Source organism: Semicossyphus pulcher, unplaced genomic scaffold (assembly GCF_022749685.1).
Source record: "Semicossyphus pulcher isolate SPU_LCO1_2020_fin unplaced genomic scaffold, fSemPul1.0.p SCAF_10, whole genome shotgun sequence".
Lineage (NCBI taxonomy): Eukaryota > Metazoa > Chordata > Actinopteri > Labriformes > Labridae > Semicossyphus > Semicossyphus pulcher.
This window is the reverse complement of record NW_027211604.1, coordinates 1,951,034-2,023,122: the sequence shown is the minus strand read 5'-3', so window position 1 is coordinate 2,023,122 and position 72,089 is coordinate 1,951,034.

The following is a 72,089-nucleotide window of genomic DNA, read 5'->3' as shown; positions in this document are numbered from 1 at the left end:
ATGTTTATTAAACACGAAACTTTAACTTCTGTTTTCTTTAAAGACCAGTGTGTAGGCCCTCAACGCCAACCTGATCCATCTTGTGAGTTGGATCTCTCAGAGTCTCCTTTGAACTATGTGCTAAGATGACTTGAAACACCTTTGCTCACTCAAAGAGAGGGTTAGGTGTTCGGCATAAGTTACCATGGTGATTTACCCCAGTAAGAAGTGAACCACCTTCATAGTACTGAAAAGTCAGAGTTAACCCTGAAGGTACCTCGATAACCGCAAATCCTGCTTCCTAGTGTACCCCTTTGGGCCACTCTATGTAGAGAGTAACAACATTGTAAACACAATCACATCAACCCAACAGGTTGGAGGCAGACGGCCGTCCACCTTGAGTCCAGTTCTGCTCAAGGCTCCTGCCTGTTACAAGGAAGGGTTTCTTTTTCTCCCCATCATTAAGGAATATTTTACTTTTCTGTAAAGCTTTTTGAAGACCTGCTCTATATAGAAAGATCATGACTTTTATTATTTGGTGCCATATCAATAAAAATTGGTTATTGATTGAGAACAGACTGCTGAATGTGATCAAGAGGAACAAAGCCGAGCTGCTCCAAGAGCGGCCTAACGTCACCCAGCAGCACTGTGACAGACTGGTGGAGAGCATGCAGAGATGCATGAACGCTAACATATTCTGTTGTTTAAGCATGAACTTGTTTTCTTTGCATTATTCGAGCTCTGAAAAAAATCCTTTTTGCATCTTCCTGTTTTCTTAACCAGTCGTTGCAAAAAAGACGTCCACGAGGAGATTATAGGAGAAGTGTTGTTTACAATAAAACAAAAGTTAATTTTACACAAACACAAACCTATAAATAGTAGAACCAGAGGAACACATTTTTACAGTGCTTTCTTATTTGGCTTGAGCTTCGGACAGTATAAGGTTATATGGTCACATACTGACAAAGCATAACATGTGTAAACGGTCCCATTAACATTCTCACCCTGCCCATACTAATTAGTCACAATGATATATCAGGTGGTAGAATTGTACGAAGGACTGATTAGTTTGTTTGCCTCAAACACAAAAGAAAACACTAATGAGGAACATAATTAGCTTTGTTGCTTTACCTCACAGGTGAGTAATTAAGACAGACACACAGCTTGTTCCTTTGTTCCTGCCTCCAGCCAGTATCTGCAGATATTAGACGACCAAACAAGTAAAACCTCTGTCGCCTGGAATCATAACACAACAGATTTGTGACCTAATCATTAAATCACCAGGTAGATGTAGAAGGTCTGGAGCATCTCGGGACGATGTCCGGGGTCATAGTTGCCATCATGGGCAGATAAAACAGAACATAATTTGCTTTATTATACTTTGAATACACTTCTTCATTGCTGCATCCGAATAAAAACCTCCGAGCTCCCCTCAGATTGTGGTTTCTTCCCTTTCATCAGATTCTTTCAGTGAACCCTATCAAACACAACCCAGAGCCACAATCATGAAAGTGTTACGCGGCAACAAATAAAAATAAATAAATAAAAAACAAAACCCAGAACTCATCAGAATGCGTCACACCTTCGCTCTATATTATTTCACCTGTAACAAAACACACACCTGGGAACGTGTAATTCTTACTTTCAATATCTTGGAAAGGTAAGACGACAGACGAGACAGATTCACGCTCCCCGAGGAAATCTGTTACAGGTGCATCCAGCCATTGAATTAATAAAAAAAACACAGTAACTTTTTTATCCCGCTGACTCACACACTGCTATTTTAACATTACAGTCAACACACAAATAAAAACCAGTTCATTATAACAGCTACTGCACTCAGAGGAATTGTTCTGGGTTTTTTGGGGGGAATCAATCTGCAGATGAGAGTGTGCACGTCGAGGATCGATGCATGTGTCGCGACACTGCCGTGATGTCACACGTGGGAGGAAACAAATGAACCACAGCCAGGACAGGAAGAAGAGCATACAGGTGAAGTTCATGCCAAAGTGTTATTATTTATATGAACATGGGTTAGATTGCTGAAGAAACATGGACAGCACAATCAGACAGGCTGGAAACAGTGATTTGTGCAGGTGATTCGGTCATAAGCCGTGTCTGTCATGACTCGTGGTAAAATACAAAATCAGTTTATGGGAGCAAGCAGGAGGCACAAGACAACAGGAGTGTTTTAAAGGAAAGGTGGGTTTTTAATATAACTCCACCTAATGAGAACTAAAGTGTAAACATGACAGACAGACCTGACATAGTGCCACTTCTTTCCTCTTCGTCTTCTTGTTTTACGGCGGCTGGCATCCAACACGGTGCCACAAAAGGGGAACATTCAGTATAGAGCTGTGGCCAAACTACATCAAACACAAGGGGTAAACAAAATGGACACTAAGTGAAACTTAATACAAAGCTAAACTAACTAAACCCCCATGATATCAGAGCCTTTGGTATCTTCCAGTGAGCTGGCTCCAGCATAAGAGTGTTCACAGGCCTTGGCCGTGCCTTTTGCTCCAACCAGGAAGTAGCATCCCCCAACAGCCAGGTAACTGAAGCACTGATAAGAGTGTAGGTGGAGGTGTGTTAACCTTGTGTTATGTTTCTTTATTTGAGCAGGGCCAATGCACCAAGAACATTAACCTTATATAAAACAAGGAGAGATGTATTGCACTGGGTTTTCCGCCTGTAGTTCCTGTGAAGGTGTGGCTGTGGCCATCACGCCATAGTTAACCTTCGGTCTGAACACATCTTTCAGGCTGCTTTAATGCCGATCAAAATCATTTCAAAAGCATTATTATTTTTTAAAGAGCTGTTTTAACAAAATATTACATTTTGTCTAAACCTCAAACAGATTGAAACTCTTTTTTTTTGTCTATTTCAAGTTCATAAATACCATATCGAGCTTTATACCAAACTTTACAACAGAAATAACTATCTCCTTAAACCCTTACAGCCAGTAATAACAAGTCTTATAAAGAAAGATAATTATTTGCACTTTTTTTCCTTCAGGTCACTGCAGGTCATCGCTGTAAGAGGACCTCCCCTGCTTCTTTCTCCCTCGGTTAATCAAACTTGTGTAAATCACTTCAGAGACACGGTAGGATGTTTTTCTCTCTCTCTCTTCTTCGCTCCATGATCCCTGCGTCCGCAGCTATCGCTGGTCTTTGATGTGGACCCTTGATGAGGGTGAGTCATTGCGACTTGGCTTGGTTTGCAGACCCCATGGCCTCGTCCAATTTGTTTTCTCAGTGCGTAATTAAAAATCCAGCGTGTAGGAGCTGATCAATGACACCTGGCAGGGAGAGTGAGAGAGGATCAGCCCGTCTATTCATCCATCTGTGGACACCTACTGTCCTTTTATCTGTCCATCCATACACACACACATTCAGTCAGCACTCATCCATCCTGGAACCTTCACCTGCTGCTGACCTTCACCGTGTGTTTGTGTGTGTGTGTGTGTGTGTGTGTGTGTGTGCTGTTTGCACAAGACACACATGCTCCAGAGGTCAAGGTGATTCAGTTGTTAGTGCATGTTTGTGTGTATGTTTGTCTCCAGAGGTTAGCTTTACTGTGGATAGGACCCTGTGAAGTGAAGCGTTCACACACTCACTGTGACAACCTACAGTGTCCTCTTCGTCCTTCCTGGTAACATTTCAGTCATACTGCTGTTTGTATTACACTTCTTTCACACAAACACATTGGGAGACTTTTTTCATTGTTTTCACTTTAAATTTTAATTTTTTTGTAACAGAATGTTGTTTATCACAAAAAAGTGCCAATAGTCTCTAAAACAAATATAGGAAAATCTTGTTAACGTAAAAACCATCATTTTAAAGTCATGTCCATCACTTCAATTCTGCTTTTATTAAGTAAATAAAATTTTTACCATTAGTATAACCGAAAAGCCAACCTGGAATGGGCTTAATTATGCCCTTTTATCCACCTAGATGGGTTAACTGTGTATAAGAGGAATAGAGAAATGACAGCAATCTGTGAAGGAAAACTGCAGCATTTATTCAGTACAGCATATACTGAGATATACTACATTATACTGAATTCATGAAGACAGCAGGTAAACCGGGAACAAGTTGTAAGTTTGCATTGACACATAATCTTGCCCCAATGAAAACCTTGTGACCGTGAACACCAAAGGATCATTTGTAACATTACCTTGTAACTATATCCCTCCATCATCATCGATCTATCATCGCTAACTGTAAGCGGTTGGTTTCTTAAAGCAACAGCATACTGCCTGACACCCAAAAACTATACAGTACACAAGAAGGCTTCCAGGTTAACAAAACTAGCACCATTTTTCTGTATCGCTTGTTCATGCACCAGTGACGGAGGCAGGACTTACAAAGGGTTAACATTTTCTGTTTTTGGAGAAACTTATCAGAGATGATGCTTGTTCACAAACTTTCCTCAAATGAAAAGAATTTAAATTTCAACAAGGATGTTTTTAGACCAGCGCAGCACTGCAGGAAGGATTGTTTGATTGCTCCTCTGGCGCAGAAACATTCAGAGAATCCACTAAGAAGGGTCCTCGAGCAAACGTCATCACTGCCAGCTGCTCAGAGTCTGCGCAGATGGATAGCGACACACACGAGCCACCATATGCGGGGCAGCAGTATCTGTGAGCGTGCGCATTTGTCAGAGATAGCTGGATGTCTCCCTGTTTGTATGTTTAGTGTGTGTGTGTGTGTGTGTGTTTGTGTGCATCTGTGTCATTAGTGCAATTAATGGCATGTGCAAGAGACCTGAAGACTCCAGTATGTCCCCCGAGCACAGTGATTACATTTGTGCCGACGAACCAGATGCTGCACATGCAGCTTGTTTGTTATATGTGCGCTTTGTTAATGTGAGAGCAAATCTGTAATGAGACCTTATCAGTTCACTTCTAATCAAGAATCTATAGATAAAGTACGTGTTCCTGATGATCCGGGCTTTTTTACTTTAGTAAAGACATTTTAAAAAAGTCTTTCTTCAAGCTGTACATTTGTATTGTTACTGTTAAAAAAAATCTTCATAACAAAATCTTCACGACAACCATTGTGTCATGTCAATTAGACACACGAGGAAGATGTGTTCATCTGGAATTTCATGGCCATCTGTGCCCATTATGCGTCTTTATCACTGACATGTCGCCTGGCAGCCGTCGTCCTGGATTTTCAATTAGCAGAGGCCATTTCATGCTAATGCTGCCGTGATACGCAGAGAATGACCAGCCCCTTGTTGAGAAACGACACTGCTGACGATTTAAACAGCGCTGTCTTTGAGATTGAAGTGGAACGCTTTGAGTTATGATGGGGAGGGTAGCTGTCGAGTAGCCTCTTGGTGACCTCTCCCCCCCTCTTTTCTATTCTGTGTCTGCTAAACTAAACACTTTAACATAAGAACTAAATTGTTGAAAGCAGTACTGAAAGCTACGATGAGTAGTTTCTATCTGGTTATGGAGCAGTCTCAAACTAATCCTGATGCCCAAATACGATTGACAAAAGCAAACCGGACCGATCAGTGTAAAGATTCAAGTTATTCTTAAAGCCAGTAACCACTGCCACAGGCTCTGATCTCAGCAATTTATGACAGATATGAAGATATGAATGATAGATATCAGATATGAATGCTTTTATGCCTTTTCGTCAGCAAAGTTTCAGTGTGTATGATCAGTGCAGAATCAGCCAAGAGATGAAAAGAGAAGAATTGACTGAAGAACACATCATGACTGAACATTTTCATCATGCTTTACGAAGTTTGCTAGCCATCATATTACAGTTTTTACATTGCCACAAATAGAAACAGTCTATGTGCTATGCATCCTGAAACAAAATGTCCTTCCCTTATTTCCAAAACAATCGCACATGCTCGCTGGATAAAGATGTCTGAAGCTCCTTTTACACCGCCAGTTCAAGGCGGGATGATTACATCTCTGTTACAGCTCGTCATTTACTGTATGTAAAACGCACTGAGGCGTAATGGTGGGGTGTAGTCGTTCTGCCTCTGAGCTGAGAGATAGTTACCCAGGCGAAACGGCGTCAGTGTAAACAGCGGAGCCAGCAGGGCAACACAGTGCCGTGTGTGTGTGTGAAGCTCGCGCTGTTTGTTCACACCTCGCGCACGTTTTGCTCCAGCAATGCCAGAATACGATGTAAAAACACACACTGGGGCGGCTTTATGCTGGTGTTGCTTGGTCCAATGGCAATGGCAGCATCAACCGCTTAAGACCACAGGGGGCGCCAATAGACACAAATAGATAGATGTCCAAAAGTAAATAAACTGATGGGTTAGCTGTGCTTTTGGGTGAAGTAGCAGTACCGTGCACATTGTTGTGAGTTCGGGGCGATGTATTTATCCATATTTATTCAGGAAATTTTAGCCCTGCAAAACTATGGTAAATATTTGTTAAGGAAATTTTCTCCAGTTCGAAGTAATTAATCCAAAATAATGTTTCTGTTTTAGTTCCATTATGTTTTGATATGAATAATTTAATAAGAAACAGACAAGAACAGTTGTTTGCAAATAAAAAAGTCTTTTCAGAATAAGGCTTCTTGAGGTGATTAGTGTGTCTGCATCTGAAGTACAGAGTGATAATCTCTTGTGTACGGGTCGTGTGATGAATAAATCTCTCTGGATTAGAGAGGGCAGCCTGAATTGAAAAACTGAATTGGTAAAATATCAGAGCGTGTCGTCTGCAAACATCCAGTAACTTCTAAAAAGTGCTTCACGTTGTCAACACTGTGACCTTTAAGCTTCAATATGATGCTTTCACTGTTGCAGTCATTGTAAGCTGCCCTGGATGTAAATGTCAGATGAAATGTAATGTGAAGGTGAAGTGAGGCTAGCTCCACACGCCTTTAGCATTTTAAGCGCTGCACTTTTCTTTGATGTAGCCTCCTAAGTGCCTGCATTAGTTTTCATTTTCCAGCAGAGAGAAACCAGGACACCTGTTCTTCACTGACTCAGTCGAGTTACATCAAAGGCTTCCATATACCACCACCCTGTCCTCAGAAAGCTCTAATGAATCATATCATTGTAAAGGGTAGAATTCTATTGTGAATCCTTTTGCTCTTGGTTTGTACGCTTGCTCGCATTTTGGATCTTTAGAAGGAAGGAAATCTGTATCTGCACTTTCAGGTTACAGGGAGTCCCATCAGTCAATCACACATCACTTTACAGAGATGAATCCACATCAGAGGTAAACAGATGAATCCATAACAATCAGGTCGGGCTGCAAAGGTTCCTCTGAAGACGTTCCTGAGGAAACCCTGAAAATGAAGGTTTCAGGTGGGACCGTGACTCTCTGAGTGAAGAGACTCCCATCATTTCTCCTGATGAATAGTAGCACTAATGAAGCCTCTGAGATGATTGGGCGAAACATCTTTAAGACAAAAACGCATCCATACAGGCCGACGCTGCAGTATCTAAGCTATGATACAGATAGGTGCTGTTGGACACCACTAAAACATTAATGAAGGTTAATAATTGATTTTAAACACAGCTTAACCAGACCTGCCCGTGTGTGTGTGTGTATATAAAAAGGTTAGTTTTATTTTATAGGAATGTTATTTCTTTTTTATTATAACTTTTTTTTTTTTCATCGGGCTGAGTGGACCTTGCATCGGGCCTCCATCCTGAACCACTGCCTCACAAATCTTCCTCTTTGGCATCATGACCTCAGCTCTGCACCTCCACAGACTGTTTATCAATAATTGATTTGACCTTTTGTTTGAGCAATTAACCCCACCACCTCTCGTTCAATGCTCATCGACCTTCTAACAAAACACCGTCCGGTGGGGAAAACATCGGGAATTATGAATATTAATCTTAAGAGTGAGTAGAGCTGCTGGAGGCCGAGTGAATCTACAGTTTCAGTGCGGTATCCATTAGATGTAATTATGCATGCATTGATTAGCTGCATTGACAGAAATTCAGTAACAATTGGAGCTGCTTTATAGAGGTTAATTAATATGACTGGGTTTCAGCACATGCCAATATGTAATGATGCAGGAGAGGCTGGCTGTGTGGAGGTGTAGCACTTGATTATCCTCCCAGAAGAGAGTGATTTTACGGTCAGCATGCTTTCCAATTTCTCAGCAGCGCAGCTCTCCCCCTCTCCCTCCTGCATCCTCACATCTCCATCTCACTTCATTTTCTCATTCCTTTCCCCTCCATGTTTTCTCAACTCTTTCCCAGACTGTCATCACGTGCTTGTCTTCTGAAGTGCTGATCCCTCTTCCTTTTAAAAGAGGAGCCATGTTGCCCCAATTAGATGGACAATTTAATCTGATGTGAGGCGGGGACATCGGAACTTCCTGCTGAGATTGCACCCTTTATCATTTAAGGAGCAGCCACTGAAAAATCATATTTTTCCTCTCCCCAGAGGCAGAGGAGCTAAACAGGACATGCAATATTATGTACCATCTCGCTTTAATTTCAGCAAACAGCATTCAGGCTATGTGAGTGTGATTGCTGCTGTCAGTCACCTCTCAGCTGGTTGGAGGAAGAAAAACTGCAGAATTAATCATCTCAAACATCCTTTGGTTTATTCTGTTGGCTTTTTAGGCTTAGGGTGCCGGTGCATATCCCAGGATGCACTGGGCAAAAGGCTGGGCAACAGTCTGTCACTTGGAACGCATATGAACTTTGATTCTAAGATGATGTATTTCTTGTCATGTCTCCGCGCCGGCGATAGCTGTGGCCAGAGGCAGTATGTTTTCGGGTTGTCCGTCCGTCCATCCCATTGTTGTGAACACGATATCTCGGAAACGCCTTGAGGGAATTTCTTCAAATTTGGCACAATTGTCCACTTGGACTCAAGGATGAATTGATTAGATTTTGGTAGTCAAAGGTCACTGTGATCTCACGTCCATCCCATTTTTGAGAACACGATATCTCAGGAATGCCTTGAAGGGATTTCTTAAAATTTGGCACAAACATCAACTTGGACTCAAGGATGACCTGATTAGATTTTGGTGGTCAAAGGTCAAGGTCACTGTGGCCTCACAAAACACATTTGTGGCCATAACTTCATGTTTATGACAACATTTTGCACACATTTGTAATAGGTTTAAAATGAGGAAGTGAAACGTCAACTTCACTGTGACAGCATAATGCTTCATGTTGCCGCTCCAATCCAGTCCATGATTTAGACCCCAAGGTACGTGTATGAATCCACCCTTTTCACTTCCTCTCAGTGGATGACAACCAGGACAGGGGGCCTGCTGTTCCTCTGGTAATCCACAAAGAGCTCTTTGGTCTTGCTAATACTGACTTTGTTTCATAACTCCAACATCCAGAGTCTACACAGACAGAAATGTAGCTTTAACTTGACTAGTTGGCAGAGCATACAACCACAAGGCGGTAATTCTAGTTTTATGCCGTTTTAAAAATGCTAAACTTTCGCATCATTAGGGGTAACAGTTATACCTTTGTTTTCACCTTCATGACAAGTCCAAGAGCCTTGATGATACAGTATAGGCTACCCACATGCAGAGAACAAACGCTGTGTGAAAAGTACAAGATGGAAAGACGTTATACAGGGTCGATAATAAAAAGGTTACAAGACATGACAGGAAACGTTTAAGAATGTAACCAAAAGATACATAAACACAGAAAAACATGAATGAACATTAAATTAGACAAACAAATGTAATGGTTTTATATTACAACATGTCAAAACATCATTACTGTAAAATTAGATTCACACAGTCACACATAAACAGTCAAATAAACCTTTATTCAATTACATGTAAGAGTATACAACTCTAAAAGGATTATACTGTGCGGCTTTGAACACGTTCTCTTGCAATATTCTGTATTTTCACTTATGGCAGAGCTGTGCTCCTTTTCCTTTAGATGGTTGATATCGCATTATAGAACACATCTCTGGAAATGAACATGCCTGCAGTTTATTAAAGAGGGTTCATGTTTCCCTGCTTTATGAAGGTTCAGATCACTCCCAGTGCCTGTAATATCTTACACTGCACAGTGTAATCTCTGTGAAGATAATAGGATACAAGAATGAGATGGGAACCAGAGCCTCGTCGTGTGTTTGGAGGAGATGGAGGTTTTATCTACAAGTTTTTTTTCAGCAGTGACGAGGACATCAGTTGTGGATCCATTAAAGGGAACATACAGTATTATGCATTTCTATATTTTCTGTCATGAATATAATGTTACAATGTTGGATGTTCTAAGTAGAAGTGGTCAAAGTTTTAAAGATGTATACATGCAGAAGAAACAAAGAACCTACTGTTCTTGAGTTCTGGCCGGTCCCGAATGTAGAATAAGTCGTTCAGTTGAGATGCCAGGGTCATGAAACCAAAATATGTCACCCTACAAAAACAGCACGCAGGCGATGGTGATCCATTTTCAACACATAATCATCATGCTAGGATTCATACACTGTGCCTTTTTGTAGCACTATTTTCTCTCTCGACAAATCCAGTATCACTACGCCTGCAGCAGGCCGGTTTCTTGTTTACACATTTCTTACATTTCGTACACGTATTAACCGGGGCTTTTATTATGACACTTTCATTCGCAGCTCTGGCACAACCTTTGGCACATATCCAGAACGCATTTGATAGACAAGACCTGCTTTGTCAATTTCAACTTGTTCTACATGCAGACAAAACTATGTAACTATGTTAGCACAATTTTACAAGAAACAGAGCTGACTTAAATAACTGCAGTTTTTTGTAATGATGGCCACTTGTCTTTTCATGCACGTTACTCAGAAACTGGAGCTGTAAATAGATTTAGATTACTTAATGTTTATTTGAAACATAAACTATTCTTCCGTTTCACTGCCACTGCCTGATAGAATGTCATCATACATTTCTTCACCATGGACTCTAAGACGACGTAAAAAATGCAACCGTTGCAGATTACAACAACGCTCGCATTTTTTACGTTTTGCTAGAGAGTCTAATCAGGTACAGTATCACAGCTTGGTTTGGTAACCTCTCTATGCAGTTAAAAAGTAAACTTACCCGATTAATTCATACTGCATGGAAAATCATTGGTGTTAAAGAGCAGAGTATTTATGCACAGGCTACTTTGCGAAAAGCCAGTAAGATCATCTGTGACACGTCTCACGTTCTGCACAGCGAGTATGAGCTGCTACCCTCTGGTAGAAGATTTCGAGTTACCCGCTGCACATTAAACACATTCAAAAATTATTTTATCCCTGCGTCGACTAAGCTTTTAAATAGTGGCAGATAAAAGCCAGAAAAGGCCAGAGGGATGGTGACAGAGGGATGCATGTTTGCACTATTCACTGTTGCACTTTATGTTGCATATTATGTATTTATCTTCAGAGTTGCTATTTGGCACTGATATTTCTTATTTACATCAGGGTCATTTTGATGCCTGTTTTATTATATCATTGGTATGCTGTTGTGTTGTTGTTGTTTTCTTTGTTTATGGCTGCATAAACAATAACGTTTATCTTATCTTATCTTCACCTGGTATTGATTATGCTGATGTGTTATACATGAATCTTTCAGCTCATTGTTTTCAAATTCACATTTTTTGTGATTCAAAGACCAAATCCTCCCACACTACAAGCATACTTACCGGTAACATGTCCTGTCCTTATATTCTTGATGTTAGAATATGTATAGTCGATAGATGGATTTGCGAAGTTACCATTTCAATTCAAGAATTAAAAATAAGGTTTAAGGTTTGTGACCATTCAGAAGAAAGTGGGCTTTTATGGAAGGGGGGCCTTCATGAGGGGGCAGCTGACACGGCTCGTTTCAGCATGAGCTGAGGGGCGGCATGAAGGGCCAGTAAAAGATGAATATTGTTTTCGTTTTTTTAACTGTTGATGATGCAAAGCTCCTCCAGTGTCCCAGAATAAAAATGTAGAATTTAAATTAGCCTAATAGGTCCCCTTTAACTTTACTCCCCTCTGCCAGTTTCCTGTCATGTTGATGAGTATTTGGGAGGAATATACCAGCGAGAGAGATCCTCTGTGGAGTCGGGCCTGAACCACGTGCAGGGCCGCTTGCCACGGTGCTAACCAGTAAGCAGATATGACAGCTCCCGGCAAGATGGGGCCTAGGGCACAGATTTTAATCTCCCCTGGCGTGCTCTGTCCTGCCGGCTCACCTCTCAGAGAGAAGCCACAGCCGCTCAACATAACCCCAGAGGAAAGCTTTATATAATTCCTCCACTTTGAGAGATGGCATCTTTTTAACTCTCTGCTAAGTGCGAGAAGAAATGAAGGGATGACGGGAAGATGAGGTGGCAGATGAGGTGGAGAAACATGCCAGTCTTTCACTTCTGTTTTCCCTCCGTCTTGTCCCGTCTGAGTGTAAATCAACCTCCCTGCTACTTCAGTAATGAGAAGGGTGGTGCAGAGAAGTTAGCAGCATTACCCTCCTTCCTCTTCCTCCCTCTGCCCAATCGGAGAAGAGCTCCTCAGGGAGCAGAGAAAAGCAAAAAGCTGTTTACTTGGTTTTCACTCTCATTACCTGCAGAACCGAAGGTCAGGCTGCTAATACGCCGGGGCACATTCATCCTTAGACGATGAGTCTGCCAAAAATAGTGAGTATAAAACAAAATAACATCAGCAGCACTTCAGCCATAATCTTTAATGTCATGATGCCGGCTCAGCAAGTTAAGTTTGAGCCCAAATGCACTGAGGTGGAAAGGGTACGTTATGAATAAAAACAGCTAAAACCTGAGGTGAATATTGGTTAGATACTTATCCACCAATTTTGCAAGTTTTCTTCAAATATCAACTTTTGCATATTTATATATCCAGTGCATAACTTCCTTACATTTCCGAACTTCCTCAAAGTCTAAAGAGAAAAGTTCTGAACTCTCAGGGATAACTTTGTATTTGCTGGGGCGTCGGAAATGTGCTCATGACTTGACAGAATCATTTGTTCATTTGTCAGCTGCAAAGTTGTGGTTATGAGATGAACATGTTTTCCCCCTGCAGCAGGAAATAGTTTCAATGTATAATTTGTCAACTTCCAGCAAAGAAAAACATTCTGTCTCATCTGTTGACACTTTCATTGTTTCCACGTTAAATCAGGACATGGTCCTGACTGTGCATATGAAGAATTCTAATGTATGCAGTCACTGAATGATGCTGCGAGTCATCTCTCTGCAATGTTTTTATTTGTATCCTAAGTCTTTAATTGTATTTTTTCCCTTTGCAGCTGTCAAGAGGTACATGCAAGTGTTTAGTTATCAATTTGTAAAACTCTGACAATTATTATCTGCACTTTAAATAAGTACACCTTTTATGTGAAGTACTTTTAAGACAGCAGTTCCAAAGTGCTTCACAGATTATAATAAAATGCAAATAAAATGGAGCAGATATTCAACAATAAAAGCAATAAATCAAAGAAAACAAAAGTAGAAAGAAATGCAAAACAATATGCAGCGAGACAACAGTAAGGACAATTACATTTATAAAAACAAAACTTATCCAACCATAAAAGCAATACTGCAAGCAAAGCAATGCATTATAGTACAGAGAGATGCATAATAATATACAGCATATAAAAAACAATTCTTAAATTTAAAAACAAAAGCAATATAACTTCTAAAACAGAATCAAAAGACGAATGAAGCCAGAACGGATGCATTTTGCACCTTTTGTTGTTGCACTGCGGCGACAGGTTTTTGGGGCGGTGGTGATGTGTTTTTTCTTTGGGCCTTTTTGAAGGAGATGCACAGTTTGATGAGTTCTTCACCGACACAGTTCAGTTCATTATTAACGAAGTGTTGCTGTTTCCCAGATGACATGACATCAAAGAAGGGCACACTTCCGTGGGATTTCTGTCAGCATGAAGCTCATTAACAGTCTGTTTCGAAACATGACGAAGCAGAAAATGTCTGATCATCTTAAATCAAACATCTTAACTGAACCTGCTTTAAATTATTAACTGCTGCAAGCCTGACAAAATGCTCCTTTTCTCAAGAGATTTACTCTGTCTGAATGTTAATGTTTTCTCAGAGGTTCTGTGAGATGTTTACTTTTGTTGCCTGCTAACTTTTATGTCTGTTTTGGATTATTCATTTGGTTCCCTGTGTGTGGTGATGATGCTTTAGAGACACCGGACGGATGCATTAGTAAGGGCTTCTACAGTATCAGCCACTATTTTAAGTCATTTCATATACATCATGTTTTCTCTTCAGCCAGCCAAAGAATATCACAAAAAGGTGTTTGAGCATCACAGGTATCGATTACATTTTATTTACATTTTAGGAGTGATTTACTTAATCAGATGTTAAAGCTCATTTTGGCAGATTGAAACCCTTTGTGGAGCAGTGAGAAGATAACAGCTATTATGTGAAGTATTATTGGTACTATTTTTAAGTCAGTGAAATCTTATCTTGATTGCTCTCAGGTTGATGGCTATAAAATGTGTTACAGATATTGATCATGCAAAGAGAACGAGCAACACCAGCAGCAGAGTACAAGAAGACTGATGAAGCTCAGCCCGACATGAAGGAGGAAGAAGTAGATGCCTCCTTTGGCATTCCTTTTCTATTCTGTGCCATCAACAAATGTTGAATTTTCAATTCTTAGATCTGATCTCAGTCTCCGCTTTAATGTGAAATTTGTACTATTTTGCAAATGTTTGCATGCTGCACTAAACTACGGCCCGTGTGTACATGTTTTTACATATTTGAGATGTAGACGTACAATGTTTGCTTCTGTGTCAATCAATCAATTTTTATTTGTATAGGGCCAAATCATAATAGTTCAAGACACGTTACAGAACGAGCAGAACTGTAACTACAAATAAATGATCAATTAGCTACTTAAAGTTACAACAATTCAATGACAATAATGTCACACAAACACAGTGCTCTTTGCTAGTGTTCGACCTGCACTGCCTTTATCATGGCTGCCTGCTGGTACAGTGGTTATCGCTAGTTCGAATCCTGGTTCATGGACATAGCGGGCCTTTCTGTGGGGAGTTTGCATGTTCTCCCCGTGCATGCGTGGGTTTCCTTCGGGGTACTCCGGCTCTCTCCCACAGTCTAAAGACATGCTCGTTAGGTTCATTGGTGATTTTAAAATTGCCTGTGAGTGTGAGCGTGAGAGTGAAAGGTTGTCTGTCTCTGTGTCAGCCCTGTGATTGACTAGCAAACAGGCCAGGCGTACCCTGCCTCTCTCCCAATGACAGCTGGGATAGGCTCCGGCCTCCCATGACCCTGAACAGGATAAGCAGTAGGCTATAGATAATGACTGGATGTCTTTAGCTCCACTTTCCACCCTTGCATGCTTGTTTGAGTGTTTGAGAACATGTTGGGTTCTTGTGAAGGTTTTATGGACAGACGTTGAGGACTTAATGATGATCATAGTACATCATGCTTACTACACATTAGCATAATTCAATTGGCAATGTGAATATGTTTACATGCTAGCGTAGGCATTTAGTCCAAAGCAGAGCCGTGGGGTTTATCCTCACATAGCTGCTGCCATGGCCGTGTACTTTTCTACTTAGCTTAGCAGCTGCTAGTTCGCCTTGAACACACCAAGCTAGCACTTACTTTCAATTGAAAGTGAAGCTCAACAAGAACACTGAGGTTGAATGTTGAGTCAGTGCAGAAAGTAGATAAAACTACAACTCTACAGGAAGCTGGAGGATCTGACAGTGAAAAGTGACAGTGCTGCGATGAGCCACTCCACTCATATTTCAGTGGATGATCTCATCCCAGCAGGTCGACACTCTGCAGCGTACAAATGTCAGTGTCACTGAGAGCCCGACTGTCCTCTTGTCTGCCTGTCCTTCTGTGTTTCTGTCTGTCTGTCTGTCTGGTGGAAAGGTCACCTGCTCAGGAGGTGCTCGGCTCTCTCTGCCTGATCGCTTCATCATTGAGTTACACATCAGATAACATCATATGTCCCTGCTCTGCTCAGTCCTGACCTCCTCCTGTAGGCCTGTAGTATTTGTCACAGTATAAATAAGTGGAGCAGACTTCATTCCTCCAAAGGTGCCACATAGTTATTATCAGAGTCTGTTATTGATGCTGGTGTAGTCTAAGTTGTTGACAGTCTCCACTGGTCTGTATTCTTCAGCGTGTGCCACTGCTCTGAACTTCTCAGTTGTAACTTTTAAGCGAAGAATCTGAATCTTATTCACAGCTGCTCTTTCACATTAATTCTGAAGTACACCTATACTGTAAACAAACGAGACATTAACTAAAGTGTTCCGCAGCCTCCTCAGGGCCGCTGTACTCTGCTGTTTGCAATTTGTCCCACTCCGCTGCTTTTGGTTGCACATTTTCTGGGCATTAACACGCAATATGGGCCAAAGTGTATTTACGCTGCAAACGGAAATTAATGTTTTATATAAAGAAAAAAAGCTTCCTTCAACTTCCTTCTTGTTTGGCTGCTAATTAAATACAACTGTGAATACATGTGAAAAACTTGGTCCCTTGCAAGAAGTCAACTGGCTTATAACGGGAAACATGCAAATTGAAAGCAAATGAAACTTTTAATGACCTAAAAACTATGTTGTGAAGCGTATGTGTAAACTATGGCAGTGTATAGAGCAGGGGGGAAACCAGAGCCTGAAGGATGAATCATTATTTATAAAATGGGTCCGTGACTTATGTGCATTAGTGTCGAATACAGAGTGTTTCTCTCCTTCTCCTCAGGCGGAGGGATGAATATAAATGACAGTATTTTACTTAGTAAGAATCCAGGCACGAACAACACACACCATCAAACACACACAAAGACCCCTGTGTGCATGCAAGTGTGTAAATGTACAGGTACACACGCACAGTCATAAACATGCATTACACTGCGCACACACACACATAACAGACTCATGTCTGTAAAACACGAGCTTTTAAAGTCCAACCAAACAATATTAAGACCGTCGCTGTTAAATACAAAATTGTGTGTACATGTGTTTACACACACACATTGAAGCACCTGTGTGTGTGTGTGTGTGTGTGTGTGTTTTATGTATTTAAGTGTGGTCTTTTTAACTGTACACCCGAGTGACATTCAGTGTTTGTTTGGCCTCCAGATGTGTGTGAGTGTGTGTTTGAACCATGTGCATGGCTGCTGATAAGGACTGTCCTGAGCTGCCATTGGTCATGGGAGCTTGTGTGCGTGTGTGTGTGTGTGTGTGTGTGTGTGTTTTATGGGGTGTCCCCTTGGTCACCCTATCTTTCACTCAAACAAAAGGTGAGCAGATGATGACGCCCTGAGCCAGACATTTATGACCACCAGTTGGGTCTGTCGTACTTCAGTCTCTTCACTGCAAACTAGAGGTCTTCATGGGTCCAATATTTCGTGCCTGAACCCTAAGAGACCCGTAACTGTGCGACTCGGAACCGAACCGAACTGGAAGCTGGGGCCTGGACTAAGTTATGTCGGACCCGACCCCGGCCGGGCGAAACAGACCCGATCAGCACCGACTTCACAGCTGATTGCTATCAACAAGTTACTGCTCGTCAGCTGTCAAAACAAACCTTTTTGTCCTGCCTGTGTGACGCAGCCTCTCCCCTGAGCCTTTACGTGCTTATAATCCATCCTCCAACAAGAAAGTTCATAAAACACATCCAGGTTTTCTGTTAGCCATGCCGTGTTGATAAAAACAGCGATGCTAATCCACTGGTTATTTCAGATCAAAAGTCCACTTGCTGTCACGCAGACGGATGACAAATGCGCGGCTCGTTTAGAAGCCTCACACGTGTTACACGTGCTTCTCCTGTGAATGACACATTGTTGAAAGTTAAAATACACACACAGACACACACAGCACTTTAATTAAGAACACTTTGTGATCACGGTCTTCCCGGATCCATTCGGGTATTACACATGATATTGAACAGACCCGGAACTGAGGATTATAGAACGAGTACCGACCTCGGGTCCACGTATTAAGCGGTCAAACAGGTCCAGGTCCCGGGTCATCAGGTTCCGGTAGACTCGTGAAGACCTCTACTGCAAACATCTAGTCCAATTTCTGATCTTTAAATGTAGATGTAGAAATCAATGGCTAGCTTTGCTCCAGTTTAGCCCACTACAACTGTTGTACTGCAATAAATTTGTATATTGAGAATGTTTGGAATAAAACATCCTCTAAAAACAAAATAACTGCATAAGTATAACTACATTAGGGACATGATACTAGAAACCATCTCTCTCCTCTCTCTCTGTTTCTCTGTAGAGCAGAAAAGTGGGGTACAGTGAGGGGAGTTTGCCCACTTCTCAGCTGTTGATCATGTCACTAAATAAAGCACCTGCTGAGGTACTGCGTTCACAAGAATTTCGGTGTTCAAAGTCGATGCACATTTTCTTGAGAAACCAATGCAGTTTTCAGAGTTCGGTGTCCCAAGCGCAAAAACGGCATATGCGTCGTTTGTTGTCGCTGCGCTCACAGCACTCTGTTGAAAATAGTTTTGTCACCTAGCAACAGTACGCGCCGGTGAGAAGCACTCTGAGGGCGTTTTCACACCTGCCTTACTTTGTCCCGTTGAATGTCGTTGTACTTGCTCAATATGTGCTCCCTTCACCTCTTCAGCTGACTGAATGCAGCACGTCTTTTTCACATCAACGTGAAGCAACACATTGTTGCCGTGAAGTGCGTTCAAATGTGCCGTTCTGCTCGTATATTTAGGGTCGATATATGGCCCAAACGATGGCCGCAATTATAAACAAATGCCAATCCTGCCGATGGTAACTGACTGCCGTTAGTGGACACAGAAACACCTGGAGGGAATATTTTCAATTTTGGCCTGAGGGCCTGAGGTATCGATTCCTACTGTATTTTTAAACTATGAATTGGTGTTAATGGTTTAAAGTAATAATATATTGTGACACTCAGTTGTATCGATACTTTCTTACACTCAAATAAAGGACGACATAAGATGACTGACCCTTAGAAACCGCATAATTTTACGCGTTTGTGGTTACAGGAAAAAAAGTAATCAAAAATGATATAAATACATTAGATCCTCTGTTTTACCATCAAGATTAATGATGCACAACTGAAAGAGAAAGTCCCCCCGTCTCTCCCATTTTCCTTACCTAATTTTCAGATTGTTTCGACCTTTTTGTCAGACCATCTTTCAGCACTCCGTCTCCAGATTTCAGAGAGTACTGAAGCATATTGCTTTTGTCTCTTGCTTTCGTCTCCGCGTTTCAGACTCCCCCTCAGGCTCTCTCTCTCTCCGTCTTCTTCTCTCCCAGGACAGTCTCTCAGACAGAAGAGTCACAAACCACATTAACCTTTAAGAGCTAAAAATCAATGTCCTGTTGTTAATTTGTGCTAATTTGCTTCCGCTTAGTTTTTCCAGCAGTCTCCTTTTTCCCCAGCTGGATTTGAAAAGCGTCAGGTCATGAGAACATATGCTCGTCCTATCACCTTCAGACTCTTAGCTGTACTGTCTGTCCTTTTTCTGTCTTTGGTACCCCTGGGGTCAGCTAAGCAGCAGAAAATAACCCTAGCCCTAATCAGGCCTCTACCTACGGAAGACGACTTGCATGTAAAACATATTTCTTAACAGCTTTGAGTACTCACTTCAGCTCAGTATATGAACCACCTCTCAAGCGGCATGGACTGAATACAGATTTAAAGCCAGTCTGAGTGATGCACCTGTGAGGATTCTTCTTCTTCAACCCCAAAACTCCCCTCCAGGTCATCCTCCAGGACCTTCTGACTTATTAAAAGGATAGTTCGGGGTTGTATCAGGCGCTTATCAATAGTGAGAGTATAACCTGCAGTATATGGTGGTCAGAGCAGACCTCGCTTTGAGAAACTGGCTGGAGTACAGACAAAGAAGCTAAGCTATGTACCGCTGTGGACAGGGTTTGAAGCTAACAGATTTTGATATTTTTAGGTGGGACTTCTTTTTAGTCTTGACAGCCCTTAACTTCTTAAAGTTCATTAAAGTATCCTCCTGTCCACGAACAGAATCCCTGTCCTGTCATCTCTCATTTCTATTTTCTTGTACTTGCTGTCTTTTCTGTAAGCTGCTGCCCCAAAGAGATGATCTGATACAGTCAGCAGCATGATGTAAACAGCTGTCTGACAGCAAAGTGAAAATAAACAAAAAAATGTAAAATGTAGCGCACACTTTGTAACGTTGGCCGGTGTAGGCGGAGAGCCCCGAGACAGCCGGCCAGCCCACAGAGACGACGGACGACAGAGAAGGGACTTCCAATCCAATCCACTTTATTTATAAAGCACATTTTAAAAGACATCAAAGTTTACAAAAGTGCTGAACAATGAAATGAAAAGTAAATTACAGTACAATGCATAGAAACATTAACAGCACGCAGGTACTAAGTACTATGTACTAAGACAATAGAAATGACGCAGAATTACAAAGACCACAAAAACTCTCATGCTGGGTTAAAAGCTAAAAAATAAAAGTAACTGTTAAGATGTGATTTAAAAGTAGGTAAGGTGGGGGCCATCCTATCGATAGGGAGGGGAGCTCGTTCCATAATTTGGGGGCCACCGCTGAAAATGCTCGGTCACCCCTGATTTTCAGCCTCGTCTTAGGAACAACAAGAAGCTGCTGATTAGATATATATATATATATATATATATATATATATATATATATATATATATATAAACATGCAGGAGGTCAGAGATGTACTTAGGTGCTAACCAATTTAAAGATTTAAAAACGAACAATAAAATCTTAAAATTAATCCTAGAACGATCAGGGAGCTGAGGGAGGCCAGGATGGGGGGAATGTGTTCTCGCTTACGGGTGTTAAAAGACGAGCAGCAGCATTTTGGAGTAACTGTAAGCGTGCAAGAGAGGCCTGGTTAACGCCAACATGAAGAGCATTACAGCAGTCCAAACGAGTAGAGATAAAAGCATTCGCTCAAAATCATTTAAAGATAAAACCGACTCAATCTTCGATAAAAGCCTCAAATGATAAAAACTAGATTTAACATCAAAGTTTATCCAATTTAAAATCACAGTCCATTTTGACGCCAAGGTTGACTGAAGGGCGCCCAGGTCCATAGGAGCATCACAGGCACCACTGGGTCCAAACACCTTAACTTCAGTTTTACTTTCATTACAATTTAGAAAATTTAAGGCCACAGCACTTTATTTTACTGTGCTTCAGGGACATACAATGCCAGGTCTCCATGGCGTTATATTCTATAATCACACATGAGCGGAAGAAAGTGGACAAATACCCAGCACCAGTTCGTTACTGAGGAGCATGCGACACAGGCCGAGTGTAACAACACTTCACTAGCACACAAGCAAAACAAAAGGAGACACCACCTTGTGGCGCTATTCAGTACTGCCGTAATACTACAAGTACTAGACTCCGAGTGTTACAAAACTCCTACCCACTAATGTAGGTGATACACTTTATTCCTCCTTTATCCTTTATTGAATACGTACCTCATACAAGCCCACTTCAAAAAATCCTATCCCTTCAAAGCTAGTGACTTTTGGATCCAAAATAAAGCGTGACTCTGCAGCTGCCTGCCATGTGTCTCCCTTCTGCTTTATTCAAAAAGTGCCAAAGAGCCAAACAAGAAAGGCCACCTCACCATCTGACAGCAAATGTTTGTGCAGGTGTGGCTGCATGATTATCATCTCTGAGGCCTATTTGTCATTTCAGGCTGCATGCATGTGTGTGTGCATGTGTGGGTTCGTCTGGTTCCTACTTGAAAGTCAGCAGCAGAGTTTGTCCTCCTTGTTGCTGCAGCATCTCATGTAGATAAATCAGAGCCACACTGTGCTCCGAGACCGGTCCAGAAATCCATAATGGATCACAATCACAGAGGTTTCTCACAGAGGTGTGTGTTTGTGTTTGGATGCACATATTCTCACTCTGCCAGACAGACGTCCTAAAGGAACAGATGCATTATGGATGGTACCATGTCACCAGCAACAGGCAGGAAAGGCTTTTAGGTCCACAAAGGCTCAGTACAGAGGGGTCGAGGAGCTGTTCGGCGCCCTGGCTGTGTGGAAATGTAAGACAGATCTGTTCAGGGAGTCAGAGTTCTGTTTCAGCACTGTTGGCAGAGTCCTGGATTTAACATAAATCAGCAGCAGTCTGGAGGGTTCAGTTTTGTTGTCTTTGGCATGACTTTGGACCTCACTCTAAGACAGCGTCCCCAACGTTTTGAGTGGAGATTCAAACGTGTTTCTTGATCGCTTTGGACACGTCCCTTGTTTCATCATCAGTAGTGAGCAATCTTTTCTTTTTCCTCTCTTCAACATTATAACAAAGAAAACCAGATGAGCTCGGAATAAAAGAATAAAACACAGGTTGACTGCTTTGTGTTTTGCTCTTACATGCAAGAGATGATGCGTTATTATTCCAACACATCATTTTTATGGAAAAAACAAAACTGTTCACTGAAGAAAATATGTGTTTTGTGTGGAGTAGAATGAAAGTAGTGTGTTTTCATCAAGTTTAAAATCTCTGTTAAGCCTTCCAGTAGTGTGCGTTTCTCTTCTCAGCTCCGATTACTCACCCAGCACTACGGAGGCCGCCCTGCCTCGCCTCGCCCCACATGATGTGGGAGTCACAAACGTCTGAGTCAGTTTGTCTCGGATTTGGAAGAAACACTCACCTGTGTTGATTTTTTTGAAGGAGGGCAAATTGTTCCTGGTTGCAGTCTGTCACCTCTGAACTCGATGGATTGTTCATCCTGTGATGCGAAGAAGTGTTGGTGCCATGCTGTGTGTTTGTGTGGCTCATGAGCTGCTGTGTGTGTACAAGTGATCTGGTAGACAACTTTAAAAAAAGCCTTTAGCTGGTACATTTGTAGCATTTGTAGCCATTGAATTTACCAATCACTAATCCATTAAAAAGGAAACTCTGGCAGATGGTAAACAATCTTAATGAGTTCTACAAAGCTTGTTTTCTGTGCCTCTGTCATGACTTTGCTCATTGGAACATTGACTGATTATATTTGTACTAGTTTAATGTTGGAACCTTTGAGTTTCCTCGTTTGTAATTGTGTTTTCCTTTAAAGTTTGGCCCTCGTTACTGAGTTGGAAATCACTTCTAATGAAATGTGCAGTTCTGCTCTGCTCATTATTCGCCAATTTGGCCACACGGCTCAGACTGCCCAGCTTCAAACTGGTTATTTCACCATGTATACCCAAACAACCAGGGTGGCCAGGTTCTCTCATCAGCACAATTAGCTGAGTTCTGGCACTGCGAGACCAAACAAAGCCTTGCTCTGCTGCAGAAATATGCCCTGGTTTTGCCATGGATTGAATGGAGGAGCTAATTGTTTACGCTATTTGCCATCGGGAGCAACACCAACACAGGTTTTCTGATCTGACTAACCAGTTGGCAGGATGAGACCATTCGTCAGACTGGTTTGGATTGGGCACCGGACATAAAAGGCTTTATTTTAAGGTAATCTAAAGTCAGGCTTATTGAATAACCATTGTGCAGGGTACGATGTGGTCTACTTGTCCTCTCACACAGCTTGAGATTGTCCACATGAGACACCTTCTCTTATGGAAATACTCTGTTTGATTCAGGAGAAGGGTGGCCCCCTGGTTGGAGACATAGGAGGAGGACGCTTCTTTGATAACAGGTACTATTTTTGCATTCACTAAAACATGTATAAGCATGTAACATACAAACATTATAGAGGTAACTGAGGCAAGCAGAAAAGAGAATGAAGCATGAAGTCATACTGGCTACCTTAAAGGGATTGTTGGATCTGGCAGAACATTGAATTGATCATTTCCTTCTGCTTGGCGGTGACATATTTCAGAGAGACAAGTGGATGTTTACATAAATTCATCATCACCTCTCTGCCGTTCTCTTTTCCCTATTCCCCTTTGTGTTCCTCTTTCTTAAGCATCCTCCCCTCCTTTATCCTCTCTACCTCCCACCTTGCTCCCCCCCTCTCTCCCTCTCTGTATTTCCCATTACGACTTCTGTCTCTTCTTGGCTAATAGTCGAGTATCTGCCTGCGACGCTGATGAGGCCCATTAGCGCGAGTGAGCTGCAACAAAGGAGGATCACAGCTCTGCAATGTAATGTGATGAGCTTCCTCTCTCTTATCAATTCCAGGAAACATTAAAGGAGTACGGGAGGAAAAACTCTCATTTCATACACCCATAATTAAATGACACAGACGGGTTGATAGTCCCTGGACCATTGTGAATCCAAATTACGCCAAGTAATGAAGAAAAGTACTTTTAAACCTGAGGTAGAAACCGCGGAGGCTTTGAAACCTCTGCTATATTCTGCATGTTGGTCATACATTTACAAAGTTTCAGATGTAAATTTATCTGGAAAATAGAAAAATAACAACCTCGGTTATTTTGACTTTAATTAAAACTTGCTTTGATGTCCCCATGTGGCTTTTAAATAGAGAAGGTTTTCTGAGTACGTGTCCATGCAGCACAGGAAGTCTTCCTGTCTGAATATGTTAGAATATATATTTCCCTCATGCATATAATGTATTGCCACAGACTCTTACAAGCCTGTGCACACAGAAGCTTAGTTATGGTCAGGCTGTGGAAGGAGTCGGGAGCATTGAACGTTGCCTCAGACTGAACATGAAGCAAAAATGAGCGGTTTCACCATCGCACATGATTCTATTACTGCATGTTGCAACATGAAACTATGTCAGAAAACACGAGTTAAACAGACTTCACTTTTTAGCTAACCAGTAAAGATGCCTCCTGAATAGTCAGCCGTCTTTCTAAGCTGCAGTGCATTTTTAGTGTAACAAATCAAATGGACATCATGCGACAGTCCTTTCTCATGATAGTCATTCTGTCTTGTCCAAGGCTGTAGACAAGGAGTCGAAGTATCCACTGTGCCTTTACCCATTGTTTTGTGGACTATATTTTTGAAGCATTTCATTTTGCAAAAATTGCCAATCGCAGCATCCTTTACACACTACACACATTCCTGTAGTCTGGTATTGTGTAAGTATTTGTTTCATATCTATTTGAATAGGGAATTAAAAGGGAACAGGACTTCAGCCAAAGAGCCAGAAGAGAAAAACACAGCTTCAGTTCTCTGGGTGTAACAGATGAACAGACACTTTGAGAGAAGCCCAGCACTCCCTTGGTACAAAAGCACATCCAGCCTCCAAATCCATCCTCATTAGTTTCCCATGATGAGTTTAATGAGCACCTCGTTGGGAAGGTTTGGCTTGGCCCGCTGTCCTCTGGGTCCTCTGGCATCACAAGCCCCAGAGCCCCACAGATAGCAGAGGCTGATGAAGCGACATCCATCATCAAACAGAGGCGAGCGGTGATGGCGAAGGAGAGACGGAAAGAGGAAACAAAACACAGACAGAGAGAGGGAGAGGAAACAACGGTGAACAAAGCAGATGGAGCTGAGAGAGGGCCTCCCGGTGGATGAGGGACAGGGGAGAGCTCATGATTAGCAAAGCTGCGTCCATCACCCAGCAGAGGAGAGAGAAGGTGAAGAAGAAACGGAGAAACAGCTGGATAGACGCACAAAATAGTGAGAGAAATCACATTGTCATGACAGAAAGCAATAAACCCTGTGCAGAGATTATGATGTAACGCAGCGCCTGGCAGACACTGATGGACGGGAACACAGCGCAGCATTAAAGTGGCAAATATTTGCTTACTAAATGTGCAAAAACAGAGACTGATCCAGTTTCAGCTTCCTGTAAATATTTTTTAAAACCCAGCTTGTGTAGCAAATATTGATTGGCTGTGTCAGCCGAACGGGACTCGCTCCACATACAAAACTAATGTCCCGATGTCAGTTATTGGAAATGTTTCAGTTGCATTGAGTAATGGGTATCTAGTATGAGGATTTTCATCCATCCATTTAGCTTTGGCTGCTCATCTGGATCCACTTCGTGAGCAAGGAAGCCCAGACTGCTCATCCTTGGTGATCCTTCTTGGAGGACATTCCCAGGGCAGATGGATACACAATGCTTCTGTTGTATTCTGAAGCTGTTTTCAGGATAAAAACAAACTTTTGCCTTCTGTTACTGTTGAAAGTTTAACTGCAGGATTATTTGTGGGTTTTTTTTGCATGGTTTATACACAACCAGCAAATCCAGACATAGATTTAAGAGAGCACTAACAATGCTTAAAGCCATAGTCCACTACTTCAGTCCCCACAGACTGAACTAGTGGTAGCTAAAGGCTAAGATGGAGTTAAGGGTGATAAAGTATTTCTTTAAAGCTCTTGAGGCTGAGGGCTTGGTCTCGGGTTTCAGGGTTTAGAAACCAGCGGTGAAATGCAGTCTGTCATCTGGGGATATGGTCTCATAAAAAAATAATGTTAGTCCTCAGGCATGGTGCTGCTGGTCGTTCTGAAGTCTGGGCTGATGGTGCCTTCTTTCCATCACACATGCTCTCCAAAGGCTCTGGCTTTCGCCCACTTCTTATCATGCTCCTAAACTGTGTGTAAAAAAGTTATGTATGCTGTGGTCAAGCTTGTATTTTTTAAAACACTAAATAATCCTATAAATAAAAATAAATTATACTTGTGTAACTCAAAGTGGATGCAAAGCAAGTGAATGCAAAATACGAGGATTGCAGGAATAATTTCTCAGTGTTGTTCACCACTTCTTTATCAAGCTTCCTCCTCTGCTTCATGTAATCAGCTTCTTCATTAGTGCCCTCCATGTGTCTTCACAGAATGTTGTTGATCTTGCTTGTAATGTGGGTTTTACTTGTTACTGATTTAGTCTAGATTTTAAGCGTCAGTGTGGAATGGTGAGTATGCAGACTTTGCTGATCTTTGACTCTCAAAGAGATGGTACAGCAAGCCAGGAGGTTCACACAATTGCCTTTTTAAAATGTGCACATTGTTGTGTTCCCCACATCTGGTCAAATAATTGAGGTCGAAAGATTAAACAAAGACTCCTTTCTCTTTCAGTTTAATTTCAACACATTCTCATTCCAAACTTGTCAAATATGGCAGCTCGGTCAGAGGACCTAAGCTTCAAATGAAGACAGCCCTCAGAGACCCTCTCAGTCAATGTTTGGTTGGACTTTCAAAATAAAGCTTGCTGAGAAGCATTCTGCATTTTAGGACATGCAACAATAATTCACTCATAGTTCTGTTGGTTGGAGTTTGATGATGTTTAGACTTGATGAGGTTCAGAGATCTTGGCATTGGTTTGCTTACACTGTTATAAAAGTAACTAACTCATGTTACCTAACTTGAAAAGAACTCGCCCTCTTAAAAGACATCATTATTGAATGTTGGGTTCAACTAAATATATATAAGATGCCTTCCTGTTTTTTAATGCTAACTATTTGCCATTACAGTAGCTGCTTGCTGTTCGTCAAACTCAACTTTCCTCGGCCTGAAACCAGGTGTTTAGTCTTACCAAAGCTTTAGAAGCTTTTATTGTAAAACATCTACATGAAGTGTTAACTTGCATTAACAGCATGTGAAGCAGAAACAATAGAAAACAACAGTCAAATGTGTTGTTGATCTTCACAATGCTAAGTGACCTTATTTTGTATAGTGCAGGTTTATTTGTACATTTGGCTTTTGCAGAAATTAAAACAAGCTTACTAAACTAAATCATAATTAATTTAAAATATGGCCAATAGTTGAAATGAGTTGGAAGAACACATGGAGAACTGCTGTGTGAGTATAAAACCACACAGTATGAAACCAGCATTAGCCCACACATCTCTATGTTTAAGAATTTAAATTGCTTTTAACCATCACTAATGTTGTTCCATGATCATAAAGTAATTAAGTATTTCAGCAGTGGGTTTCAATTTACCAAAGTGCTGCAGATAATTGTATTGCCAACCTCTAAATGAAGTTATAAAACGGAGGATTGCTACCACCACTTTCTACAATCTCATGGGCTTCTTGTGCCTGATAGAGTGAACATAAGTACCATTAGAGCCCTGGTGAATTGGTTGGAATTAAAAGAGATGTTTGTCATTGCCCGAGAAGTCAAGCATTTGCTTAGCTGAGCAAATTTAAGTATCTGGCGTTATGATGCCTGTAGCAGAAAACACAACGAGAGGAGGAGAAGAAAGAAACAAATACATTAATGAAGCAGATTACAGACCGATGGAGAAGAAAAGAAAAGCAAGAAGCAAGATTACCTCTGAGCAGCTTGTGCCAGCTGAGAAAAGACCCTGCAGGGGGTTATGCAAATGCACGAGTCGCAGTCTGTCAAGAAATCTGAATTCAGCTCGAGCACGTGTTGGCGCTCACCCTCTGTGGAGTCCTTACACGCTTTATTATTCATTTCCAGACATCACTTGTGGCTCCTAGCCATATTTCCAGAGAGCAGGGAGAGGGAAACATCCTTGAGAGGCGTCGGGCAGTGAGACGGGGAGTAGTGTTAGCACTTCAGCTCACTCCAAAGGCGTTACCAATCCCAGCGGATGAGCAGAGCCCCACAGAGGGATGGATGGGATGTAAAATAGCATATGGCCAAGCACTATCATTCTAATTGCAGCTGTCTGTGAATGACGGGCCCCTGCGCAGGACACTATATCCACCTTGTGCTGCTGAATGCTCTTGCATCTGCTTATCTCTCTCCACGAGCAGAAGAACACTTCTGTGTTTAATAAACAGGCCTCCCTTAAGCGGCTGCTGCAAAGAGAAAAGAGCAAGAACAGCATGAAACGGGAAGGAAAAATGAGTCCTATCGCTCCAACTTATGCACAGTTGCAAACCATTCCCCCTCAAATGTACCTTTTCAGCACATTTGATGAAACGTATGAATAGTTTTAACTCAGTTTTTCAATACAGTTCCTGTCTTTTTTATTTTTACTCCTGCCAGCATTTGAAAAGCTATAAATGATGGAAATTGCGTTAGAACACACTGAAAACATCCCCAGCAGGCTCAGCAAGTGAGCCCAGATGTCCCTCGCCCCAGCAACGTTTTTCAGCTCCTCCTGGGGGATCCTGAGGCGTCCCAAGGCCAGATGTGATATATAGTCCCTCCAGCGATCGACTCGTGTTGGACTTGGCCAGAAAACCTTCAATGGGAGGTACCCAGCAGGCATCCTTATCACATACCAAAACCACCTCAGCTGGCTCCTTTCCATGTGAAGGAGCTCTACTCCGGATGTCTGAGCTCCTTACGATAACTTAAAGGCTGAGTCCAGCCACCCTGCGAAGGGAATTCATTACAGCCGCTTGTGTTTGTAATCAAATTATTTCGGTCACTACCCAAACTCATGACCATAAGTGAGGGTTGGAGCATCGATCGATTGGTCATTTTAAAGCTTTCCCCACCAGGACAGCATTGCAAAGCGAGATTGAAGTATCTTAAGGTTGTGCACAATTAGTCATTCTTCTAAGGCTTACAACTAACACATTCTTAACTACCTCAGATGTCCTAAATGGTCATATGAATAATGGATGTCTCAAGGGGTCATCAATAAAGGCAACATGGCATATAGCAAGTTTGCTACCTTGCCAGTAAATAGTCAGACTGTTCTCATTCACTGTCTGTACGTATTCCTACCATGCAGGAACCTTTGGGGCTGAAAAATGTTCCTCGAGTCGCCACCTAAGGCTAGTTCCAAAAGTGAGTCCTACTTTAAAATGCCCAGCTTAAAATATCAAACATGTTGACAGCTTGGTACAAAAAAACCATCTTGGTTACTCGAGCGAATTCTCTATGCATGACAGCTGTACAGCGGTGAAGCTTTACATTAGTCATCCGGTTAAATTAAATGACTGTAAATTCTCAAATAACAGCCAGTAGTCAAATAATAGCTGGCTCTCTATGAATAGCCGGGGGCGTGGTCGGCATGAGCAAATAAAGGCCGGCCCCCAACACAGGCCGGGGGACAAAAAGTCAACCTAAATCATTTATAAATGTTTTTTTGAATTATTTATGAGTGATGAATTGTATCATTCTTTTTGTTTATGAGCCAATAATCATACAATCATGTTACGTTTAACAAACCAACACTTTGTTGTTATTGATCTTAGTGTTAATGTGCCGTTTTAGTCCCTGTGGGTGAAATCTAACCGGAGCGGCAATGAACGACGTCAAGACTTTCGGTTCCACGGGCTGCATTGTTACAGAAAAAGAACCCGATTTTCTTGTGATTTACTTTATTTAACAGATCTTACCTTTGCCGGAATTTCAACATCGTGATGCAGATTAGTACAAAGTCAAAGTGAAGCTTTGTCAGAAGGAAACTACTTTTAAAATGTTCGTTTGTTGAACGGAGGTCGGATCGATGTGATCCATTGAAGGAAATCTGAACACTGAATGGCTTTGGTGACAAAGCGTCAAGGGAGTTTTAGATCTAGCTTAGAGCTTTGACACTGATATGAAAAGAATCAGGTACTGGAAAGAACAAAGCAAACAGAGCAGATCATAGAACAGTGAGGCTTCAAATATGACCACATGTACAGAAGGAATAAGAAAGAACGGCCTGTCTCTAGTAAGCCCGCTTCATATAAAAGCCTGGTACCATGTGCAGCTGAGGTAAATAAAGGCCCCGCCCACTATTTGAGAATTTACGGTATGGCATTTTTGGTGAGTGAACATTGGCACTGATTAGCAGGTACCCATGGTTGCAATCGCTGCACCTGTCTTGTTAGCTTGTTCAGTGCATAGCCATGCTGAATCTGAAATGTTTATAATGTAGATTGTTTAAAATGACTGAAATCAAAAAGTTGGGTATCTTTTACTTATTTGTATTTTCTCCTGACTTCACTCCCGACTGCAGACAGCATCCTAAACCAGCGGCAGTAAATGTCAGCTAGCCAACGCCCCACAAATAAGTTGAGAACGAGGCATAGCTGTAAAAACCTGTTTTTAATTCCAGTTTTATCAGCAGTGAAGATATCACGAGGGTGTTACGATTTAGTAACTGAAGTGCTTCCAGACAACCGGTTCTAATTCAATTTCCGTTCCTGCTCATTAAGTCGTAGTCCGATCATTAGTTAAAGGCAGTGCGGTCTGGATTGGCTCAGCATTTCGGGTAAAGTAGGAGGAGGATAATGTTGTCAGGCTGATAAACTGAGAGAGGTGGAGGAAATTCTCTGAAGTCATTTGTAAGTTTGTCGAGAAGCTGCCTCACATGTTTATTTCCTCTGTTTGAAACAATTTACAAAGACCTTAAAGAGAAATGTTGTGTTTGTCTCTGCCCCAAGTAGCAGCAGTAACTCCCATCTGTCATTGCTTAAAAGCTGGGTATCATTTCAGCAGCTCTGCTTTATTAAGTATTGATCACTTCTCTTTAATGTCTCACTGCTTGAAACTTTTAGTGACAATCTAAAACAAAACTCGTGGACCCTGTGTCCCGATGTGTTTTAACATCTTCTTCTGAAATTAATGAAGGTCAACTTTTTAAGGCACTTTCATAACAACTCCGAGTTTTGGAAAGACTTTCTCACCATTAATTCATTTATCCGTCCCTCACGCCGGCCTTATTGCCAAAATTATTTATATTTTCTGACAGTGAGAGTGGGAAGCTGCTGCTGGCAGGGGGAGAACAGGAAGAGCGCCAGGGAGTAAAGTTATATCTTTAATTAATTAACATAGACAATGTTATCTTTCCGACTTCAACGGCAAGTTTTTCAGCCGGAGGGCCCCAGTTGTAGGACGAGTGTAATATTAGCTCAGGAGGAGGAGGAGGGCAAAATCACTGGAGGTCACAGCCAGCAGATTCATGTGGAAAACCACTCCTGTTAATGTACCATGCAGCCAAGCGTGAATTTAAAAGTAAAACCAGAATAATAAGTTCAGATGAGACATGACACGCAGCAGGTTGCACACAGTACGATTTAGGGGTCTTATGTAACCTAGCAGATTTCATGAAGGCCAGATCAGGGCAAACATGGCAGCTAATAAAGATTGGAGCATAAAGTGACAGCAGCAGGATTGTAAAATGGAAGTCAATTATGATGTAAGTGTGCCGTACCTTGCTCAAGGGCACTGGACAGAGTGAGACTGAGGTAGTCCTCAGTATGCACGTTTGTTGTTACTGTGATCACTGCATGAATGCAAGTTGCTGACACCACCATACAGCTGATCTGGGCCGTTACGTAGGGTGGCATTCTGGCAAGGGTGGTGAAATGTGGTCCAACAACTCATGGACATATACTGCATGTAAGAAGTTGATGCACCCTTTGGCTTTGAAAGTGTAGCAAATGGAGAAGCGCTTAAGTAGTTAGATTGTTTGAAACCAGATGGACAAAATGACAGCAATCACCCAGTGTTGCACTACACTAATCAGTGCTGACTACTGCACCACCCTGCAGCCACCGTCGCCTCACAGCTAGAAGGTTCCTGGTTTGAATCACAGTTCAGACGTAGTGGGCCTTTCTGTGTGGAGTCTGCATGTTCTCCTCGTGCATGTGTCGGTTCCCTCCGGGTTCTCCGGCTTCCAGCCACAGTCCAAAGACATGCTCGTTAGGTTCATTGGTGACTCTAAAAAATTGCCCGTAGGTGTGAATGTGAGCGTGAAAGGTTGTCTGTCTCTATGTGTCAGCCCTGTGATTGACTGGCGATCAGTTGAGGGTCCAATTTATAAGAACCATTTGTACCTCCAGAAAACCTGCATACCTCTACTCGCAGCTGCCACACACAAATAGTAGACACAATTATGACACCAGACATGCCTTTGTGGGGCGCTTCACGTTACCTCTGCCTAATTTGAATGCTCTAAAGAGGACTGCCATGTATTGGGCTGGGTTGGAATAGAACACAAAAAACTTAAGCTAAATAACCACCTACTCCTGTGATGACACAATGAATGTCAATGTATTTATTTGACCTGTTTTTTCTTCTTGTTGAAGGTTGTCTGTGTAATCTTGAATGTTTTGTCTTGTTTTGTTTTGTATGGACCCCAGGAAGAATAGTTGTTACCGCGGTAATAACTAACTAACAGGGATCCTAAATAAATAAATAACCCCACCTCTCGCCCAATGACAGCTGGGCTCAGCGCCAACCCCCCCGCAACCCTGAACAGGATAGATATAGATATTGGATGGATGGATGGATGGATGGCATATTGGCCTTTCTTGCTGTGTGTTGTTGCTCGTTTGGTATCGCTTGATTGTTTTTCACCTGGAGCAGCACCATGCATGGTGATGATGAACATGCAGCGCCTGGTAGTCTGAAGGTTGGGTTTCATACCACGTGACTGCTTGGTGCCAAGCTCGACTCGACCTTTGATGCATACCAAACCCTCCTCTCGCTCCTGATGTTTCCAGTTTGTATTTAAACTGTCACCTGCTGAAAAAGGAAAAATGTCCTAATAAGCTGTAAAACTACAGGGTAAAAAAAGTATTTATTCTCAGTGGTTTCCAAATACAGAGACACATTCTCAAACAAACAAGCAAGTAAATAAAGAAATGTGGTTGTTACAAAGAACATGAGTTTGACTCTGGACTTGTTTTGTGCTTGAAGTAGCCACACACACACACACACACACACACACACACACACACACACCAACCTATTGTAAGCAGAAATGCGTGGGCATGGAAACTGTATCTTATTTAATGGCTTCACTTTTGAAAACAACACACACACTCACAAACGCACACACAGCATGCTGCACTATTATGAAGTGGGAGTTTGATTATACTCTCATAAAATTGCACACTACGGGACAAAGCAGCCTTTAATCCGCCTCAAGGCCTGAATCTAAACTTATCTGTCTGCCCTCCCACGTGCAACTGCTAATAAACTGTCTCTGTGGAGCACACAGAGAATAATCACACATAACCGTGCTCTTATTCACTGCACGGAAAATCGGTCTTTTTGTCCATAGAAATCTATACACTATATGTCTGCACCAGAGAGATTACTCCCGTTTAGTTTCATTACTTTGTTGTTTGGAAATCAAAGATTAGAGAAATGAAACACTTCCGTCACAAAGGAAGGCTATAAATCAAGACCAGGTGGGTTAATAAATGATGCTTCAGACGTTTAATGAGATATGAAGATTCATTTAAAGCGAACGCTAAGTAAAAATCAAAAGCAGAATGAAGGAGGGAAGTAGAGAAGAGAGTACAGCAGCCAAGACGTCTGGATCCCAGGAGTCACTGTGATAAAACTGCTGGTTGACGAGCATCAATGTTTAGGATTAGAACATGCGACATGCACGGAAAACTCTGGCTGCAAATGTACTAATCTGTAGAGCTGCGAGCTTTGATTCATGTATGCATATCTGTGGTGGCCTCAGGTAATAACGTGGTGACAGATTGTTGCACAAAGAAGCTCAATCATGTGTCGGAGTTTCATGTAGCTGTATGTATTATGATAAGCCTGTCGACCCCTCACGTTGGTGAAATTTACTGTAACATTGCCAAGTAGCAAAGGTTGACAGCTTCATTAACATTTATTAGGCACATCTAATAGTAATGACCGTTTACATCAGCTGTCATGTATGGTGTGCATCTACACTATTGGCAAACGCAACATAATTACATGCCTGAAGGGCAAATGGAATTAAATATGTTAGTAGTATGTCTCTGTATTGACAGCTGAGGCCGTAAATCACAGACTGAATGTGGAGAAAAACTAGCTTGAATGATGGTTCTGTAGAAAGTTCACGGTCACTTCTGTAGTTCTTCCCTCTAACTGGAGCTGTCACAAACCACAGGTCCCTCATATTTTAGATTTCTTCACTATGAATTATGGCCTGCATCACTATAGATACAAACTGATGCACCTGTGGCCAGTAATTGTGATTACTAGCAGGGGCAAAGGTTCTAACAAAAAAGCAATTCACGTGCCAGACTTCGAAAAGGCAAGAACCTCTTCAAGGCAGTTATTGACCTTTGATTTGCTTCCTGCGATGAACAAAAGATATTCAATAAAGAGGTTCAAAACATTCGATGACGGTTGGACATCAAGCAGTGTGAGTCTCTGTATCTCACCTGGGAAGGAGGTCCATCTTAATAGTAAGCATTAGGTCAAATGCTTGGTGTGGAAGCAACAATACTCTTACACGTGAAAGAGGCGGTTCTGTTAGTCAGGTCAAGTTTATTTATAGAGCTTATTTAAAAACAACTCATGTTGACCAAAGTGCTGCGCAACAAGGAGCAGCTACTGCAAAGGCATGATCCCCTCTATTTTTGAGTCTTGTTCTTGGGACTTCAAGGAGCACGTGGTTGGTTGATCTAAGTGCTCTAAGTGGTAGGTAGTAATACAGGAGATCGGCAAGATAAGAATTATTTATTCTTCCATTTAAAACCTTAATCAACAACATTTTAAAATCAATCCTGACACGGACAGGGAGCCAGTGAAGGGAGGCCAAAATTGGCGTAATACTGTCATACTTTTTCCTCCTGTTAGCAGACGTGCGGCAGCGTTTTGCACAAGCTGAAGACGCCTCAGAGACGACTGTTCTACACCCACATACAGAGAGTTACAGTAATACAGCCGTTAGTGTCACTCAAGAAATATCCAAGCTGAATCTTTTCTGTTGCTCTTTAAACATGTCAAATGGCTCTCAATAATATAACAGGGCAAACACCAGGCTGATGAACATCTAACAATGTTGGTACCAGAAAAAACTCTTTAATTGAAATGATCTTGGTGCATGTTAAGAGCTAAATCCAGACTTTTAATTAAATAGTACGGTCAAATTGAGCAGCAAAGATGAACCGTATACCTTCAGTTTTCTCTCTGATTATGAATGTATCTGCTGTGATATGGACGGCCATACATTGAGCTCTTACTGTGAAATCTTGTGTGATAACGCCTGCAGGTAAGACCTTAGACCTTAGAAACTCCATGACAGGAATAAATGGAGCGTAGCTTTTTAAGACGTCTCCAGCCCAGACAATGACGGTGGCCTAAAGGCTCCTGCACCAACGTAGACAATCCTGACCAGAAAAATGTATCAGTCACACTGAACAACAATCATGGACTTTCCTCAAACTGGGAAATAAAGCTAACTTTGCTTTAAAAGCTCCCAAGTGTGGCCCCGTGTGTGTGAATGAATGGGAAATCAATGTGTGCTAAAAACAACTGCAAGAATAACACAGGTCGTGTTTTCCACATGTGAAGGCAGTGGGCGAAGCGTTGTTGTTTTGGGTTGCAAATTAGCTCTGAAAGCACCCGAGCTGCTTCGACAGCTGACAGCCTCGAAAAGCAGAGCAAACCGTGTCTCTGTTTTATGCACCGTGAACTCACTATTGTGTGTGTGTGCGTGCGTGCGTGTGTTTCTTTTAACAGAATTTGTTGATCGTTTTTCACAGCCAACTCACATCCTGCCCCATAATTAATGGAGCGCTGGCAGCTTCTCCCCCATATGCACCGACTGAGCGCTCGGCTTCCTCCGATGTCAAGAGCCAAGAATGGGATTCAAAAATAACTGGGGGGCGACGTTAAAAAAAAAAGGTGGAGAATATTGTTAGCGATAGATTCTTACTGAACTTGAGAAATGTAAGAAAAACAAACGTTTGATTCAGCACCTCCAAATATTCTGAAAAGCAAACGTTTACGGTGGAAATAGATTTATATATCTTAAACTAAAAAACATTTTAAATGATGTCATATATTTTGGATCTGAGGGCAGCAGATTGTTTTTGCACTTTAATCTCTGTGGGCGGAAACATTCAATCTCTTTGCCACACCTCAGCGAGCGTTTATGGCACAGTGAGGTTTTTCCAAACAGCAGACTGTTATTGCTCCCCACAAGAGATCAAAGTTGTTACCCTTTGGGCGAACACTCCCACACTAATAACTCCTCTGCTACCATGCATCGTTTCAAAAAACTTTATACATATAGAAGCATGAACTTACAACTGAACCAAAACTGCATCTCTGATAGGTTGTGACACGATTGTACCTGGGTAAGTTACGCAGGGCCTTTGAACTTAAACCTCATTAGCACTCTTGTTTTTCCTGCTTTGTGTTCACATCCCAAACGAGGGAGGCAGAGCTGGAGGATAAGAGCGTGTAATGTTTGAAGCAAGATGTTTCTTGTATGAGATAAAGACATAAGGCCAACAAGTCAAGTCTCTTGTAACTGTTGATTCAGAATAAAGCAAAGAATCCTGCACACTTTTGAACACGTATAAACTTTATAAAAGCGAAGGTCCTCAGATTGCCACCTCACATTCTTAGTTTTACCTGTGAAGGTCTTTAGACTAAAGCTTTGTTTGAAAGTGAGTTCAGCTGTAACCAAGGCTGCAGGTATGACTCTTCCCTGCTTCCTCAGAGCAGCAGTGATTCATACTGTGAATACCTTTATGATTGCTTTCAGTAGAATTTAATCACTCTTTATGCTGTTGGCAGTCTCCGAGCCACATTCCTCCTATCATTTTATTTTGAGGTGATGATTCACAATAAGTCCTTTGGAGCACAATGTTTGTTATCGCCTAATCATAGACAAGGACACTGGTCAGGTGACATTGAAAAGGTCACAGAGGTAACTAGTTTTTGGACACCAGGAGAATCATTATTATTTATTGTCTGTGGTCTTTGCTGTAATTGGTCTTCTCTCTCTCTCTCGAGTCTCTATCTGTGGCAATCGCAGAAAGACATTATGTGGATGTGTGCCTGAGTCCAAACGGCCTCTGTACAGTTTGTTCATTAGAAGCTGTTGGCAGTTAGACGTCAGCATCTGTGTCCTTTTCCCCATTAGTCCTTGTGATGCAGCATTGTTTTATTACTCTTAACAAACCTCACAGCGTTTCTCTCCTCACATACCTTAAACACGTTGAGACATCACTGTGATATTGGGCTATAAAGATAAGCCATGGACCATCAGCTAGAAGACTGGCTGCTCCTAACCCTAACCCTAACCCAGACCGTTCTCTTTGTAACATTAGATCTTGTTTTTTGGAGCCAAAAGTGACCATATTCAAACAACAGGATGCAAAGTTCCATTTATCTCTTAGTTGACCTGCTAAAGCAGCGATTCTCAAACTGTGGGGCGGCATGACAGGGGGGGCGCGTCACCGCTCCTGTGTGTTTTTTGTTTGGAAAATGTAGCAGGCAGAACTATGTTTTGACGTCGGACAACCCGGACTCATTTCCGGGTGGCACAGTAAACAAACGCGTTGCCCTGGTGATTTCCATGACAGATTTCACATTCAGTCACACGCAGAGAAAAAGGCCAGCATTGCCAATGGACAAATATATTATAGGGGCGAAAACAAAAACAGCTTACACTTCGGATACAGAGTACAGATACAGAACAAGACGACGTCGGACGGCGTTAAAGCTGACCAACCGCCAAAATCCAACAAGTCAAGAAAATATGACAACGCTTATCTTGCTCTTGGATTTACAACGAATATGGTCGGAGATGAGGAGAGACCTGTCTGTGTTATATGTCTGAAAAGTCTGGCAGCTGCAGCAAAAATCTGTTTCTTGTTTTTCTTAGCACAGATTGAACTTTATTGTTATTGTTCTAGAAAAGGTATTACACATTTTATTATATTTCTATTTGAAAACGTCTGATGGAGCAATTGAAATAGTTTTTTTTTTTTTGCACAGCAAATTACTCAGAGAGAAGTGAAAAGAATGGTCACGATCTTTCTTTCAATAAAAGTTCAACTTGACCCATTTGTGACTATTTTGTTGGGGCGGGGGGGCCTGGAAATGTTTCTTTCTCCAAAGGGGGGCATGACAGAAAAGGTTTGAGAACCACTGTGCTAAAGCATGACCTTCTTCATCATTTATTTTCCTCCAAATGGAACCATAATTTACAAAATGTACATAACGCTGTTATAAATGAGCTGAGAAGGCTAATTTTCCCTGAAGATACCTGGCTTGGATTATAAAAGAGAGGCAGCTGGTTATAGGACCATTTTTAAACCTCAGTTTGTAATAAGTAAGAATCCAAACAGATCACTCTCTCTCTCTCTTTGGTCCGGACCAACAGTTTGGTGCAGTGTTGTTGTCAATGATTAATGAGAGGCCACACAGTGTTAGATAATTGTTGTCTAACTTCACTACAAGTCACACTGCATGCTGTTTCAATCGCTGTTTGTTTCCATACCTATAAAAAGTAATGCACTATGATTAGTATATAACCCACATCATTGTGAACCACTTTGGACCCATCTGCAGAAATATTAGAGGCTCAGAGCGACTTTTCAGCCGTCCAGCATGTCGGAAGTGGAGTGACATGTTAGGAAGAATGATGCAGTCTGGTGGGATGGCCATCAAGGAAAATTAAAGTGTCGCAATACACAAGACCTTTAGCAAGACAGTCAGGGTTTGAGTCGCTACAGTTAATCAAGTAGTTTAATGACTAAACCTAAACCAACTAAAAGACACAGAGCAGTTCATGTGCAGAAGGAAGGAAAGGAGTAGCTTGAAACAAGACACGTTCCTGTATGAGATGCCAAAGCTGGGCCATGACAAAGCGTCTCTATGACGACCAGGACAATCATAGCACTATGCCCAAGAAAAGAGCATTCTGTATCATAACATATCCAAAAAATTGTATATAATGATAGGTTAAACACAGTGTGAGATGGGTTCAAAACCAATCTGTTTTTACATCATATTTCTATGGGCATTTATAAAGCCTGCTTCATGCAGTTTTCTGATTGCAGACTTGGTTTTGTAGCAGTGGTCACACTGTGGGAATCTGTCCTGTATTTCTGACTGACAGACTTTTGAAGCAGGCTGTCCTAAAAAACTTCAACTCTGTCGTCCATTTAAACTCTGAATCATTTAGTTTGTGCTGAAAGGTTTACAAGCAACATTTTAATTGGGATTTTGTGAAAGTGAATATTGTTACAAGTTAATCCGTTAATCCAAGATAAATTCAGTGTAAATATATATTTTCGAGCTGTCCTACGATCTGAACAGGCCTTCCTGTTTATCCCACACATGTCAGCCAATGACAGTGCCCCCTGCGTGTTCCAGGTCATACGGTTCAGCCACAGGTGTCCAGGTCAGTGTGAAACGTTTAATTATTGTTGTGACAAATAGCAGAGGCATTTAGCAGGGTTTGCTGTGCAAATGATCTCAGTGATTGCAGTGGGGGAGTGTGCCATGATTCACGATGACAAGTCATGAATTATTAAGCCGCCAGAGCTGCCTGATGCCCTCAGGCCATGTTTTTCTTTGTAGACGGAAGCCCAGCAGGGGCAAACAAAAAGGGCACAGAGGGGGTTTCAGTTGGAGCCACCCACAAAGCAAAGGCTGAGGGAAATGTAGGTTGGTGTGGGAGCTGCTGCTGGAATAAGAAACGGAGGATTTGCACATTTCTGCACTGTAATTTAGTAGAATTGTAATGAGTCACTAACTCATAAATATGAAAAAACTGCTGGTTGAAGAGATTAGAATTAGAAAAGTCATGCCTACATCGCATCAAAGGAATATTATATCATCAGATTCAAGTAAAAACATTTTGGTGTGTTATGACATGACCCAGTTATAATCCATTCCTTTACGCAAGAAGAGGTGGAATTTGACAATAATCGACATAAAATAGATCAAACATGACTTACATCAGTGCTGTAAAGCCCAAACGTAAACCAACAGCTCATTTTGAGCTGTTTCACAGAACAAACACGCAACAGCCACCGTCTTCTTCCCTACTTCTCTCCGCACATTTGCAGGTTTCATGTCTTTTAACTTTATGGTAAATCACTTTCTCTTTTGTCTGTGAGGGTTTCTCGGTCATCCAGGTCATGGTAATTTGAAGCTTAATCCAAAAGGCATCTGGACTTTGTTGAAGTTCTTGAAGACTTTTCACCCTAAAGGCTTCTGAACTGACTGGTGGACGGAGCTAGAAATATCAGCCTCTGTAGGTCATTAGTATTCTACCGGATCTCTTTCAGATGAGGTGAAACATCGTCAAGAACTTCAACCAATTCCAGTTGCCTTTTGGATTAAGTTTCAAATCACTTCGTCTTTTGAGATTAAAATTGTTACAAAAATGTATAAACTGTTCTGCAACACCTAGTATCATGTTCAGATGGTCTCGACCCTCAGCAAAAATATTGCAGATACTGGGCAAATGTTAAGTCAGCTCACCTCAACATTCAACTTATTTGTACAACCTAATAGTTTTGAAGCTCACAATAACAGCCGCCTTTCAAAGGCAGCAGCTGAGAACGTGTGGGCTCTGGCTGCAGTGCTAGTGAGGAGATTTACATTCAAAATATCCAAATTCCCACCACATCCTCTGCATGATTTTTGAGACCCCTTCAATATTAAATTCCCACATTAAAACATTATATTCAGCATATTCTGTATTCTGTCTCAGGGTGTAAGGTGACATTGTTGCTGCCTGCTGTGTGGGTGAACTCCGCAGTGAGGCATTGATTTTGTTTGCTCTTTGTGTACGAGCCCCTTTAAGGTAAACTTTAGACAGCTGTGTTTGCACACATCCCAAGGTCATAATCGTCTGCTTACCTCTGAGAACAAGCACCTGAGAAACATAACTTTTTCTCTGAACATTGTATTTTAAGACTTTTTTACTGTGGATAGTTCATGTGGATAGTTGTTTTTTTTCTCCATCATACCAATCAATTAAGTCACGAAGGTTAGTGTCACGGAGTGAAACATAATGTTGAGGACCGATGTGCAGACTCAGGTGATTTATTTAAACACATAAAACAAACAGGCAGACAACAAAGGCTGACTGTGTAAGTGTCCAAGCAAAATTAATCCGAAGGAGAAAACACAGGAAACAAGAGGAGGGTTCATAACCAGGTAGCATGGAGAGGGATGACACGACGAAAGACTATAGTTCCACAGGAAGGACGACAATGAACCAGCCACGAGACAGGGGAGCATGTAAACTTAGGAGGTGAGGCTAATCAGACACAGGTGAGACAATCAGGGCAGGGCACGTGTGAAACACAAAGGCAGGAAGTGGATCAACACGAGAGACAAGGTGACAAAGCAAAACAGGAGATTATCTAACCAAAGAGACACAGATGAAATACTTAACAAGACTAAATTGTGACCAGAACATGGAATACACTAAACACAACAACAATAAGAATACATGACAACAAGAGACAAAGTGACCACGTAAAACAGGAAACAATATCTGAACCGCAAAATACAAATCAAAACCAGAACTAAACTAGAATAACTCATGACAGTTGGTTTGAGTTATTGTGTGACATGGTGTTTTTAATTGTTTGTTCAAATCCAAATCAATATTTGTGTAATGCCGCAGATGCAGCAACACATATACAGTCCACTGAAAACACTGGACATACCATCAAAGTTATTGAATTGAATCAGTATTGTTGTGTAACTAAAAACCTCGGTGCACTTTACAGAGCAATTTTATAAGCAGCAGATTTGCATCCATAATGACTCATACATTATTAATACATGTAAACTAATACTCCTTAACAGGATTTTCTTAATTGAAAGTATTACCCACCAGGCTCCTTTTTTATGATCAATGTTGTTCCAAAATGTAGAGCTGCTGATGAAGCCCCGAGGATTGACAGATTTAGCAGCCGCAGCCAACATTTATTTGGTTTAAGTAACATTTACAAGGCAAAGTCCTGACACATGATGAGCTCTCTCTTATTTCTTTGACATTTTTCTGCAGAGCTGCCAATAACGAGTCACGAGGTGAGGTTTCCCCAGCAGGGTCGCTGAGGGCTGTGATTCCCCCTCAGCACGCCACTGCCTCCTCCTGACCTAATTACCACAAATAATTGCTCATAATATTACACCGCCAGGATCCCAAGAAGAGAGACTCCAAAATAACCTCCTCAGCACTTATTACCAGCTGTTACAGGAGAATAATTTCACTCCAAAACAGCATATCCACTGTTGGAAAAGAGCAAACAATCTAGAGAATGGCTGTCATTAAAACAAGCTTTGCATGAAGCGTACCTCATGTTTCTGTTTGTGCCTGAGTCACTCTGAACAAACACCTGATTTGAGCAGATTTTAACTTCATGACACACGTCCATTAAAGTGTCACTTAGACATCAAAAGAACCTAGTTGTCTTCTCATGAGCTCAAGTGCAGCTTGACTTGACTCATGTTTGGCCGCCAGCTAGGGTTTGGACTAAAGAGTTTGTTTGCCTGGCTCTAAATGACATGGCAGTGAGAAGGACGTTTGAAATCAATCAAGGTTGTACTCATTAACTTGTCATGTTTTGCCAGATTTACAATACGACACAAAACGATATGACATGATACGAAACGATGTGAGATGATACAACACGATACGACACGATACGACACGATACAACACGATACGACACGATACAATATGATATGACATGATACAATAAAATAGGATATGACACAATACAATACGACACGATGTGGCATGATATACCTTCTTGTCTCCGTAGGGAAATTTGTCTTGGACTCCAATGCTGCGCACATTTAGTCGCTTCTGCAGTAGTATTAATAAATGAATAGGTCACTAGCTGCTGATGGTGTTCGGCATGTCAAAACATAATTGAAATTTCGAGCGATTCATCCTGACGATCAGGCTGTGGTAAAAAAAGTAGGTCTGAAATGTACCATCCTAGTGTGGAACGTGCAGTGATTGTTTTAGCTTCACTTTGTGAACGTCTGTCAACAGAAGAGAAACTGGTGAGTCTGTGATGTTTTATACTTACAGGAACAAATAGCTCTCATCCTTTCATTAAAAAGACTAGAAATAAGAAAAGCATGAGAAAGAAGGATTTTGCATTTTCAGAATAAATTCAAAATGTGGTGTCAGTGGTAGTTCCAGGTATAATGACAAATAAATCAGTCATCATTATTTTTATTTTATTGAAGATAACGTTGAAATGTCCGGTTTAAAGTTAAATATGCTAAGAATATAGTTCCAACAGAAGTTCCACTTAAAAGAAAAAGCATTTTGTGAATTTTAAGTTACAGACCCTGCATTTATGTTTGAAAATAGAAAACGAAAAAAGAAAAAAAAACTTACAACATTGCTTAAAACATTTTGACATTTTATTCTATAAATGGTAAAAATAAAAACCTCTCCTCCTTTAATTATCTTCTCATGCCTTTGCTGCCTTGTCCATCTACCTGCTCTCATAGTTGTTTTAACTTGTTTCCTTGTATTCGGCCGAGAACGTAAAGAGCCTTCCTTATTTTGGCTCAGCCGTACAGTCACTTTCTCCTCCATGTCTGGGGAGCTGGTGACCTCTCAGCCTCACAGTGAAGTTTCCTCCTGATTGTCTCTATGTGAGTTCAATAATCCTGCAGTGTGTCCCAAACCCTAAACAGATTACAGCAGTATATTTGGGAGCCGGGCCCGTTGGTCACCTCATCCAATACGATACGGAGGAGATTGTCACTGATATCATCTCTGTGGTCCTGTACGTGTGCAGCCCACCCATCTGGCGCTCTAAGTAGGTCAATACAGAATCAAATACTTGTATGCAAATACACATTTGGCTCCTGCAGGTCTGGTTCTTATGAACAGAGTCGCGGGGATTTTGTGCGGGATGAAAAGTTGTGGTTGAGATGACTTTTAGGATGACTTTAACTCTTTGTCTCTGTCTGTCACACACACACACACACGCACACACACACACGTGATGTTTAATTGATTTCTCTGTTGCTGTAGATAAATCCATGTTCCGCATCTCATGTCACCAGCTGCAGCCCTTGTCTTCTGGCCTGGTAAACCCCATTCATCACAGAGAGGCAATGCAGGCGCCGACCAGAGCGCCACCGCCTCTGTAACTGAGCTCAGTCAACCTAAAGCTGCCCTTTACACACACACACACACACACACACACACGCACGCATACACACACGCACACACACACACACACACACGCACACAATAATAATTCAGTTTTCCCCAGGCTACATGTAGCTGTACATTGTATAGGTTCACATAATGTTCACTCCCCTCATGTTTAGTGGTAATAAATTAAATCACATTACATGGACACACACACACACACGCACACACACACACACACACACACACTTACAGATGGGACCGCATGTATGCCCAGTTCATTTAAAGCCTGGAGCTGATTTTATATTCTGCGTTTGTCAGACTGCCGCCCGGAGCGTAGCTGGACTCACCCTGAGCTTGTTAGCTGACAGTTACATTAAGAACCAGTGCATCAAACTCTCCTCATCCATGCATCACTGCTGCATACAATTTAGTGCTATAACATTATACAGCAGAATTTGAATAGTGTGCTTTTAAATCAAATCCAAACAATGAACGAGTTCCTGGAAATTATTTGGAACATGGAATGGATGGATGGATCAGGGCAGATGTGGTGTGTGCGTACATACAAATAGATGTTAATGATGAAGATGCAATGGGCAGTGTCTCACAATTGCTATTCCCTGGACATTATTGGAAGAGGCTGTGTCCACTTCTTTTACAGGGTCTATTATTTTAGCTATGTATTGGCTTGAAAAGAAAAAAGTTAAGAAGCGACTCATGTAAAGAGGCTGACATGCTGCTTTAATTGAAGTTCTTTCTATAGGGAGAAGCAAAGACAAACAGGGTTATCTCTGTATAGCTTATTCATCTTCCCGCAGAGAGTGCAGAACTTCCTGCTGAGGCTCTTCTGATAAATGACGGAGCTGTCGTTTCAACTCAAGCAGGGTGAGCAACACGTGCCACAATTCATTTTCCCCCCCGGCTCTCAAAGTGCTGACTGCTGCACGGAGAAATGAGATGTGCCATCAAAGCTAACCTTAGCCTTTCTTCCTGCGTGAACCCAGCTATGTTTAACCAGCCGAGGGCCCGCAGGGCTCCCGGCAGGAGAGAAGAATCAAGAGAAGCTTCGATCCTCTTACAAGACGAAGGTCAGCGTTGCACCGGAGTGGTTAATTCAATATGAAAATACAGAGCCCACCACGGACCCACGTTTGATTCCTGACACTTAAAAGTGTAGTTCTGGAATCAGTGTGAATCCAGGGAGCTTAATGTGGAATGTAATTTGGAAAAAAAAAACACCATGGGACTGAGCTTAAAATCTGCATGTCCTTGGAAAAACGACTGCAGGTATTTTAATTCCTCTGTTTTAAAAATCAAAGTTTCTTCTGTGATGCACTTAGAGAAGTTTTAAAAGTATCCACATGGATCAAGTTCATGTGTTTTATTGTGCAAGAAATAAACACTACTTTCAATTCCTTCCAAAACATAAATATAAATAATGTATGTTTACTTTATATTTCAACATATAGTAAAACACTCATTTAACAGCGGATTTCTGCTCCCAGCAGGGCAGAAAGCAATCGAAAGTAACAGACGGAGAAGGCTGCTGTCATATTAATCATCCTGCAGCCACTCTTCATCTCCTCCCTTTAAGCACACTTCATGTTCACAGTGACTCCGGCCTTGTGTTACTCTTCCTGACATGTCATTTTATCAAATGAGGACACTTCCTGGATAGAACACATGCAAGATTAAGAACCTTCACTGACAGGAAAAGCAGAGGTACATAATGTGAGTTCCACTGAGTCCATTTATTTTCAAGTAGAGCAGCTCGAAGGAAAGGGGTAATCTTATTGGTTTCAGCCAAGGAAGCTTTAGGAAGGATCTTTGTTAACTATGACAATTATGTTTGTACAGTTCATTCATTCAGGACTGTCACAGCCACAAACCATGTTGGGAGGGTTACTTTAAAAATGAATACGGATACAGTTACTAATTACCTCACAAATTTAAAGTAACCTAACTGATTACGTTACGTTACTAAATCTGCAAATAAAGACAAGAGAACAACAACAACAAGACATTTCAATTCTTTTGTAATGTGAGAATGCCGTTTTAAATGAATTCCTTTAAATTAGTTGTCGAGTCCCTGGATAATGACAGCCGGAGGGCAGAACTTGCACTGTGCTGCGATGTCGCTCCCATTTTCACCCAGTGAAAGCATTTTCACCACAGGCCGTGGCAACCAGAGACTGTTGATGGCAACCAGAGGATGGCAACTGTGAGGAGCGGTGTTGTGAGACTTGTGTGTCCTGTCTGTGTCCTGAAGTGTCGTAACGTGCCTGTTTAGAAATGAGATGCCAGATGTTACAGAGCATCTTTGGTATTATTATCGTCTTCATTTTTAAATGTATTTTAAAATTGAAATCCTGCTAGTAATCCCCATTTTTAATAAATGAATCTGTAATCTAATAACCTTTTTTTTTTCTGTAACTGTGACGGAATACAGTTGCCCGTTTTTGTATCTTAATTACCCAATGCCTTTACTTGTATTCGGTTACTCCCTAAGCCTGCCAAAAACTAACAGGACTGGACGGATAAGCAAAAAGACTTCTAACCTATTTTCCACCAATGAGAGTAGACTAAATATTACCACTCAGTGTAATTAATCCCAAACCAAATCAAGAAAGCACAACACTCTACAATTGTTTCCTTCATGAAGGTAAAATGTGTCGTAGGGCAAGTGAAGCCAGTGTTAACCTGCAGATGTTTCTAACAGCAAGCAGGGGGCGACTCCACTGGTTTCAAGGAAGTAAGATTGTCCGGGGTCTGTGAGAAAACGAATCTACTTGATTCATTACCTCATAAAACAAGTTCCTAATAAGTTGTCTAAATCTCTGGTTTTATATCTTGATGTTCAATTTGTAAATGACGCTCCCAGTAGAGTCAAATAGGCGATAAAGCAGGCTAGGCTTTAGGGCGTGGTTACTCGTGATAAACAAGTCGTAACCATGTCAACATGAAAAATGTTTTGTTCAACATTCGTACTTAAAGTGGCTGTTTACATTTGTTGGTATGTTTATTTTCTTTAAAGCCAATTAGGGAACTAAAATTAGCATCTCAATAACATTTTACAGTGAACTATGGATGCACGTTGCTAACCAAACTGACGTAAACGTATAACTACGTGAGCTTATAACTACTGATAACATTTGCTAAGTTTTTGCTCCTCTAGCACCTTTCGACCAAATATGTTCACTTCTGGCTCCAAAATCCCAGATGGCGAGGTGACTGTAGTCAACACAACAATGGGCAACGTTACAGTGACTACTACTGCTTATAGTGTTTGTAAAAAGCACAAACTCACTTCTGAGTCCAGTTGAAAGCATTCAACAACATAGAGATGGAACTGCCAATCAAGCCAAGTCCTGAGAAGAGGTCTAATCAGGCATTAGTGGAGTATGTACGTGTAGGGGCTGTAAAAGAAAGCACATAAGTAACCTTGTCTTTCTCTCATTCACAATGTCTATTTTAGATTCCATAAAAACAGACGACGTAGCATTTGTCTGGATGAGTAGTCGTGTTTTGCAGGGTTAGATTGCCTCGTCTGTTTCGTCACTTAATTATTCAACAGCCCTGTGACAATCAGATGTTGTTTTTCCATCGTGGTTCAGCACTGCCACATGATCCAAATTGAGATGTATCATGAATATTTGAGAAAACCGTGACAGCTCTCACTGACTCGGGGCTAAAAAGGCGAGGGATGGCGCTCTTAAAAGCCGTCAGTTTTGACTAATTGATGCCACTTTCAAACAGGGAAACACTGAGCGGAGGCAAACTAATGCATTTCTGCCCTTAAATGGATACAGTTAGGAATGAAAATGAACTCGTGCTGAGCCAAGTGTTTGAAAATGAAAGATTTAAAATATTCTGGGAGGAGATTTTAAGTACCGGTGACAGACCTACAGCACAGCAACACAACAACACACGCACACGCACCAGCCCTTGCAGAAGCCCTGGGGCTGTGTCAACACAGGAAAAGAGAAGGAAGTTTTGGCACAGATATCCTGTATCAATTATCCGAATAACTGCTGGCTACACTAGAACCCCCCGAAAAGTTGGCCAGCACTCCCAGAGGCTTTATCGTCATCAGATGATAGCCGGTGGGCTCCCAGGTTGCTGTAAACTGAATCATCACAGGATATAAAGATAAACCTTCCACAGGCTAAAAACTGCATATACCAGTGTTGAATGATGAAGTTCGGGTAATGAGTTTGGTCCAAATGCACAGCATGGTGGGAATTGTAAATCTTGATGTAGTCCATGGCAGCTCTCCCTGCTTTGGCTGTAATGCATAACACAATTCAGAATTTCATCTGGGTTGCAGAATTACTTACAGACAACACATTTCCTCATAATGGTGAGTGACATGAGAGAAATTCGGCCTCAGTAATGACTTGGTTTTCTAATCTGCAGATAGGCTGTGATGGATCTGAGGCAGCTGCTCACACACGCACATAGATGTTCGGCATATGAACTGCAGATATGCCCCCCGACACGATATGTGCACACGGCCGAGGAAATTGCACTTCATGTCTGTTAATGACGTGTGGATGGAGACCTGGACGCGGCCGACATACTAATGTGACTGTGAGGTGATGAAAGCAGGAGAGCAAGAGTGTTATAGGAGCGTGAGGGGACCCTGAACTGGTTAAGTGGATTTTTTTTATATCAAAGCAGAAATGATAAGGAAGAGCCCTGTAAGAGGAAATTTAAATTAATGTAGAAGTCAGAAAAAGTGACATCAAATTTAATCTGGACATGATCATGAGCGGCTGTGATGAAGACCTCTGCACAGCGGGAAATAACTCGAATAAGTGTGACATGACTCACTTTGACATTAGATCACATTAACATGCATGGACTCATCCTGCTGCTGTGCTCACTATATTCTGCTTTTATTTTTCTGGATCTTTCAGGGCCTGGAATGTTGTCAGACATAAACCAGTAAACAGAATACATTTCAGCGTCCAGATCCCTTTTGAATGAACATCAGCTCACTTTCAATTAGCTGTGATTAGATTGCAAAAACACAAGTGAAAAGGATGCAGAGATATATAAATTGCGATGCTGATTTGTAAAACATCTGTATTCATGCTTTGAGGTCCGTCTGCAAAGCAAGACAAGCAAACGCTTAAAATACTTGTTTTTTTAGTTTGGTTGATAATGATGCAACCTTAGGATGTCGGGAGAAAAGCTAATAGGCTTTGGCAGGGCAGCTTAATGAGAATTTCCTCAAACTTGCAAGTTTGCGTATTTCTTTGCATTGACCGTTAGATGTAATTAGGCTGCCTGACAAATTTGCTTTGCTTCTGGCCTGAGCCAACGTTAAGGGGGAATTCCAGTTTAATAAAAAAAAAAACTCAGAGACTTACTTTAATAAATTAAAGTAATCAAAAACAAGTCAGAGGAGACAAGAAGCCCAAGCAGTGAGGTGACGAGAGGTTGGTGAAATTATAGCGCTGAGAAAACCAAACCTGTTCATTGTAAACATCCATCCGAGTATATGAAGTGACTTCCTTTATGAGTGTGCACATTTTTTCTCAGTTCTTTGAATAAAGTGGTTGTGACTGTTTGGATCGACTTGTCAGTTTGTTCTTGTTGCCCAGAGGGACGCTGCTGTGTCTCGAGGGATGACAGTGTTGTCCTAACCAATAGAAATGATGCCCAAAGTACAGAAACAAGACAAGTTATTATATTTGTGATAGAGGAAATTTCCTTTCAGTGTAAATTTAACTTCTCCAGAGGGAGAAATCTGCATGGTTACAGCCACTGCTTACTACCTACCCTGCACTGCATCATCCCCGAACTTTTATAACATGTTTAAATGTACCTCTAACATCCAAGTTAGTATAAGTTACACTCATACTCTGATGACAACAAACCTGCTTCACATACTGTCACGTTAAACACATTTCTGGTGCTTGAAAACTACTCTTTAGCTGCATGTGGAAAGTCAAACTGACAAAAGAAGTCACCAAACTGTGGAGGTATGCAGAACATGTTAAAACTGGGATCCTAATTTCTTGCACTGGTACTATAAGAAACATGGCACTCATCTGTTTCATACCATCTCCTGGCTCACTGCTCTACCTGTGAACATGGGAACTCTGTTAATTGGTTTATTCATGGAAACAGAGTCGCAGGGTATCAAAGGTTCAGAACCTAACCTGAGTTCAGTGAAGAACAGAAAACACACGCGATGCTTTACACACAACAAGAACCTCCTGGGGAGGGGAGGTGTTACGCAAAGGGCTACACATGGAGAGTGTTAAACTAGAGTGATAATTAAGAAGTAACACAATGATGATGGGAAAAAAACATGGCTGGCACTGGATAATGGAGCTTCTTTGTTCAGGGAACAGCTGGAGGTCTCCAATTTTACAATTTTACAGTAAAACTAAGACTATTTTTTGTTTTTGCAACAAGATACACAAGTTTTTTGTTTTATTTTTAACAGATCAGTTAAAACGGTTTTTGCACATACCCAAATGTTGTGTTCCCTTCAGCAAGAAGACACAGAGAACAACTGTTCTCTATTTACATCCCAAACTATTTTAACCTGGCACACCCTGTTTTAAATACTGTGTTAGTTAAGCTGTTAAATCTGTCTTATTTGAAACCAAAACATTGACTTTCTCCTAACGTATTCCTTTTGGTGCCTGAACGTAACCAAACCGCTTTCATAACAACAATAATGTCTAAATGATCCAAAACTCCTCAAATTGAAAATGTTTCCCAGCAAGCTTTATTTTGAAGTCTAACTGGAGGCTGCTCCTTTATTACTTGACCGCAGAGCTCTGCACATGGATAACTGATCTTACAGGGATCAGAACATGGTCATATTCTGCAGTTCTGGGCGACCAAGCTACCTTCAGGACTAATTGGGAGTGAGCACATGTTGACAGTGTCGTAGTATTTAGACCATGAAACACTTTCAGTGTTCTGTATCTACGCTCCCAGCTCATTGTTTTTAAATCCAGTAATAAGTTAAAGGTGCTGACTGTTGCTTTTGATTTTAGGGCAACTGCACCAACATCTGTAAACAATTCCAGGTTATCCACTTTAAAATAAGTCCTTATTGTTATCAAGCTTATAGGAATAATTGCTAAAGAATCATAGTACAGAGTAATCAAATATTGTTCGCAGTCACGCAAACAAACGCACCCAGTATCTAAGACATGTGACCACGGTTCGGTCCACCATTGTCTCGCTTACTCGTCTTAAATGATTATAACCTTGCCAATCAAACATCCTTAAGCATCCTTTCCGGTTTAATTCATCTGTCTCAAGAATAGTTTTGGTTTTATATGCTGTTGTTTCAAACCATCACCTGAACACAACATGGGTGAATCGAAGTATCTTTATTTTGACAGACAAAATCTCTGGATATTCAACAAACTATTGTATGGACATGTATGCAGTTAATGGATTACATGTGGAGTATTATTACAAGAAAAGCAGGTTTGATTTCAACCTGCACTTCCTGTGTGGAAGCTGCTTGATTGGCTTCCCAGAGCTTTGTCCAGATCTCTCAAATACTCAACGACAAGTCGTTGACGGATAAGATTGCAAAGAGGAATGACAAGCTTTTCTCTTGCTGCCATGTGTTTTTAAATGTTTTGTATTCTTTTTCATCCTTTGAAAACATCCTCGAGAGGCTCGTCATTGACTGGGCCTCTATTGAACACAGTGCAGCAGCAGCTGTATGTGTGAACAAACCCCCGACAGCTGCTGTTGGTTTTGTTTTCCTCTCACGTGATTCATTGGACAGATGTATCGATTTGTCAGAGCGCTAAAGTGTTGTTTCCAACTTTAATCTGAGGAGTGTGTGTGTGTGTGTGTGTGTGTGTGTGTGTGCGCATGTACACAATCATGTGCACCCTGTGTGAATTATGCCTCGATCATTGATTGTTTGTCCTGTTTCATCTGAAATCCTTTAGCAGGAGAAGCGATTTCCGGTTTAATCCATCTCAGTGATGTCTGACAGCATTTGCTTTCACATGGCTCATAATAACAGTGTGCCAATCTGGAAAGAGGAGGTGATTCCCACACATGTTACTAATCCCATAGTGTTCTTCTGTGTCACAACCCTTAACACATGTCTGCATATTCCTTGATTAATGACAAAAAATGTTAAATGTCAAGATTTTTTGTTTGTGTGCTCGCACCTAAAATGTGACTGCATACGTCGTCTGTTAAACAGCATTTTGTTACACAAGGTTAGGCAGCAGGAAAAGGTGGAAGTCAGATGACATAGAATAGAGAGTGAAACAGTTGTTACATAGCTCCAAAAAACAACGCCAAAACCTGGAAACAAGACGCTTAGAATTTTTCGGTCGTACCTTTCCCTCAGACTATTTGTGTTTCTTCTTCATGTCCAAAAGATGTTGTCCGTCAGCCGTCTATCTGTCTGAATCACAGACTGTATAAAAAGATGGCCGACATGACAGCTTCCTAAAAGTGAAGCCAAACCCTTTCTGTCGCCCCCTGCTGATTGGCTGCAGTATAGGTCATAAAGCCCGCCTCCTCCATGTTAACAGATGGGACATGAGTCAAACTATAAAATCAAAATACACGTCAAATACATTTTTCTCAAAAATGGTTTCTGTCATTATAGTTAGTTCTTATCATGCTGATTTAAGTCCAAGTGTTCATTTTTAATAAGTTATTCGATGCTGTCAAAATGATGATTGACAGCTCTTTTGACAAATCGGTTCCATATTAGCAGAGTGGAGGACGAGCGGCGAGAGGAGACGTAACTAAAACAATCACTACAGTCATTGAAGTTTCCATACCTGTGAACGTTAACCTCAGACCAACACAGAGAAGCTGTTCTGCTGTTAAACAGGCCGGCGAGCGGGATCCTTGCTGTTTTTTTTCAGTAAGTTAAGTGTGTAATTTGGTTAGTGGAAGCGGCGATGGCGGCTCCACCCACCAATCTCTACTGCGCAGACTCTGGCTCCAAATGGCCTCACCATCGCAAGATGGCAGCGCCTATCACAGGCGCTATTTTGGCATCAATTTCTTACAATGAGAGCAGATGGAGACGTGTCGTCCATCTATATATACAGTCAGTGATCTGAATCCATGTGAAAGTGCATGGCTATAAAGGAGAATGTTTCAACACAAGACTGTGAGAGCATCACCACAAACAGAAATGTGGCACTAATTGTTTTATTTTTATTTAGGAACTTGTCTTCAAAATCTTTGGTGGCAAAATTCATAATTGAAAATAAAATTCAATTATTGCGCAATGACTTCTTAAGACTAACTGTCTGGACACTTGAAGGGTGAAAACATCCAAAAACATCCTTTAAGAGGCGAGCATTAACAGTGAATCCAGCAGCCAGTCGTCTCTTGACTGTCCAACAGCATCTCTCAGCCTCATAATCATTTACACCAGCGTCTGTGAATACCAATCGGGGCCGGCTGATGTGTTCCTGCTGTCTGTTTGGCAGCGAGAATAAAGGGCAGCGCGGGAGCTGAATGTTCATCATTTGATATTAACACCAGACAAAGCAGCCCTCTTTGATCAAGGCCCGAAGGTCAACCGCAACAGCTGCTGCAATGTGCCAACAGGAGGTAAACCTTTTCTTCCTCACCCTGGGGGACCGAGCCTCCCGCCAGGCAGGAGCTGCTCCACGTGTGTGAGAGGAAATCTCATGACAGAGCGGATTTTGGGGGCTGTTTTGAATTCTTGCAGAGAGGAGAGAAATGAGTAGTCCCGTTCAGAAGCACCGTACACACAAACAAGAGCTGCTTAGATTCTTACACTGTGGATCTCCATAGCAGCTATCTTTTCTATCCATTGTTTAATCACACTTTTCTTTTTGTAGTTGTGTTATAGCACACCATTTATTCTTTTTCCAGTTACATGCTGTTCACCAGCTGACACTGAAGTCCACTGAAGCACCTGTCAGGTCAAAATCGATGCCTTTGAAAGGAGACGCTTCTCATTCTCTTTTTCTAAGATCAAAAGATTCTTTGTGGCATCTCTTTCCTCACCTGCTCTGGCCTTTGAGCCACTTTGATGTTGCCGATAGCCTTCTGACACGAAGCCGTTATGAGCTTAGTATATTGTTAAAAATGGCCGAGCTTTTGGAGGAAAACCTGCCATGAAACATTTGAGAATTGTTAAAAGAAATCTTTAAAGTTTGGTCTTTAAAGCTGCTGTGAGGAACTTTCAGTTTGTGTTGATTTTGGCGCCCCCTGTGGACAAAGCCTTACCTCGTGATTAGTTGTGGTTTTTAACACAAAACCTCATCCTCCTTTCTTTAACAGTGGAAAATGTAAACAAAGGAAGTGTGCTGTTAATCGCTTCGTCTGACACCTACCTACCCCCCCCACCCCCCCCAGGGGTTCCAGGCATTACAAATAGCTATAGAAATAATCAGTCTTGTCGCTGATGGTCTGGTGTGCTTTTTTATTTAGTCTTCAGTTTATTTTAGTCTGTTTTATAACCAGCGAAAAACTCCCACAGGAGCTTTAAGAGAGGGCATACACCAGCTCAACGTTAGCTAGTTAGCTGAAGGGAAATCGTTTCACCGCAAAGAGTTTAGACAACTTTTGTTGGAGTATCGCTGCCTGCTTGGATCAAGTTGGATTTGTGGATTCGTGGATTCTGGAAGATTTGTTTATCTCTTTGCCTCATTTTCTAGTTTTGACCCCTGCCTGCCTTTGACCTGAGTTCAGCTCAATTCTGATGACACCTTGAACTCTTTTTTGGCTGATGACTCCCGTATGCTTCCTGTTTGTCTGTTGGTTTTTGGTATGTTTTTGTTTTGTTATATGTCCTGTGCTAAACCTTTTCTACATGACTATATTTTTATATCTTAACCAGGATAATGTGACCTTTCTAAATAGATAAATACAAATAAATGAAAAGCCAGGAGAATGTTCTTATTTCATTGGTTGCCTTTGCATCAGGCATCGAGTCTACCAAGGAAAATATGCCTCATTAACTGCTAAACTTTCTCTATGACCACCAGCTATTATCTGACTGTTTTAAGAGCAATTGCGTCAAACACTGGTCTGTTTGGACTGAAAGCAATGTGAACAGAGCGCTGAGCGAGTACCAGCACCAGTGTAAGGTTAACAATTCTAAAGCTCTATAAGGCAAAACAAAGCTGCAGCTTCAGCTCTCTTTAAATCAAGGTCCCCTTCACATTGTCACATTGTTTTCACATTGTCTTTTGATGCACTTTTATATATTAACAGAACCATGAAGTGCCTGGAAGCGAATCTGGTTGAGTGTGCAAACCGTGTGTCGAGGCTGAGTCATTACCGAGCTCTTGATGCCAACCTAGGTCCTTTGCTGCTTGACACCCCCTCCCTCTGTCCCTCTTGCCTTCCCTGTCTCTCTCCAGCTGTCTGTAGCATTAATAAAGCACAATCTCCCCAAAGAATCTTTGAGATCAAGTTTGATTTGCTTGGACTTACATTATTCCCTGAAGCCGCAATATAAAAGTAATCTTTCAGATTTCATTTTCTAAAGCAGTATTGATACCCGTCTGGGTGATCATACAGAATTGCTGGTGACCATCACACCCCAGCTATCCGTTTACTTATATAACTCTCTTTATATTTGATCTGTGCCCAGAATGTCAGAGTGGATCTGCTGTTAACTGCCTGCAGAGCCACAAGGTGGTCGCCAGCTGTCTCGTTGGTGTGACATTGATTTTCCTTTACTTGGTGCCCTGTAAGAGCGCAGTAACACAACTTTACTTGTCACTGAAAATGTCAAGCAATCAGACACTCTAAAAAGGTCAGCATTTTATGGGATATTTAACATGTCAGAGGGATTAAAGCAGCATTTGCCCAGCAGAGCGTAGGAAGGAACGTGTTGAATCTTAACACAATATAGAAATGGCTGTTTGACAACTGGACGTCAATAAATCTCTGTTGACTTTAAAAGGCGAGAAAAAGCAACATATACTGTATGCTACATCTTTAAATGACATAATGTCTTTGCCATTTCCATAATTGCTTTTACTAGCAATTATTCCCCTGCAGATTATGAGACCCTGAATGGATGTTAATAGCAGCCATATTAAGTCATGGTGAGGATCTTGTCTGATGTGTCTTTAGACTCTTTAATTTCAGCTCAAATTTGAATCCATCTCATGTAGCCCTTTTTAAACAGAGCACCTGTGATAATGCCTAAAAGAAGGCCGGTCAGTATGCTGGCTTTGCTTCTTTACACTGAACCAAACAATGCAAACATTTTGCTTTCATAGTGAGTGAGTGACTTTCGAGTGCCGACGTTCCAGAAACACATGGCCATGTTGTGTAACACGACAGCATCAGCGTCTATAGTGTGAAGAATAAGACTCATCTACGGTCGCTTTAGGTTACCTGCTAACCTCTCCTCCCTGAGTTAGCTGCAGGTGAATCAAACACATAAAAAGGCCAAAAAACGTCACACTCCTGTCCTGTCCTTCCGGCTCCTACATTTACACAAACGTTGACTTGGCTCTGTTACTACTTCTACTGCCTGATTACATGCAGAACATCATCCCCTGTGATGACCCCTGTGTTGTCATCTTGGTGGGCCTTGTAAATGGCCAGTCTGCTCCGTCTTTGTTGATGCTTGTTGGGGAAAGTGGCCACACCTGAGGCCCAGAGTGTGGGGCAGTAACTGGAAACGAGATGGTACATGTCAAGGGATTTATCTTTAAATAAATTCTAAGAACTGCAGGAGTGTCTCTCACTCTCTGGCTGGCACTCATGGCTGCTGCTGTTTGCAGTTTTCTGATTCCCCTTGGTTTGTTCATCCTTCACTCCTGCACATCTTTAGATTTTTACACCTCATGCCTTAGATATTGATATGGTTAAATCGGTTTATTTGATTTGATAAAACATATTTCTAACTGCTTCTCACATTGCATCTCCTTTTTGTCATGGCCATTTGAGCCAGTTCATATCACCCCTCCTCCCCTCTTCATACCTTTTATAAAGAACAGTGAGGCAGAGTAAAGGCACAACATTGCTGCTCTAAACAGAGTGTGTAAAAGGGAGCTAAAAATAGACTTTCCCCTCTGAGTAGTTCATTTGATGTGTGCAGAGGTTACACAGGGTGCACGCAGGTGAATAGTGGAAGGCTGATAACTTGAGTTAGTCTGGTAATTGGTTGTGGTGATACCTGGTAACCCCTCTGGCAGGAATGTGCTCTTGCTAGAACAGGTTCTTTAGGGAGGGCTGGAGTCTGCATGGCTGCAGACTCTGAGGCATTAAAACAGAAAGAACAGAAAGTCAGCTGCTACATTTTTCTCAGGTGTACTTCAGTTTATATTTGGCATATTCTGCATGTATTCCATCATATTTTATTTTATACATCTCTCCTGCAACATGTGTAAAATATTGTTCCTTTTCCTCCGCATTAGGGTTTCACATTTGAAACATATGATTAGTTAATAACCTATTTAACCTTTTGTTACAGTCATTGAGGTGTAAGTGTTCCAACATACAACAAAACAAAGCCTACTTTTACATCAGCTACCTGCAATTTGCTGCCAGCACCAATGTTACTTTAGTTTATCTATCGATGTAAGACTCTTTACTAGCGATGGATTTTCTACATTGGGATAGTTGTTAAATAATAGACTGTACTTTTGGCTGAGATGCCACTATGTGCTCTGCAAGCTACGGAGGCAATGCTAAATGATGGCTGCATGCTGTTAGCTAGTCCTATATTACTATTAAGACGAACTGTCCTCGCTGACCCGAAACACCCACCCATGAAAGTCGATCATTACAACCGCCTATAAACTCCTATAGCTGGAAAAAGACATTCAACACACGCTGTCGTCAATAATAAACCGCCGCAGTCAGCATGCGGCACAAAGTGACTTTTGATGGCTGAATGAATATCCAAGCATAACCAATCGAAACCCGATAACAAGAAATATTATATATATATTATATATCAAATTAGGATTAAAACTAATTCTTTATACTTCTTAGATAAGGCCCTATATTACCCAGTAAGCAGGCTATTGTGGATTTGGGCTTCCAGAGGCTTTAACAGGCATGGTTACTTTTTACTGCATTCTAGGTTCATCATGAGTACGAAGAGAAGCTCCTGTTTCCTCACAGAGACTAGAACAGCTTTTGTCTTCTTACCTGTGATTTAGTGAGACACGTACAAGTTGTTCACATCCACAGTTCAATGCAGGAGACACAAGCAGCAGCCGACAAACAGCGAGCGCTTTAAATATTTACTCACAGTATGTTCCTGCTCACATTGGCAGGCTGTATTAAGCATGCTAGTAACAGTAGCTTTGATTAATACATGAGGTGTCTGACTTGGCCTGACTGCTGCCACAGATGGTGACCTGTTTCCTCACTCTGATGAAGAGGAGGAGGAGGAGGAGGAGGAGGAGGAGGAGCACAAAGGCAAAGAAGCAGAGATAACAAGGAGGTAGTAGAGGAGCCAGGAGAATACGGGGGAGTGTGCTCTGAAATTAGGACACACTGATCCTTCACCAAACAGACAGTTAACAAGTCTGGCTGGATTTTAAGTGTAATACCTCCCAGCGCTGCAAGGTAAAGCTACACCCACAGAGTGTCACTTCTAAAGGAACACTACACCCAAAATCTGTTGTGATACTCACCTCTGGAGGCTTGAAATGTGGCTCTAAAAAGTTTGTAGCTTGCTTCTTCTTAGGAGGACAGTATTTAGTCAGTTCATTCACAGCGGTATTAAAAGAAAAGGAGAGTTTGTAGACGGATCAGCTGTTAGCTTTCGCTTTGGCTGCCGTCCCATTGTCCTGTCCGGCTTTCATTCAGAAATTAAGAATAGTCTGAAAAATGACTGAAATGAGATGCTGCCTGGCTGCTCCGATTATACACTCCCTCTGCAGCTGTTAGTTCAGTAACTTCTGGCCCTGTCCATGGTGCTGAATCAACGGGTGCTGGTTAGAATTTCCAAACATGCTGCACAGTCTCTCTCTTTCACACACACACACACATATACTTGTACTTCCATACTTGTGAGGACCCGATCCCCAGCTTCTTAACCCTAATTATCACAACTTAATGCCTTTTTTTGTTTTTAGGATAAAAGCTGACAAATAAATGGGCTTTGGTCAATTTGAAATTCATATTGAGGTTTTGAAATATTGGGCAAAGATTCTATATAACATGGATGAGACAGTTCAAGCTACGGCCATGATACTCAAAATCAAATTAAAAGAACAATAATAGCAGTTTAAACACAAGTTGTGGCGATTCACCATATATATTTATTATTTAGTTCATGCCCCTGGGACCCTTACTTAGCCAATGGGCACCATGCATTAACGCTGCAGACAAGACATAAAAATGTTGACGCACGGAAGCAAGATGGCGGCGCTCACTGGAGTTGTGGCAGAGTCCGTCTGTCAGAGTAAGCAACAGCGTCCATGGCTGTTTTTGAGAAAAGTCCGTGGTCGTTTCTGTGTTCAGCAGATGTTTTCCATCTCAGCCGCCGGATTCGCCACACATTCACAAACACATGATGATTTTTAACTCTCGTCTCTTAAAAACTGCCGCAGGGTCGTACACGTGAGCAGTTCATCACAGCCACCAGCGAGAATAAATAAATGTAAGAAAATAAAGTATTTGCAAGCGCTCTCCTGAGCATTAATAATAATGTTCCATACCCACCCACTAATCACTGTGAGCCACCAAGATTTCAAACGAGCACAGTCCATGTCACGTATTAATTAATAACGTCAGCATTCAGGTAACATTTTGTTTTGGGCTCATCTGAAACAACTTGTTTGAGCTTGTGTCAGGAAACACAGGTTTTCTCTTAACTAAGGCTATGTTAACCCAGCATTGCAGCGCCCCACGACACAACACAGTTGGCTATAACAAATAAAATACTTTTCAGCAGTGACGATAAACAAAGTAACCGTTCCCACCGAACACACGAACGTGTTCTTTCAGATTTGAGCTGCAGAATATGTTTTATGTAAAAAAGACAACTTTGAGTTAAGTATTAATTTAATTTTCTACTGAATGTAAATAATAATCGGTGCCTTGACTTCAAATGTGTTTCAGCTCCATCTGCACATACGACAAATCTACCTGCCCCACTTTTAAACGCCCTGCACACCCTGGCAGATGCTTTCAGTTAATTATAACTCTGGCTGATTATAACTCTGGTTGAAGGTGGGCGGAGCTCTGTACTACTGTATTAATAAGAATGCAATGTCACCCACCCACACAGGTGCAACAAAGCGTCACAGGGACGTTAATCAAACACAGCCTGTCCACGCCCAGACAGTTCTGAGAAGAGGTCTGATCAACCAAAACTAATAGAAATCACCTGAGTGGATTTATCTGTGTTATGCAGGGCCTTTAAATGCAGACTATGAACACAACACCTTTACCCTTTACTTCCATTCATACCTGCTTCCTTGGTTGCAGCAGATCCTTGATGGTTCCTCTGCTCCGACAGTTTATTCCCTCCTCTCACAGTACTCAGTCTGATGCTCTGAATAAATAAACAGCAGCTCTAGTAACCCTCTGAATTCATGAAGAGTCCATTTCAGTGCCAGGGAGCTGACACCCTGAGTGCCAATTTATGAGTGCACTCACACACACACACACACACACACACACACACACACACACACACACACACACACACCAGCAGTGTTATTCCAGTGGCAGTCAGACACTCACAATGCGTGTCATCTGTTTCACTTTGACTGCAGCGCTGAGTGAGGAAAATACAAAAGCTGTGAGTCAGGAGGATAACAGAAGAAAGCAAACAGAGAGAGACAGGGAAATCTGTTTTTGTGAATGTGTTCAAAAAAGTAGCGACTTCAGATGAAATGCAAAGAAAAGATTTGATTCACTTCTTTGCTGTCTAGACTAGAGAGTCTCTAAATGCAGCACCGACATGTTCTTTCACTCGCGTTTTTGGCGACACGGCGTCATTTTGTCCGCTCCGACAATGAAGCAGATTGGGAACAATTCAACAAGTGTGTTTTTTGAAAAGCAAACACAAATTGAAAACTTTAGTTGTTTATTTATATGCATAAATACACTTTGTCAGATGAGGACCTGAGAAGAATGTAGCGATTCACTTTTCTGTGCAATTCATGAACAGCCCTTACAAGAACTAAATTCTTAACCTAGACCTTTCAGTAGCATAGCAACAAAAGCTTATAATGTTAATAGTCCGGTCACAGAAAATGATGCACAGAAATGCATAATATCATGATTCATGTGAGCGTGGAAGTTCAGCCGTTACCTTGGGAAAAGTCATAAATGGAGAGGATAAAATGTGCATATGGAGATGTCTCCTTTGACATCATTTGAGTTTTGGAACTTTGGCCAACTGACAACATGATGTTTCTGCACGTCTCGGTTCAAGGATGTCAAATGTTAAGACCTGCTCAGACTGAATATTTGCAGCTAGACACTTTCAATGATGCTCTGGTATACAACCTACTAAATAGGGCTGCACGATATATATATTGTTTAACAATCGCAAGTGCGATGTGCGCATGTCCAACAGCCACATCGCAGAACGTGTGATAGTGGAAATTAAGTGAAACATGTCAAGCTGCTACTTTTTTGTTGCTCGGTGCAAAATGAAAACTCAATGACTGATCCACAGGAAAGGTCCGTCTGATATCACATCAGTGCAGCTCTTCTCCAGAGCACAGAGTGAAGTGACCGCTGTGCAGCAGAGACTGTTTGTCACCTGCCTGTAAACTGTAAACAAGCATGAAAACTCAGAAAGTCTCCTGCTCGGCACACACAACCTCACGCCCTGTGAGTGCTGCAGGTGTAGCCGCTAAGAGTAAACACTCATCCGCTCTGTGATCTGTCCGTTTATGTAGCCACAGCATTAACCAGCACCGGGACGAGGTGCCGCTGTTAACGGGAATGCTCTCACTCTCTCACTTGTAAGCCACCTCGCGTAGCAGAGCTGCTGCCGTCACAGATCATGTCAGCAGGATGATCGAGGCTCCGGAGGTAGGAGAGGAAGTAGGAGATGGTGAGTTTTCGTTTCATAAAGTTACTGTTTCAGTGTTGATCACACAGATTAAACATACATTTATTAGAAATGGTTGATGACGTACCGTATAAGTAGGGACTACCTAAGCTTAAATTTGTTCCTGACTGCTGCTGGCTACAGAAGACATGTCTACAACAAACGGGAAAACTGGTCAAATTAGCGAGTATCTTTAACAAATATACCAATAATCCATACAACTACTAAAGGTAGAATCGAATATAAACAAAATGACAGTGTCGCGTACGATGAAAAACAATAATTACCTGCTTACACTCTGACGTACTGACTACATCAAACAAGTCTTTCTCCCGGAGCAGATAGCTGAGCTACGACAGGAAGGACTTTTTTTTTGATGCCGTATCCGTCCCTTTAAAGGTCGCTGCTTAAACTCCCTTGTAACACGACAGCAGCCCACAAGTCTGTATTTATTTGAAAAAGAAACGTGTCGCTCCACCTGAACTCTCTCTACTTTTTATAAGGGTGTCAGAGTCTCTGAACCAAGGGTGATAAAAGTAGGAGAGGGTTTGTTTTGTTAGAATCAAATGGGCTTAAAAGTATGGTTGTTGAAAACACACTGCGTATGTGGTATCATTTCCTGTATTTTTTCATAAATATCACAGAACAAAAAGATATCACAATGTATGTTTTGTCCAATATCGTGCAGTCCTACAATTAGCTGTTCACACCAATAAGACTACCGGAGTCAGGGTCCACTTTTCTTTCTCTCATGTTTGTAGCCTACAGTATGGAGCTGCAGGTGTGTCTGTTTGACTGAGGGCTGAGCTAAGATACACACACACGCACACACACACACGAAGCAGAGGGGAATTCTTCAGCCGACAGCATGAGACAGGCTTTAATGGCTGCAACATAATCTTTCATAACAAGTGTCTGGCAAAATGAATAAGAGGATCCTACAGTGATAGATCTTTTGGTTTCTGCACGATGCTTTATTTTAACAGTAATGGTAAGTAGCTGTTACATCGCTCTCTTTAAAGCCATCCGACTTTGTTTACTAAAAGTGGAACACAGGATTTGCTCTTATCAACTGCTTCGATTGGTTGTTTTCTTGTGTTATAGTGTGACATAAATAGTTTTGTTGAACTAACCATTTAAAAACACCAAACTCACACTATAACACCAACAAGCTAACCGATCGGGGCAGAGAAGAATAAAAGTAAACATTTTGCATGACGCATTTTAAACCAAGCTTTACTTCCAGGCAGTGTGCGCTCTTTTATTTCCAAAGGTTCCTATTATGTCCACTAAGCTACTTTTCTTTAAACAACAGCTATCTGAATAAGGTGCAGGCGGAGGAAGGCTTTAGCTGTTCCACTTCTTTGCCCTTCCACTTCAAAGTCTAAAAGAGCGTGACAGATTTGATATACAGGCCGGCCGCATGTTGAAAACAAAGCCATTTCTTCCACTGTACCTGCTCTGCATTGTTTTCCTTTTTTTCCCTTTAACAATAAGACAGACTATTACAAAGCGCTGAAGCAGGTAATTACTCCAAAACTAATTAGCTGACGAGTCAAGGACAGCTAGAAATGTGAAAATAAGGGGGTGGGGGACTTTGCTGTCACAAGAAAGAAAAGAGAAAAAAAGCAATTAGATGGAAATGTCTGGAAATGTAGCGTGTAAACAACAGAGGGAGGGGATCCAGCAAGATGGAGATTAACTGAAATAATAAGAATAAATACTGTTAACAGCAAGAACACACATACATTTAATCCCTCAAAAATGTAGCTGTCGTTCCTCTCTCTCTCTCTCTCTCTCTCTCTCTCTCTCTGTGCTTGTCTTTTTTATTCTCCAAAACGTCCAAACAGTTTGTCCTAATCTTTTTCTTCCTCGTATAAAATTTGGAGTCACTTGGACCAAATTACTGCCCTTACTGCAGATGAGGACCGTATTACACTTAGTGCACATCCAGCAGGCACACACATGCACACACACACGTCCAATAAATATAATGCATTTAATTAACTTCCCTCTCCCGTTTACCTGTGCTCTTAAGACGTATCATGGATGATTTAACAAAGCTGCTGAAGCCTCTGGCTCTCCATTATGGTTTATTTTACTATTAAAATGATCCTCATTAACATATGTTTGGTTTGCTCACTGGCCCTTTTTACAAACATCCCAATATAGCTGTACTCTTTCTAACTCTATTGCGCTTTTTTTTACTGTTGGCTGGATTACAATAAATAATGTAAATAAAAAAATATACCAAACCTACCACCCTTACAATACTCCTGCCCTGTATGTACTCCTCACACACAAGGCCGAGGCATCCTGTGTTTGGGTTCACATCCAACCTTGGAAAAATCCTCCCAAGGCATCTCCTCCTTCTCCCCAATCTGCACGGTCCCCGCCCACTATGCAAATTTTGAACTGCGCCCTCTGTCGTGACAACAACACACGTCTCTGCCATCGTTTAGTGGCAACTTGTTGAAACCAAGCTAGCTTGAAATGTAGTAATCAGTAGTAGTAACGTTAACGTTAGTCATCAGTAGTGAGTTTGCAAAACTTACGATGATGGTTACAGCTGGCTCGCGCATCGCCAAAGTGGTTGCACATCATGATCTGCATAGCATAACCACGTCCATTGACGGGATTGGCTCCTTAGGTTTGTGACATCTCAAACCTGCCAATCAGAACACGTGTTGTTCAGCCTGTCCTTGGTACACTGCAGGTTAAAGGCAGACAGGCCCAGCCATGGAGACGACTGCTGATGTTGTCCATGATATGTCTTGTAGCACATGAAGAACACCACGTGGAGATGTTTACAAGGTTACACACTGGATTTTCACTGGAGGGGGGCTTTAACTTCTGCAGAAACTTCCACTTGCACTAAAACATTAACCCTTTCATTCGGTGCATCATGTGACCAATTGTTGAAATATTGTAAATACCAAATATATGCTATAAAAACACAGATTACTGCAGCTTTAACGTGTGCAAAGGAGAATTGTAGGGACTTCAATCATCACAATCTCTCACTTCCATTACTCCTACATCCAGTATTACTACCAGTTCTTACAGTACCATAAAACTGCAACCAAATAGGGCCTGAACAATATGAGGCCAATACCTGTCTCAGTTTTAAAGTAGACAAACTCACCGATTACTGATATGGCTGGTGGTAGAGTAAATATGTGAGCTGGAATTGAAAATGACCTTTTCCATATGATTGTGCATTGATTTTGCACTGGTATAAATGGACTGCACTGCACTGTACTGTATATGGTGCCTTTCTCAGAATGTCAGTATTCACCTGTTCATACACACATTAAGTGCCATACAAGGTCAATGATCAGCTAATCATTTACTCACATTCACACACCAACGGCTGTGACTCCAGGAGCTTCTGCGTTCAGTATCTTGACCAAAGATACTTCAGCATGTAGACTGGAGGAGCTAGGAATCTAACCACCGAGCCAACCACCTTCTGATTGGAAGACAAGATAAGATAAGGTAGACTTTATTGATCCCCCATTGGGGGAAATTCACTTGTTACAACAGCTCAAAGTAAAGGACAGGGTAAAACAACCGACTCCTACTACCTCTGAGCCACAGCTGCCCCGTAGTATGTGGAAGTCACTGAAAGAAGAAGAAGAAGACTCACTCTGTTAGTACAAACATGCTTCACCGACAAAGGCCCGGAATACAAACATGCACTAACAGGATCCTATGGACATACTGATGTAGAGATGTTACAGTGTTACAATTACATGTAGCAGACGCTACATGTTAGCAGACGAGTTAATACAACACAAGCAACGATGGAGACAGGAGGGAACGAAGTCAGTAAGAGCCAACAAAGTGTGATCGGACACTGGTGCTAATGGGCAGTGTATAGGCCGTAATCATCATCAGCAACATCAACAAGATCAGTATAGTCATCATCATCATCATCATCATGAATATCCTATTCAACATCAACTACATCCTCGATGTCATCATCATCAGTAGCATCAACATCATTAAGGTCAGAGGTCATAAAGAGCTGGGTCTTTAGCTTCTTCTTAAAGGTGAAAGGGACTCTGCGGACCGAGTGGAGTTTGGTAGCTCGTTCCACCACCGGGGGACGACTGAGGACAAGAGTCTAGTTAGAGACTTAGGGCCCCGTTGTGATGGGAGTACCAGGCGCCTTTCATTGGCAGAGCGTAGCGGGCGGGACGGAGTGTAGACCTGGATGAGGGCGTTCTGTAATATTAAAAATATTAATCATATTAGCGCTTATCAGAAATCATTTACACCACAACTTGGCTGATACATCATGATGGGATTGACCTGAACTACAAAATATACAAAGGAAGAAATTGCGGTTGATAAACGGATTTGATGGAGGAACATGGGAGTAAGGGGTGAAGATCATAGGTGTGTAAAAGAAAGAAGGAAACCATTAGATGAATCCATTTGCTGGAGGAACAGAAGGATTGAAAGTGTGAAATATACAGATGGAAAGAAAAAAAAACGAAAACAAAGAGAGTGATGTCACACTTTCACATTTCCTCTCCCCCTGACAGTCCCTGTTTTTGAGTCCCAGAGGTTCTGATGTACGACGTCGTGTCACATTTACTTACGGCGGTCGTCCTGCATCCTCCCGCCAAATCCCTGCGGTCATGTCAGTTTTCTGAAGCTGCCACTTTTGTGTCAATATCTATTCTGTAACAGTTTAGCCGCAACATTAAGCTTCAGTTCCCCGACTGGAGTGACTAATCTCTGCCGGGCCCACCACGAGCTCTTTCACGGTCGGCCGCCGGGAGGAGAGCCACACGGGAGGCGGGGGAGTGTGAATACAGATGATGTCACATCTCACTGGTTCTTATTCTGTGACGGATCTGAACATGCATCACAGAGGGAGGTTTTTACTGAGGCTGGCGTCTCACTCAGCCGGCAGACAGATGTTAGGTCCAGCGGGAGTGGAGCTGGGAGAAGATCGATGAAGGGGTGAAATGTGGGCGAGGAACATGAGGGAATATCTTTCTATCTCCTTTTACGATCGAGCTGTCCATCTCTACATTCCTCTTTCAGATTTTTCTCCATCTCTTCTCCATCTCTATCAGGTCATCCCTCCACCTCTCTGCCTTGCTCCTTCATGTCCTCAGTCCTTCAACACCTCCATATTTCACCCACCGTCTGTCTAATTCAAGCATTACCCCGTACCTCTGTCCTTTCTTCACGTCCTCCCTTCATCATTCTCTCATAAATCCATCTCTCTCCATCCCTGCAATGTTTTCGTCCTTCTATCTCTCCAACTTCCATGCCTCTATTCCTGCCCTCCTTAATCCCTTTCACTCTCACCATCTCTTCATCATTCAATCTCTAACCTATTCCTTTATTATTCTGTCTATCCATCATCTCTACTTTCCATTTCTTTATCTCCTATCCGTCTGTCATCACCCAATCTTTAAATTGTTCTCCGGTTATCTCTTACCATCCCTCTCCAACTGTCCATACATCTCTTCCTCCCTTCAGCCCTCTATCTTTGATCTATCCGTCTCTTTATTCCACCATCCGTCTATCTCTCCATCATCCCATCCTTACTATCATAGCCCTCTATTCCCTCTTCACTCTCTCTATCTTACAAGTCTCCATTCATTTTCTCTATCCCGGCATCATTTCCCTGTCTCCCGTCTCTCCATCCCTCTTCAGCTGTCTATGTTCTTCCAGTCATCGATTCAACCTTCCATCTTTGGTCCATCCCTGTCTGGTCACACCTTTATTCCTCCATTCTGCTGCAACTATTGCCCATCAATCCGACTCTCTTTATTTGCAGGAGTCCATCTATTTCCCATCATTTCACCCCTTCATCCATTCCTCTTGTCCTCCTCTACTTTATTCTTCTCTGTTGTGCTGACGGTTCATTGTCAGACAGCAGAGGACACATCTGTCGTATCTTTTGTCACTCTGCTCTCTTGCTCTCTGTATTTCTCACCTTTCTCCTTTAAACCGCCCATGTGACAGCAGCTCTTGAACGCACCCTGTCAACCGACACTGATGTCACCCTGCACTCACCTTTTACCTTGTCACTGGCTGTGATGTGTTGATTTCACCCCCCATCCTGCTGCTGCTGCTTCTGTGTGTGTGTGTGTGTGTGTGTGTGTGTGTGTGCATGAACAATGAATACTGCCATATAGTGACACACGCACTCATCATTTTATTACTAAGCGAACATCTATCTTTTTCGTGGTCAACAACTCACCGTTGCTGACTCGTCGCAGGGTGTCACCTCCATGGGGCCTGAAATACACACGCACAAACAGGGACACCACGGACACACACACACACACACACACACACAGGCTCCTCTGGCAGGCATCATTGCTGCTGTTTTCCAGCGTTGAAGGCTGTAAATGCAAAGTGAAGGCTTTACGACGCACTGGTTGTGGCAGGAGCACAGGAGGCGATAGTGGAGCCTTTTTAAAGGGATGCAGCTGCTACAGTGCAGTGCAGCAAAATGCTTACACCGTTCATGACCTATTTGTAGTGACAAGGATGATCAAACATTTATTACAGAGACTTGTTGAGGTAATAGAGCTTAAGTGCCGTTAAAAAGTTAATACACTGATTTTTTTCTGACTGCTCTTTCAAGATGTAAACAATTAACATCCTTATTAAAGGCCTGAGATAACGCCTGAGATAATGCTCTCAGACCAGAGAGAGAAAAATACATTTGCCTGATTTAAATATGAGTGTTCTTAAGTTTGCTAACGGCGGGGACACACAGTCCAAGCCTCTAGTCTAAAAGTTTGATTATCAATTAACTAATTTACCAACAAGCTTTAAAAGCTTCCAACTGAAAACACGTCATAGCCACTCCCCAAAACACATAAACATGATCTACCTGTCATGTTATGTGATTTAGTGTTCAGTGTTTATGTCTTTATTTCTCACCTGTGCCTGATTACCGTCACCTCCCCAGTAGGCTTTGGCTGTGTTTGAAATCGGATACTATATACTACATACTGCACACTGCGTTCGGCTGTAGTATGTGCTACGCAGCTGTTCAAATGTATTTTGCCACATGCTACACCAGGCGCCAGTTTCCAGTTTTGGTAAGCGGAAGTAAACAACAGCCCGTCTTTAGCTATAGCGCCCCCTTTTGCTCTTCTGCTGCCGTCTGCCATTTCAACTGCCGCTGTGACGTTCCAGCGCTTTGCATTGTGGGATACAGTAGGCGAGGTAGACTGGTCCGATGCATACTGGCATTTCGAACACAGCATTTGTCTTCCCCTGTCTCTGTGCCAGTTTGTCCTTAGTCATCCCGTCAAACCCTTGGTCCTTGACATGGATGTTTGCTTCAGGAGGTGTACCTGTGTTTTGTCCTTTTTGTTGTCTGGACGTTGTGATTTTTTAGTTCTGCCTTTTGGTGTTGGTCTTTTGTTTGCTAAATTCACCAAGTCTGCTTCTGGGTCCTGCAAAAACCACACACAGCAAATTGCTTTTTATTCGTCAGCACTTTCGATTCAATGACTGCTGGGTGTGAAGGGAATTTCCCCCCAAAAATGCTTCCAGAATAAAAAACATTAATTACCTTTTAATGTACTACTTTACATTACTCAGGTTTCAACTAGGTGTATCATATTCAGGAGAAGAGGAGAGGTCCCTTATATTCAGTGTAACTTCATATACAATACATATTTTGAGGAAGAATCCCTGGCTAGCTGCACAGAGACAAAGATCAGCCCTGCATACATCACGACAGTGAGAGAATAACTCCCCTGTGATCAGAACATATGCACCTGTCAGCTGTTTCCTCGTGCTGCTGCGAAGACTCCTGCATTTGAGAGTTTTATATGTACGATATACTGTGTGCGATATAATTAACCAAAGCCATTCAGAGTATCTGAGCTGGGCCTCCCATCTGTCATTGCAGAAAGAAACATTGCCATGGCTTCTCACAAAGTTTTTATTCTGCAAGTTTTATTTGGTAGGGAGCATGGAGTCTCTTTTTTGTGAGGATTTTTTAGGAGTTTTGGCTGGGTGCAGGGGGATATTGATTGTCATGCAAGGTGTTGTTCAAGCACACGTGGCATGCTGTGCAGAATGTTGATCATTTTATATGCATGCTACTCCAGATGTTAGGGGAAATATATTTGATTTACGAGCTGTGGGAGGTTGGCAGTATCACTTCTTCAGCAGTTTTGTCTGTGCAGGGTGCCCATTGCAGATTTCACCACCAGGATGCACATATGGACTCCGTCATTGGAGATGCAAAACAATGCCATTGATTGTGAATGATATGGAATGCAATTCAATATGGGAAAGTATACAAAATGTACACAACAACACTGATTACAAAATAAATTAAATCAGCACCACTCTATGAAAAAAAGGATATTAGCAAAACATATAACCACTGATGTGTAATCCTGAACCATTACAAAAGAAGCCTCCTTCAGATCTAGGATTACATGTTCATATTTGAATGCAACAGTCTTTAACAGATGTGTTTATCGATACAGCTCTTACTGCAAATCAAGACAACACCAGCAGGTTCACAATAAAACAGGCAGGAGAGAAGAACCAGTGTGTGTATCCTGGCAAACCAAAGTGATCGCTTCTAACACTTAGATTTTAGTCCAAACCAGGATTGCTGCATCTCAAGACCTCTTCTATGAAGAACTGACAACTGCAAAAGAACAAGAGGCTATTCCAAAATGCGCTACAGGAAATATCTCAGAGAGATATGTATGCCCTTCACATCGACAGCAAGTCCTGTGACACTCCTGCAGCTGCACCAACAACTCAAGGCCGGGCAACAGAAACTGTAGGATGCTGCAACAGATGAGAGGACCTCAAAAAAACAGTGCAACAGTACAGACATCGTGTGTTTCTTTGGATCTCTATGACCCGATATTCATTCCTCTTTTTTCTTTCATCTGTGCAAGTCATTTTGTCATTTTGTTCTGCTCGATGGAGGCAGGGCCTGGCCCAGTATTGTGCCTCTGAAGCAGTGTTGATGTTCTGTTTATGATGATTAAGGTCATGTGTATGCAACCCCTGTTTATAAGGGACTGGGGCTCATCAGGATTAGCATTGTGAAATTATTTAAATCAGATTCTTCTGAATCTTCAATAAAAACAATGAGCTCAACTGGTCCATTGTCATCACACTTTTTTCCCCCCACTAGTCAACAATAGTCTGGCTCAGCTCTATGCACTGAGAGCAAACTGAAGGGGAAGGGATTGACTCTTCTTTTTAAAAGTTGCCAGAGTTTCGGGGAATGCTCATGAGCCCCGGGCTGAGCATCTGTGTTGGAGTTCTGCACAAAGAACAAGAGCAACACCTCCGTTTGACGACGAGGCCCTGAGAAGACGGCTCTGACTGTGTTTCTGTGCCAATACCCAGGTTTCCTTAATTCTCTGGGTGGAATCCTCCAGAGGATACAGCGGGAAGAGTTATGGCAGGGTTTTCTTCTTTCAGTTAATAGAAGACACTGCCACGCCTACTATACCCAAATGTCTTGTGAAAATGAACTTGAAATTTCTGGCAGATTCCCTTTTGGCACCTCTGGAAGAATTTATCGTGCG